The 71,612-nt window shown below is 35.7% G+C and overlaps 6 protein-coding genes across 9 annotated transcripts; 2 read left to right on the top strand and 4 right to left on the bottom strand.

Annotated features, from left to right (window-relative positions):
* Positions 1-22,872: 22,872 nt before the first annotated feature.
* Positions 22,873-23,248, top strand: LOC146897107 (uncharacterized). The gene has a single exon (XM_085734698.1). It carries the CDS (start codon positions 22,888-22,890, stop codon positions 23,212-23,214), a length of 327 nt encoding a protein of 108 aa, XP_085590824.1. The 5' UTR covers positions 22,873-22,887; the 3' UTR covers positions 23,215-23,248.
* A 6,560-nt stretch (positions 23,249-29,808) lies between these two features.
* On the bottom strand, positions 29,809-34,842 carry LOC146897106 (casein kinase 1-like protein 2). The gene is made up of 14 exons (XM_085731519.1): positions 34,716-34,842; positions 34,589-34,629; positions 33,855-33,924; positions 33,595-33,743; positions 33,418-33,513; positions 33,252-33,319; positions 32,243-32,304; positions 32,092-32,155; positions 31,926-32,010; positions 31,702-31,828; positions 31,436-31,518; positions 31,277-31,340; positions 30,950-31,095; positions 29,809-30,375 (listed from the first exon to the last, which is right to left on the bottom strand). Exons 1-14 carry the CDS (start codon positions 34,789-34,791, stop codon positions 30,082-30,084), a joined length of 1,425 nt encoding a protein of 474 aa, XP_085587645.1. The 5' UTR covers positions 34,792-34,842; the 3' UTR covers positions 29,809-30,081.
* Positions 34,843-37,810: 2,968 nt separating this feature from the next.
* LOC146897105 (putative phospholipid-transporting ATPase 4) lies at positions 37,811-44,693 on the bottom strand. 2 transcript variants are annotated; one of them, XM_085731518.1, is made up of 11 exons: positions 44,478-44,693; positions 41,831-43,785; positions 41,574-41,684; positions 41,012-41,288; positions 40,816-40,904; positions 40,600-40,684; positions 40,296-40,505; positions 39,894-40,019; positions 39,177-39,275; positions 38,801-38,992; positions 37,811-38,718 (listed from the first exon to the last, which is right to left on the bottom strand). In XM_085731518.1, exons 2-11 carry the CDS (start codon positions 43,651-43,653, stop codon positions 38,050-38,052), a joined length of 3,681 nt encoding a protein of 1,226 aa, XP_085587644.1. In that variant the 5' UTR covers positions 43,654-43,785; positions 44,478-44,693; the 3' UTR covers positions 37,811-38,049. The 2 variants fall into 2 exon arrangements, with proteins under 2 accessions (XP_085587644.1, XP_085587642.1); XM_085731516.1 differs by having other exon boundaries at positions 40,296-40,526; positions 44,478-44,651.
* A 2,160-nt stretch (positions 44,694-46,853) lies between these two features.
* Positions 46,854-53,744, top strand: LOC146897104 (disease resistance-like protein DSC1). Its single transcript, XM_085731514.1, has 6 exons — positions 46,854-47,825; positions 48,312-49,353; positions 49,458-49,766; positions 49,838-51,308; positions 51,686-51,834; positions 52,586-53,744. Exons 1-6 carry the CDS (start codon positions 47,362-47,364, stop codon positions 53,564-53,566), a joined length of 4,416 nt encoding a protein of 1,471 aa, XP_085587640.1. The 5' UTR covers positions 46,854-47,361; the 3' UTR covers positions 53,567-53,744.
* Positions 53,745-55,529: 1,785 nt separating this feature from the next.
* Positions 55,530-63,281, bottom strand: LOC146897103 (disease resistance-like protein DSC1). Of its 3 annotated transcripts, none has more exons than XM_085731507.1 (8): positions 62,647-63,281; positions 60,877-61,924; positions 60,489-60,794; positions 58,897-60,406; positions 58,203-58,489; positions 57,980-58,085; positions 57,302-57,468; positions 55,530-56,745 (listed from the first exon to the last, which is right to left on the bottom strand). In XM_085731507.1, exons 1-8 carry the CDS (start codon positions 63,126-63,128, stop codon positions 55,846-55,848), a joined length of 4,806 nt encoding a protein of 1,601 aa, XP_085587633.1. In that variant the 5' UTR covers positions 63,129-63,281; the 3' UTR covers positions 55,530-55,845. The 3 variants fall into 3 exon arrangements, with proteins under 3 accessions (XP_085587633.1, XP_085587634.1, XP_085587635.1); XM_085731508.1 differs by having other exon boundaries at positions 57,302-57,447; XM_085731509.1 differs by having other exon boundaries at positions 57,302-57,435.
* A 4,923-nt stretch (positions 63,282-68,204) lies between these two features.
* LOC146897102 (uncharacterized) lies at positions 68,205-69,215 on the bottom strand. The gene has a single exon (XM_085736384.1). It carries the CDS (start codon positions 69,213-69,215, stop codon positions 68,205-68,207), a length of 1,011 nt encoding a protein of 336 aa, XP_085592510.1.
* Positions 69,216-71,612: the final 2,397 nt, after the last annotated feature.

Raw genomic sequence — 71,612 nt, 5'->3', positions numbered from 1 at the left:
CTGGTACGATGTTGGCAATCCACTCAGGATATTCAGCTGTCATGAGGAAGCCCGCATCAATTTGCTTTTGTACTTCAGCCTTGATCTTAAGAGCCATGTCTGGACGAGACCTTCTCAATTTCTGTTTGACAGGAGGACATTCAGGTCTTGTCGGTATCCGATGTTCCACAATCTGGGGATCTAGACCCGGCATATCCTCATAAGACCATGCAAAGACATCTGGATAATCATGGAGAAGCTGAATAATCTTCCTTTTCACTTCTGGCTCAAGTGCGGCACCAATCTTGATCTCTCGCTTGTTTTCTTCAGTACCCAGGTTGATAAGCTCAATCTCTTCCTGGTGAGGCTGAATGGCTCTTCTTTCTTGCTCAAGCAGTCGAGTGATCTCATATGGTATCTCTTCATCATCATCCTCATCTTCAGCTTCATATACAGGGAATTCAAAATTTGGATGAACCATAGGGTCACTGTGTTCAACGGGTTTATTATGGTTCAATCTGCATAACATGATTGGGATGATTTTAGAAAAAGTTTTTCATGCAGATTTTTGAAATTAATAAGAAAAATACAGATGTTTTGGTTTTTTCTGGCATTACCATTATTTCCAAGAAAAAGGCACTAAAAAGTAAAAGAAAACAAAGAGTCGTGAGAAAAACGACAACTTTTATTGATAACGGCAATGCCGAAACAAACATGCCCTTACAATGATATCACTTTCGCCTTGGGCAGAGCGAAAGGATTGTTATTTTGAAAACAAAAAACATGAGCAACAAAACACATTACATGGAAGCATGCATGACTAAAGGAACATCAATGGCTTCCCAATTTCTCACAGTGCCTCCTGGTGTAACAAATGTAGGCACGTGACCTCTTTCAGCAGCATCTTCAGCAATAGCATTGATGAACCCAGCACTGTAGAAGGTTCCCTTTGAAACAGCAGATGTTGGAGAGAATCCAAGGCCCTCTTTACGCTTGTTTTCCAGAATCTGAATCACTTTGCCCCAGCCAGCAGCTTGCCCGGCTTGAACAGCCTTCTGGGCGTCTTTCAGTGAAGCCATGCTAGCACCAGCCCTCAGGGGTTCTGCACCCTCGACAGTCAAGCCTTGAAACGACGTTCCTTCAGCGGACCCTGCTTCAACACAAGAGAATGATGATACCTGGCTAACTAGATATGCTTCCTCACCATGCACAATGACAATCTTACCATTCCTCATGAACTTGAGCTTCTGATGCAAAGTAGAAGTTACTGCTCCAGCGTCGTGGATCCACGGTCTTCCGAGGAGGCAACTGTAAGAAGCATTGATGTCCATGACTTGGAAAGTAATCTGAAATGTCTCAGGACCAATGGTAATCGGCAAGTCTACTTCCCCAAGAACATCTTTGCGAGATCCGTCGAAAGTTTTATCCAGATAACTACCTCCCCTCAGAGAAATTCCATGATGGCTCAATTGTCTTAATGTGGATTCAGGCATTACATTCAGAGGCGATCCAGTGTCCACCAACACATTGGATATCATATCAGACTTGCAGTGCACCGAGATATGCAAAGCTAAGTTGTGGTGTTTCCCTGCTTCGGGGAGTTCATCATCACCAAACCCCAAGTTATTGCAGGCAGTAATATTACTCACTATCCCATCAAACTGATCCACAGAGACTTCATGATCAACATAAGCCTGCTCCAGTATCTTCATCAACACTTTCCTGTGAGCTTCTGAGCTCATAAGCAGAGACAAAATGGATATCTTTGATGGAGTCTGCAGCAGCTGGTCAACAATTTTATAATCGTTCTTCTTGATGAGCCTCAAAATCTCGTCCAGATTAGACTCTTTGATGGGCTGGCCCGAGGGGCTGGCATTCTCTTCCTCAAGGTTAGCCATGTTTCTTCTCTTGTACAGTCTTGTCTGCTAAACTCTATCTGGTTGGTGAATCTTGCGAGCACGAGCCACCTTTCAGACTGCGGCAGAAGAACCAGGAGACAATGAGCACGGGAAGCCATTTGTGACCAATGAATGCATATGATGCATGAAATGTGTAAATGCATATGCAAAAAAGATTCTTTTTACGTGTTATCGAAGGGTTTTTAGACAAATTAGAAACTTGTAAACATTACTAAACAACGATTAACATGAACGGGAAACAAATAACCAACATATAGTTTTTACAAGACAATTCCCTTTGAAATGCTAAGCCAAGGGATAGACTTTGAAATGTAAAACAACACAAAATGGAAATAACAACAGGAAATGGAGATCCTCAAGCATAGGAAGTGGAAGCATCATCCTCAGACTCAGACTCATAGCTGCAGTATCGTGCATAGAAGTCACGGGCACCCCTAGCCCTCTTGGAGTCTCTCATAAGCAACCTATCTTTCTCTTCAATCTCCCTCTTAGCCTTAGCTAACTCTTTCTTCAGTGTCAAGACCTCGTGAGTCTTCTGCTCATCCTTTCCATCCAAAGTCATGATCAAATTCTCAGCCTCATAGTATCTAGACCTCCACTGATGTTTCTCCCGACTCTCCATAGCTAGATGCTCCTGATACATCTCCTGGGTAGGTGGGAGTAGAGGCAAAGGCATGGTAGGGACAGATGCAGACACATATCTCATAGAGGGGTAAGGCATACCAATCTCCTCAGCTTGGTTTATCACCCACTGTGTATAGGCCTCATGAGCAATACCGGACCTTATACCCATATGCTTTACCTCTTTCTTCCGAAGCTTAGTCCAAGCTTCCATGAAATCCTCTCTAATTCCCGTGGGAGCATTGGAGTAGTGAAAGAAGTAGGGAGCTGTAGCAAGATTGATGGGTTTATCTTTCATCGGAAAACCAAATTGTCGCAAAGCAAGCTCCGGGTTGTAGTTGATTCCACCCCGGGTACCAAGAAGAGGTACATTAAGAAACTTTCCACCACCAAAGATGATTTCCTTAACCCTAGAAGCGGGAGTGAGCCAAACCACTTCATTAGGAGTGAGAGCCATAATCCTCTGCGAAATAGACCAATTCTCCGGATTGTCGTGGAAAGACTCCGGAAGGTGCGAAATAAACCACCTATAGAGGAGAGGCACACAACAAAGAATGTAACCACGACCCTTGCCGGAACGATCATGAATAGCATGGTATGTGTCAGCTAGCAAAGTAGGAACCGGATTCTTGGAGTGGAAGATCATAATAGCATTCATGTCCACGAAGCCATCAAGATTCGGAAAGAGAATAAGCCCATAGATGAGAAGTGCAAGAATAGCCTCGAGAGTGTCCTGACAAGTGGTATTGAGGTTGGCTCTCCCAAGAAGATACTCTGAAGTGAACCCTCGGATGCGTGCCTTAGTGACAAGATTCTTGGAGACATCGGTGGTCTTGAGATAGAGATCTTTAGCAATAACCAATGGAGGAGGAGGATTTTCAGGTCCTGAGAAAGGTATCCCCTTAGCAATAGATAAACCCATCAAGGAAGAATAAGCCTCTAGGGTAGGCACTAACTGAAAGTCGGGGAAAGTAAAGCACCGATACTTCGGGTTATAGAATTGCACTAGAGTGTGCACAAGCTTCTCATCCACATTAGTATGAAGAATAGTAAGTAAAGCCCCGTAACGACGTCGGAAACCAGTCGGATCCTCAATCTTGAGTGCCAAATCTCTCAAACTAGCCAAATCCACTTCCTTGAACTTGTAGGACTTAGTCATCTTCATCCCTACAATGTTTACAAATTCAACTTGTCTAAGCCCTTCGATAACAATGCATGGAAAAAGTTTATGCATGTATGCATGTATGCATGAATGCATGATTATGTTCAAGTTCGGAGAAAACATGGTGGGTTGAAGTTCAAAGTCGAGGAGTCATGGGTGGACACGGTGTCCGGTGAATCTAGGGCTTTAGGATAATAGTAACCGGGTTCTAAAAGGTTCCCAAGTTGCAACCTCTCCGACGTATCTCATGGTGTCACGAGACAACACTCGCTCCATGATTATACGTGGAAGGTCTAACTTGAGTGTAGTATCGCGTGACGACTAAAACTCGAGACAACACTCGGTTTAGCCTCCGCACTACATCCTAGAAAATGGTCATGGATGGGTTTGGTTATCTACGGTTCATAGCGTCATAGAACAATTAGAAGCAAAGTGCCTAAACGCGACAACTCGCGCCGACAACATCACCCCCAAAATGCCTCAGCTATGTGGGATTGATCGCGTAATCCAAAACACGAGGCAACCCCCGGAATGAATTGTCGATTATATCCCTCCTAAATCCTAAGTTCACTCAGCCCGGGTGCAGGACTTTTGATATTCTCACCCCACACGTTTGCAAGAAATTAAACATTTATTCACATAGGAAAGCAAGTAAAAGAAGCAAATAAAAAATACAAGCGCAAGCGTGGAAATAAAGGCTAGGCGTAACTCTCGAATCTCCCCAGTGAAGTCGCCAGCTATTTTATCTTGGTTTTCGGGTGTCAAACATTGATTACGTTTGAACCTTTCAAACCGGTGATATCTTATTTTTTCTTGGGAAGGGAAAAAGTAAGCAAAACCCTTGAGAATCGAGGTCCGGGAGTTGTTTTCGCTACGGGAAGGTGTTAGGCACCCATAACGACTATAGTATCCTATAGGAACCGTCTTTAATTTCTACGCGCGCGCTTTATTTTTAAATGCTATTTTGAAATGTTATTTACACCTAAAGTTTGCTAAATGAAGAATTGGAGGGAGAAGAATGTTTTTGGATTTTTATTTTAGTTGAATTGAAGGAATTTTGTTCCTTGCCTACGTACCCGTTTAAGGGATCAAATCCACCGTAGTTCTCTTTCAAAAATGTTTTTGTTTTTGTTGGTTGATTTTAAGTTTGAAAATGGGAGTTGAAGAATAGAAAGAGGCCTCAAGGGCATGAGATTAAAAAAGCGTGGGGTTTGATTAGTTATTTGCAAAAACAAGTCAAAGTATGATTAAAATTTGTTGAAATTTGATTAAGAAAATAAAAGGAAAATTCAATGGGGTTTTGACCCCAAGGTTTATTATGAAAAATGCTTGAGTGAAGTTGTTCACATTTGCTTGGAAAATTGGTTTTTTCTAAGTATAAGTCCTAGGCATTCATCTAAACATACAATCCTAAACATACATCTAAACATGCATATTCTAACTATATAGTGATGTGTGTGCATGTGTCGGTGCTTGTGTCGGTGTACATTATTAGAGTCCATTGTCCTTTACATCATGCCCTAATTACATTCTATGGCCTCTTTGCCAAGAAATTAAAATGGCATAAAAGTAAAGTACAAAAGAAATCCTAAGTATTACATTCTAATTTTTTCATGAATTAAAGTGTAAGAAGCGAAACTAAAATTGAAGGATGAAATATGCTCATGAGACATGAAAGGAAATGGATTAGTAGCACGAAAATATAGAAAAGAAATAGAGAGAATTAAAGCAACTGGTAATTAACAAAGAGATAACCAAGAACTTAACCAAAAAACATGATGAAATAGTACTTGAAAGATCACTAAAATTTTAAGGCAAAACTAAGGCCTAGAAGCTTCACATCAATGGTAACATTTCAAAAGTTTTAATTCAATCATGATGTGAGGAATCAAGGGAAATTAGCATGCAATACAATCATAGTATCTTCAAGCCTATTTGCACTTTATTTAACACAAGAAAATCCACTTATTCACACGGTAAAAAAGTCACAACAAGAAACACATCAAGCAGCAAACATACACCAAATTAAGAGGCAAATTCACTCAAGAATACGCACATTCAAAGTTACAAATGTATACCGAAATCATGATCCAAGATCGCTCCAAAAATTACGCAAAGTTTTGCAAAAGAAAGTGAACCAAAGGCACACAAAATATGGCACATAATTTTTGAAGTGAGTCTTAGCATGAATTCACATTCCACAAGCAAATGACAAGTATCAATAACTAATCACACAATACTCACACAAACCTTAGAAAAAATTTTAATACAAATGTATCAAGAATTAAAAGAAAACGAGATCAACACAAACCGAATTATTTCACCTACTTCGGATCGAAATCAATATACAAGACACGTCAAGAAATCTCTAAAAAAAAGGTGCCAAGAAAGCTACAAGAAATTTTGTGGAATTTTTACATAAAAGAGGACATGCGGGGGGTGTAAAAATCAGTGTGCAGTATACTAATAGCAAGAAAAGCCACAAAACAAAATCAGCAACACAAAGGCCCAAACCCATACCTGTTACTAGTAGGCGCAGGACTCTTCTTCCTCCTCTTTCTCTCTAACAATTCACGATCCTTCCTGTCTAATCTCAGCAACAACAACATCGCAGATCACCTTTTCCTCAACGGCACCGTTTTGCTCCTCCACCGTTACTTCTTCTTCTTCTTCCCGAATTTCATTCTGAACAAGATTCTCCACCACACATTCCCTTAATTCTCCACCGTTTTCAACACTGTTGATCACACTCATCAGATTCGAACTGCAATCCCTCGTTGTCATCATTGCTGTTGTTTGCCTATTCCAATCGGCACAGTTTCATGAAGAGAGTCGATCGAACATTTCACCCCGTTGCAACGATCAAAGAAAGAGTGATACCGCAGAGACAGGAAAACGTAACGGTTCCGAGTTCGTCGCCGTTATCTTCGAGATGATAATTCGTTCATAGAGACTGAAACTCAATTTCGGATTCGGTTTCATCCCTTAATGTCGTGAATGTCCTTTTCACCTCAACAAATCGTTGTTCTGGATCCTTTTTCGGAGAATTGGAAGAAGCTATTAACAATGCTCTTCGTTCCTCTTTTCAATGCACTGTTTTTCGCGTCGAAAGGGATTGAATGGGGTTGAAGATTCTGAGGAAAAGAAGAGAAAAGAAATGGAATCCAGAATCAGAGGAATGGAATTCTGACGGTGAAAATGGTGTTATGCGGCGGCGAGAGCTAGTTTCCGGCGAAGTGGAGTCCACGTAATTGAGTTTGTCACGTAGGAGAAAGATGATTCGGAGCGATTGTCGTGAAAGCTTGCTTCGATTCAACAATTTTGTGGTGATGGTATTTGGATTCGGATTGGTGAATTTGCCGTAAATTGGTGAAGGTTTGTGATGATTGATTGAGGAGTTTTTTTGTAGTTTTCTTGATGAGTTTTGGTGGTTATGGAAGTTGAATGATGAAGATAGTGGTGGTTTGTGGTGGTTGAGGGTGGTGGAAGAAGTTAGTTAGGGTGGTGGAAGAAAGTGGTTAGGGATGAGAAAGTTAGTTGTGGTGGAGGAAGTGGTGGTAGAAAGTTAGTTAGAAGGGAGAAAAAAGTTGTTAGAAGGGAGGGAAAATTGAGAGAAAATAAATATGAATTTTGATGATTTTTGTGGAGTTTTTGTGAAAATGATTGAATGTGTGGACTTTGACTTGACTTTGACCCATTTATAGATGATGTGGTAAGCCTTGGACCAATAGGATAGAGACATGTGGCATTGGACTTGTAACAAACTTTTGTGGACCAATAGCATTTGGACACATGGCACTTGGACTTAACACACTTAAAAAGGATTAAAATGTAAATAACAAAAGTGCGCGGACTAAAATGAAAATTAAAACTAAAATTGAATTGAAAAAGTAAATTGAAAATTAACGTAAAACGAGACGATTAAAAACAACAAAGCAGATTAAAACGAATCAGAAATATTATGTGAAATGACCAAAACGCCCCTTAGGGGCTTAAAACGACTAAAAATGACTCAAATGCAATTTAAAAATGATTTTTTTTAACAAGGGATTAAAGCAAGAATTCATACAAGCAAAATAAAAGACTCAGAGACAATTTTTAGAATTTAAACAGGGTTTTAACACGTGAAAAGACTAAAATGCCCCTAGGGGCAAAATTGACTCGAAATGACTTTAAATGCAATTTTTGAAATGGACTCTGACATAGAATTGAAATGAAGACTTATTCACACTATTTGAAAGGACTCAAACAAATTTTTAAAAGACTGAAAGAATTTTAACATATGAAATGACTAAAATGCCCCTAGGGGCTAAAATGACTAAAAAATGACTCAACTGAATATTTTCTGAAATGAATTTTGACATGAGATTGAAACAAGGACTTATACAAACCAATTTAAAAGACTCAAACAATTTTCAAGGATTAAAATGAATTGAATGCAGGAAATGACTAAAATACCCTTTTATGTGAATTTTGCAAATAATATTGAAATAAAATGCAGAGAAAGATGCAATTAATCAGAGACATATCAAATGACTTATAATGCAAGAAAAGAAGAATTGAACAAGTATTTTTAGGTCCAAAATTAGGGTATAACATACGGTTGATGAATACAAGGCTTTCCTTGTAGTCAAAGGTTTTAGACAAAGAAAAAATATAGGCTTCTTCGACATTCATTCACCAGTCACGAAAATCATATCCATAAGAGTACTAGTCCCTTTAGTCGCCGTTCATAACTCGATAGTACTCCAAATGGATGTGAAAGTTTCCTCTTTTTATGTTGAACTAGAAGAAGAAATCTATATGAAACAACCTGAAAGTTTTGCGATTCATGGACAAGAAAAATATGGTCTGTAAGTTAGATAATTATTTGTATGGTCTAAAATAAACTCCTGAGGAATGACATGAAAAATTTGACATTCTAATGTTATCGAATGAGTATAAAGTGAATAAAAGTGACAAATAATATTTGCACGATCATATGTCTCTATGAAGACGACTTGCTCATATTTGATTTAAAGATTCATGTTATGAATTATGTGAAATCATTGTTTATCAACAACATTGATAAGAAAGACCTAAACAAAAATTGAAGTAATTCTTGGTTTCAAGATTACTAGATCAGAAAAGATAACTTTTTTGATAAATCTCACAAAGTTGAGAAGATCTTAAGGAAATGTAATTATTTCACCGTAAACTTGCAATCATATATTATGATCCAAGTGCAAGAACACTTGAGATGGAGCTAGAAAAAAGAATATACGAGCACCATTGGCAGCACTTAGGTATGCCACCTGATGACAGTGCATCAACACTAGTTATTTAGTCATATTTAGGTCTTTATTATAGCATTTAGAGAGTCAAATGCAATGATTCATGGTGAAATCAAGCCAAAACAGGAACAAGAGCTCAAGAGAAGAAACTTCAAAGAAACCAAGGAAAATTGCCTAAAACTCAAAGCATCGTGCCACGTTTGGTTATGTTCGTGGCACGTTGAAGGAAGCGTGGGACAAAGATTCATCTCTGGAAATTTCGTGGCACGAAGCAACGTGCAACGTGCCACGATGGTTGATTTTGTCTGCTGCCACGTAGGATTAATGAAGCATCGTGCCACGACCAACCCGCAACGTGGCACGATGATGGGCTTTTCTGAAACCCTAATTTCTTTCTATAAATATCCAGCTGCTAGCAAGGGTTTTGGTACTGATGATTATTGCGATTTTGAGCACTAAGGACGACAGGAGATCAAGGAACGAGCCCTGAATCTCATACCAACACCCCGTTGGTTAGATTTATGTATGTTTTCTCTTGTTAATACTTATGATTGTTTAGCTATGAGTAGCTAAACCTTTAGTTTGGTTAAGCCATGATGAAACTTTTGTAATATATGATTTTGTAGTTGAACTCTCTCTATAATCAATGCTATTCAGTTTTTATTCAGAATTACTTGTGTTTATTGCTTTTCATGTTATCGTTTTGTATGACTACTAGCCCTAGCTTCTTGCAATTACATGAGTCGATCTTAGGAATTGAATGACTATTAGCCCTAGCTTTTAATCCTGAAATAGTAATTTTGTTTAACTCAACACTAGGAACCTAGAGATAGGAAATTGAGGGTTATGATACATGAATTAACGTTCCAATATTGCTTCCGCGGTTATTCAATCACGTTAAGAGATTAATAGGGTTATAACTTAGGAAAGGACTTTGATGCGAGAGATTGATCAAAGTCACTTAGTTAATTTATCGTAAAAACTGAGTAGTAATTGAGAGTAGAGAGAGGTAGACTTTTTCATATAAAGCAATAGTGGATTCACCGGCTTAACCATTCATCTCAATATAATTTTCTTCCAAACTCTTTCTACTTTAATCAACTCTGATTAAAACCAAACTATACTGCCAAGGGCAATAAAATACAAACTTTACACATCCTAACATATAACGCGCTTGCTATAATTGAAATTAACACAGTCCTTGTGGATCGATATTTTTACTACTTCGATAGTTTTTGGTACACTTGCCAGATATCTATCAAGTTTTTGGCGCCGTTGCCGGGGACTGTTGATTTGTTTCAACAAGGCAATCACGTTATAATTTAGGATTTCTGCAATTTTATTTTTCTGTTTTTAGTTTCAATATTCATTTGATTACTTTGTATTGTGCAGTGCTACTAAGGTATTTGCTGTTTATGCGAGGTAAAGTGAGCTCCAAAGATCTCGAATTCAATCCGGAAATAGAAAGGACTGCTAGAGCACTCCGGAAAGCTGCCCGGTTGAAAAGGTTGTCTCATTCCGTTCCACCGGGTGTTCGAGAACAAATACCTGAGCCACTCTCACTTGAATCTGAAACATCTGCTTCTCCTCAATCTGCTATCATGGGAGAACCTGCACCAAGACCAAAGTTAGGGGACTACGGGTTAGCAACTCATTGCGGTCAACTGACCCACACTTTTCAACCAGCTAACCCCGTTGCTTTCGACATCAAGACAACTGTCCTCAACGGTTTGAGGGACAAGCAATTCGATGGGACTGAAGCTATGAGTCCTCATGAACACTTGAGCCGCTTTGCTGAGACTTGCGAGTTTTGTGTGCAACCAGCCACCGTGACTGAAGCACAAAAGAAACTCAGGCTGTTCCCTTTCACCTTGACGGGAAGAGCAAAAGATTGGTTGCTAACAATTCCAAACGGGACTGTCCAAACATGGGAAGAGTTAGAGCTGAAGTTCTTGGAGAAATATTTCCCTATGTCTAAATATTGGGAAAAGAAGATGGAAATCTCTAACTTCAAGCAAGGAGAAGGTGAATCATTGTATGATGCTTGGGAGCGATTCAATTTGCTCCTGAAGAGATGCCCTAATCATGAGTTCACCGAGAAACAATACCTCCAAATCTTCACTGAGGGGGTGACGCCAAACACTAGAATGTTCTTAGATGCTTCCGCGGGAGGAAGTCTTAAGAGCAAGACTGATCATGAAGTTCAAGCCTTAATCGAAAATATGGCTAGTAATGAATATCGTGCTGAAGCTAAGAAGAAAGAAAGAGGAGTGTTTGGGGTAAGTGAACAAACAGCAATCCTAGCTAACCAAGCAGCCATGAACAAACAAATAGAGGCTCTTACTAAGGAGTTTCAAGGGTTTACTTTGGCTCATAAGCAACAACAGGTGGCTGCAATCAAATGTGACTTATGCGGTGAAGAACATCCCAATGGTGAATGTGTTCCAGAAGGATCAAGTGAGGAAGCTAATTTCATGGGAGGTTATCAAAGGCAAAATCAATACTACAACTCAGGAATCAACAAGCATCCAAATCTCAGTTACTCAAATAACAACGCTTTGAACTCTCAGATGCTTAATCCTCCACAACAACAAAGGAAGCCTTCAGCTCTTGAAGAAACTATGATGAACTTTATGAAGATGACTCAAGGCAACTTCGAAGAGATGAAGAAGAGTCAAGAGGCTGAGAGAAAGAACAATGAGGCCTCCAGGAAGATGCTTGAAACTCAACTTGGGCAATTAGCTAAATAATTGGCTGAACAAAACAAAGGAGGATTCTCAGGTAACACACAAGACAACCCTAAAAATGAGTCTTGCAATGCTATTGAGTTGAGGAGCAAGAAGGTCTTGACACCTCTAGTTCCAAAAGTTCCAAAAAAGGCTGATGAAGTAGTAGTGGAGGAAGAAGAAGAAGAAGGTGAAGTTGAAAAGAATAATGAGGTTGTAGTTGAAAAAGTTAATGATCAAGGAGTAGTTGAAAATGAAAGGAAGAAAAAAATAGAGGGAGAAAAAAGTGAGAAATTGATTGATGAAGATTCAATCTTGAGGAAGTCTAAGAGTCAAATATTGAAGGATGGAGAACAGCCACAAGTTGTTCCATCATATGTGAAGCTTCCATACCCTCACTTAGCCAAAAAGAAGAAGAAGGAGGAAGGACAATTCAAGAAGTTCATGGAGCTTTTCTCACAACTTCAGGTGAACATTCCCTTTGGTGAAGCTCTTGATCAAATGCCCATGTATGCTAAGTTTATGAAAGACTTGCTGACTCGAAGAAGGAAACCAAAAGACGATGCAAACATTGCACTTTCAGAAAATTGTAGTGCAATTCTTCAAAAGAAACTTCCACCCAAATTAAAAGATCCAGGTGCTTTCACTATTCCTTGTTCTATTGGACCGGTAGACATTGGTAGAGCGTTGTGTGATTTAGGGGCAAGTATCAACTTGATGCCTCTTTCAATGATGAAGAAGCTTGGATGTGGGGAGCCAAAGCCAACAAGAATGACCATTACTCTAGCTGATCGGTCAATCTCCTATCCTTTTGGTATACTTGAAGATGTGCTAGTTAAGGTCAATGAGCTAGTATTTCCTGCTGATTTTGTAATCCTAGACATGGCTGAAGATGAAGACATGCCACTCATTCTTGGAAGACCTTTCCTTGCAACCGGTCGAGCTTTGATTGATGTTGAAATGGGCCAGCTTATGTTGAGATTCCACAACGAGCAAGTTGTGTTTAATATTTTTGAAGCCATAAAACATCAAGCTGAAAATCCTAAGTGCTACCGAATAGATGTTGTTGATGAGATAATTGAAGATGATTCTCGTAAGCCTCAACCGACACAACCTTTAGAGAAAACATTAGTTAATTCTATAGAGAATGATGAAGATACTGAAGATATTGAGGTAAAGGATTGTGTCAAGCAGCTTGAGGCAAGCAAGCAACAAATGCACCACCCGCCACTTGAAAACATACTTGGTGAAAAATATGGGGGATCGGAAACATTGAACAATGAAAAAGAAAAAAATCCAGAGTTGAAAGAACTCCCTCCACACTTGAAGTATGTCTTTCTTAGTGAAGATTTTTCCAAACCAGCAATCATCAGTAATACATTGACACCTTTAGAGGAAGAGAAACTAATGAGGGTGTTGAAAAGTAATCAAGGCGCATTGGGATGGAGCATTTCTGATCTAAAGGGTATTAGTCCAGCCTATTGCATGCACAAAATACATATGGAGGCTGAATACAAACCTGTGGTTCAACCTCAAAGAAGACTAAACCCAACAATGAAGGAAGTGGTCAAGAAGGAAGTATTAAAATTGCTCGATGCAGGTATGATTTACCCTATTTCTGATAGCTCTTGGGTAAGTCCTGTTCATGTGGTGCCTAAGAAGGGAGGAATGACGGTAGTGGCTAATGAAAAGAATGAATTGATACCCACACGTACCGTAACTGGTTGGAGAATGTGCATAGACTACCGGAGGCTGAATTCTGCAACAAGGAAAGATCACTTTCCATTACCTTTCATGGATCAAATGCTAGAGAGATTGGCTGGTCAAGCCTTTTACTGCTTCTTGGATGGGTACTCAGGGTATAATCAGATTGCAGTGGCTCCGGAAGATCAAGAAAAGACTGCTTTCACCTGTCCGTTTGGTATATTTGCTTATAGGAGAATGCCCTTTGGGCTGTGTAATGCGCCGGCGACCTTCCAAAGGTGTATGCTCTCCATCTTCTCTGACATGATAGAGAAGAACATCGAGGTATTCATGGACGACTTTTCTGTGTTTGGTAAGTCTTTCGACCAATGCTTGTTCCACTTAAATGAAGTACTAAAAAGATGCACCGAAACTAACCTTGTTTTAAATTGGGAAAAATGTCATTTTATGGTTACCGAAGGTATAGTTTTGGGACATAAAATAAGTGCTAAAGGCATAGAAGTGGATCAAGCAAAGATAGAGGTTATAGAGAAACTTCCACCACCTGTCAATGTTAAGGGAGTTAGGAGTTTCTTGGGGCATGCCGGTTTCTATCGGCGTTTTATAAAAGATTTTTCAAAAATTTCTAAGCCCCTTTGTAACCTCTTGGTCAAAGAAAATGATTTTGATTTTGATTCTGAGTGTTTAAATGCTTTTTCTTTGATTAAAACCAAGTTGGTGACTGCATCAATAATCATTGCACCCGATTGGGATTTACCTTTTGAACTTATGTGCGATGCAAGTGATTATGCTGTTGGTGCAGTCTTAGGCCAACGGAAGAACAGATTTTTCCATGCAATTTACTATGCAAGCAAGGTTTTAAATGAAAATCAAGTTAACTATTCCACTACTGAAAAGGAGTTGCTTGCAGTAATATTTGCATTGGAGAAATTTCGTTCTTATCTAATAGGCTCCAAAGTCATTATTTTTTCAGATCATGCAGCTCTTAAATATCTCTTGACAAAAGGTGATTCAAAGCCTCGGTTGTTGAGGTGGATCCTTTTATTGCAAGAATTTGATCTCGAGATTCGTGACAAGAAAGGAGTGGAGAATGTAGTAGCTGATCACCTTTCAAGGTTGGAAAATGAGGAGGTGACGAAGAAAGAAAAGGCTATCACAGCAGAATTCCCGGATGAAAAGCTGATGTCGATTGAAGAAAGGCCTTGGTTTGCCGACATGGCGAATTTTAAGTCCGGTAATATAATTCCGGATGACATGGAACAGCACCAGAGGAAAAAGTTTTTCAAGGATGCAAACCACTATCTGTGGGATGATCCTTATTTATTTAAGGTAAGTGCTGACGGTTTGATTAGACGGTGTGTTGCAGGTACGGAAGCTAACAGTATCATGTGGCACTGCCATAGCTCAGCTTATGGAGGCCACCATAGTGGGGAAAGAACCGCTGCGAAAATCTTGCAAAGTGGTTTCTGGTGGCCCACTCTCTTCAAGGATTGCCAAGAGTTCGTAAAGAGGTGTGATGAATGCCAAAGAACAGGTAGTATCTCAAAGAGGAATGAAATGCCCCTAACTGGAATCATTGAAGTTTAACCTTTTGATTGTTGGGGCATAGATTTTATGGGACCATTTCCCTCCTCTTACTCTTATCTCCATATACTTGTGTGTGTTGACTATGTTACCAAGTGGGTTGAAGCGATACCATGTGTTGCTAATGATGCTAAAACTGTGGTTAATTTATTGAAGAAAAATATTTTCACTAGGTTTGGAACCCCTAGAGTTTTAATCAGTGATGGGGGGAAGCACTTTTGCAACAATCTTCTTGAAACTGTGCTTAAAAAGTTTAATATCAAACATAAAGTTGCAACTCCCTATCATCCTCAAACTAGTGGTCAAGCGGAGGTTTCAAACCGTCAGTTGAAACAAATTTTGGAGAAAACTGTAGCGTCTTCTAGGAAAGATTGGTCTAGGAAGTTAGATGACGCTCTTTGGGCATATAGAACTGCGTTTAAAACGCACCTTGGGATGTCCCCTTATCAGTTGGTTTACGGAAAGGCTTGTCATCTCCCGGTTGAATTGGAACATAAAGCTTACTGGGCTATCAAAGCCCTAAATTTTGATCAAACTTTAGCTGGAAAGAAAAGGTTATTAAAACTTAATGAGCTAGAGGAGATGAGATTGCGTGCGTATGAGAACGCCGTAATTTACAAAGAGAGAACTAAGAGGTATCATGACAAGGGGTTGGTGAGGAGAGAATTTTATATTGGACAACTTGTTTTGCTGTTTAATTCCAGGTTGAAGTTATTCCCCGGGAAGTTAAAATCCAAGTGGTCCGGACCATTCGTGATTGTAGATATGTCTCCTTATGGAGCAGTGGAGCTTAGTAAGCCTGGTGAGCAAGAAACTTTCAAGGTAAACGCACAAAGGCTGAAACCATACCTTGGAGGTGAACTCCTAAAGAATAGAGCGGGAGTGGTGTTGAATGATCCTTAGGGGTCATCATAAGTCAAGCTAGTGACGGTAAAGAAGCGCTGGATGGGAGGCAACCCATCGGATTTAAATCCACTCAGGTATTGTATTTATCTATTTATTTATTGCATTTTTTTTTATATATAAAACAAAAACAGCAAAAATATTTTTAGAAAGTTGAAAAGAAATTTTTATTTGAAAACCTAGACCAACGTGGCACGATGGTTCTTCATCGTGGCACGTTTTGAGAATGGCTCCAACATTGTTCGCCACTGGAAATTTCGTGGCACGAACACTCTCAAAACGTGGCACGTTTGCTGGAAGAACTATGAACGTGGCACGATGGTTCTATGATCGTGGCACGTTGATGCCCAGAACCATGATTGTGCCACGTTTTCCTGCATCGTGGCACGTGAGTGGGAAGTTTTGAAATCATTTGACCGTTACAAACCTGTTCGTGGCACGACCGTCACCCAACGTGGCACGATGACCCTTTGCCTATATATACAGGCCTCACAAATTTTTCACAACTTTCACTCTCCCTTACCGAAACTCTGCCAAAATTTCGCCCTAATCATCTTCATCCTCTCAAACTCGTTCTTACCCCTCAAGTCATCATCCCAACCACCCCTATACACAACCTAGCTCACATATATCACCAACCCCTTAATCTGTAACCCCATATTCAACCAAATCTTTCTTTCACTAAACCTAACCCACAAATTTACCCTCTCCCTTTATCCAAACATTTATCTTAACTCTACAAATGGCCTCATCATCCCACAAACGTTCCAGAACAACCCGCAGCATCCAATCAACCCAACCACCACAACAACCCGACTATGAGAAATTTCAGGATGATGAACATGCCGAGAGGTTTGAAAAGATCAAGGGGTTTAAGTTTTCTGGTGAAAGGAGGTTTGATTTCATCAACCTTCAGAGGTATCCTCAATTTGAAACAACTGTAAGAACGCTTGGGTGGAAGAAATTGAACGACATGGTTGAAAAAGAAAGCAATCGCACCATTGCCCTTGAGTTCTTTGCTAATGCCTTTGGAGATGAGGATAATGTGGTTTATGTCCGTGGAAAGCAGATAGATTATAGCCCTAGAGCCATCAATGCATTTCTAGGGCTAAAGCCTCCAAGACAATGTCACGTAGAAATGAGGAGGTCAAGGAGCTCGAATAATTTTCCTTCCGATGATGTGCTTCAGCAGATTTTGCAGGAAATTGGCGAAGAGGGTGTTGATTATGTTAGGTCCAAAGCTACTGGGTTTCCTACTAGGATGGATGTGGTGGACCTCAAGCCACAATACAAAGCTTGGGCTTCATTCATTCATTCTACCTTGGAAAGTGTTTCTGCTACATCTGAGTTGCCTATGGAGAGACTGTATATTCTGGAGGCCATTATTTTTGGCTATGGGATAAATGTGGGGCGACTGATCAACTTGAGTCTTAAGGAAATGGCAAATTGCGGGACTTCGGTGCATTTGGGGCACGTTTGTTTGATTAATGCTTTGTGTAAGAAGGAAAGTGTCCCGGAGGAGCTTGGAGACATCATGCTTAAGTCAAAGGGAGCTATTGATGATACTGCTATGGTGAAGTTTGAGAAGAAGAAAGGTCGTGAAGGACCACCGGTTCAGCGAGAGCGTGGAGGACCATCTCAGGCACAGCCCATGCAGGAGGATGCGCCTCAATACCCGCCACTACACCCGATGATGCTTGATTACTTAGGAGGTATGGCTTGCTGGGCCCAGGATACATCATCACAGCTGTATGTGGACGGTCCTTACTTCGGAGCGGAGCTTTCTCTTGCTGCTGATCAGCACCGTCAGAGGTCCCTTCAGAGCAATACTTTTGATAGGTTTGGCACTGAGGCCAACATGGAGGACTACATTATGGAGCAGAGGAGACGTGCTGGTGAGAGAGAGGGTCGTCTTCGATCCGACTTCGCTCGAGGGAAGGCAGTTAGCGATCAGCGCATGAATGAGTTTTATGCTGACTTGCAGGGTGATCCGGAGGCCACTGATGAGGATGAGCAGTGATGGACTTAGAGTCCAATTTTATTTTCAGCTTTCTATCTTTGTTTCTTTTATTTTGATGTACTTTTTATTCCGTTTGAACATTATGTTGGTGTGTCGTTGTTTGACTTTAATCCCCACCGTTTGTGATGCTTTCCTTTGTTTATTATTAATGAATCTGTTTGCCTGTGGAAATTTATCAGTCTCATAACAATGCTATACCAATGATATGCCAAAGAGTTCAAGGAGGATGATGCCTAATTGATTCAAAGGGAAGTGTACGGCAAAGAAAGTAGGTAGCCACAACTCCCAGATATCTCAACTTGTAAGGTCCATAGCCAAATTTTTATTTTTCCAATTTTACATATATGAGTGTTCCATGCAACTGCTGTTTCTAGAACTTGCGATATTTCTCTATTTGTTGATTGGTCTTGTTTTGTACACACTAAGGCAAAGTGCTTGGTACCTTGAGCCTTTTTGAGCCTACCTTGATTTATGAATTATTTATCCTTTGTAAAGCCAATTTGAGCCATTAGGTATAGATCACTTTTGTTCGGTGACTAGCCACATTACAAACCTAGAAGACCTTAGGAATGAATGTCCCAATTATTTGTTTGAAGCTCTTTAGGTTGTGAAATGTTCAAGTTTGGGGTTGCTTTTGGAATTAGCAACTTACTAAGTTTAGGGTGGGGGTACTAGAGAACTAAGAAAAAAGAAATGATTCAATTTTATATGTTATCTCTTGAAAATAAAAAGCACTTGAAATGGTGCAGAAAAAAAAAATGAAAAGAAAAGAATCTTGTGTATGAGACCAACAATGTTTATATGTCTCAGAAAAAAAATAATAAGTTCTCTAGTACTCTTTGTGTTAAATTTGAAAGGAAGGATTGGTTTTCTGTGTGTTATCAAGGATACCCAAGTAGTATGAGCTTAACTTCATTGTTTTATAACACTACTTCCCAAAATATATCCACCTTTCACCTAAGCCTCGTTATAACCCTGAAAGACCTTAAAGTGTGTACTTGACTCTGACTTTGATTGACAGTTTAGAAATTTTTCAAGCTTATGGTAATACAGCAGACCTGCATGATGATTGTGTGACCCTATTCAAACAATTGCGTGGAGTTGTGGATTTGGAGGAAAGAGCTTGGCATCCGGTACATCATTACACCGGAAGGGAGTGAACTTTTTAAGCATATCATTGGTTGGTAAGTTGTTATCTCACTGCGATTTTTCCATTTGCAAATTGATTCCTTGAGGACAAGGAATGGTTTAAGTTTGGGGTTGTGATGACAGTGCATCAACACTAGTTATTTAGTCATATTTAGGTCTTTATTATAGCATTTAGAGAGTCAACTACAATGATTCATGGTGAAATCAAGCCAAAACAGGAACAAGAGCTCAAGAGAAGAAACTTCAAAGAAACCAAGGAAAATTGCCTAAAACTCAAAGCATCGTGCCACGTTTGGTTATGTTCGTGGCACGTTGAAGGAAGCGTGGGACAAAGATTCATCTCTGGAAATTTTGTGGCACGAAGCAACGTGCCACGATGGTTGATTTTGTCTGCTGCCACGTAGGATTAATGAAGCATCGTGCCACGACCAACCCGCAACGTGGCACGATGATGGGCTTTTCTGAAACCCTAATTTCTTTCTATAAATATCCAGCTGCTAGCAAGGGTTTTGGTACTGATGATTATTGCGATTTTGAGCACTAAGGACGACAGGAGACCAAGGAACGAGCCCTGAATCTCATACCAACACCCCGTTGGTTAGATTTATGTATGTTTTCTCTTGTTAATACTTATGATTGTTTAGCTATGAGTAGCTAAACCTTTAGTTTGGTTAAGCCATGATGAAACTTTTGTAATATATGATTTTGTAGTTGAACTCTCTCTATAATCAATGCTATTCAGTTTTTATTCAGAATTACTTGTGTTTATTGCTTTTCATGTTATCGTTTTGTATGACTACTAGCCCTAGCTTCTTGCAATTACATGAGTCGATCTTAGGAATTGAATGACTATTAGCCCTAGCTTTTAATCCTGAAATAGTAATTTTGTTTAACTCAACACTAGGAACCTAGAGATAGGAAATTGAGGGTTATGATACATGAATTAACGTTCCAATATTGCTTCCGCGGTTATTCAATCACGTTAAGAGATTAATAGGGTTATAACTTAGGAAAGGACTTTGATGCGAGAGATTGATCAAAGTCACTTAGTTAATTTATCGTAAAAACTGAGTAGTAATTGAGAGTAGAGAGAGGTAGACTTTTTCATATAAAGCAATAGTGGATTCACCGGCTTAACCATTCATCTCAATATAATTTTCTTCCAAACTCTTTCTACTTTAATCAACTCTGATTAAAACCAAACTATACTGCCAAGGGCAATAAAATACAAACTTTACACATCCTAACATATAACGCGCTTGCTATAATTGAAATTAACACAGTCCTTGTGGATCGATATTTTTACTACTTCGATAGTTTTTGGTACACTTGCCAGATATCTATCACCACCGAATGTATTAGATCCGACATTGTCGAAGTCGTGAAACTCTTGTGCAAGTTTACTAGTAGATGGATGAGAAGCATTGCCATGCTATAGAAAGAGTCATGAGGTGCCTTAAGAAGACTATGACTCTAAGATTACTTCACTAGGAGTAACATATTGTACTTAAATGGTACAAGATATAAAATAGAACATCTTTCAGATGAATATTTAGCGACTAGTGTTTGCACATTGAGCATCACTAGAGGAGTTGTTTGTTAAAACAAATGATATTGACTCAGTCCACTATGGAATGAATCTGAGATGAGAACGCTAGAGAAAACTAGTGAAGAAGCAAGTTGGCTAAGAACCTTGCTAGCTGAGATCCCTCTATGGGAAAAACCGTTACCTACTGTGTTAATTCATTGTGATAGTACCGCGGTTATTGCAAAGATTAAGAATCGTTATTACAATGGTAAGAGACGACAGATAAGGCAAAAACACAGAACGATTAGAGAGTGTATCTCTAATGGAGCGGTTAGAGTTGATTTTGTACGTACGAATGAAAACTTAGCTGATCCTTTGACGAAAGGACTTAATAGAGAGAAAGTCCGAGAAACATCCAGTAGGATGTGACTAATGTCTATAGCCCACAAGTGATGGTAACCCGACCTACATGACTGGAGATCCCAAGAAATAGGTTCAATGGGTAAAAACAAGTCATAAAGTGGTAGAACATGATATGAGATAAAGAATATAGAAAGCATGATCCTGCAGCGAAAGAAGGATGAGGTAATAGTAACTCTTAATGAGATCTATACTCTATGTTGAGTGGGGTACACAGCTACAGGAGTACCCTTGATAGACTCACCTATACGAATGTGGAACTTAGGCCGATCCTATGAAATTTCGAGGCAGAATTCCTAGAGCATTCGTTAAAACAGGGATACACGTGCATGGCCTTAAAACGCACGGGCTTTTAGAATACACCTATGAAAAGGTTTGTGTGTGGATTCTATGTCTGAGATAGAGTTCAATGTTGTAAGCAACTCTTGTTAAATCAGAATACCTTCCACTATACAAAGGTTCAAGTTGTTGGCGACACCTTTGTAAATTAGCAAATCTTATTGAAAAGTTTACGAAACCATTATGAAGTCAAGTGGGGGATTGTTGGAACACTAGTTAATTCTAGTGAAGAAAATTGGAAAGAAAAACACTATGAAAGAACTAGTGTGTGGGTGTGACTTAAAAATGTCCCACATTGGAGGGTCACCCCAACTAGTAAGTGTTTATATATGGGCAAAGTGACCTCCAAGGGTTGGGGTACCCAATTTTGTGAACGGGTGAACGCTTACAAAATATATATATCACGCGCGACGACGTCGCCGTCCGACCGGCCGGGCCGGGCTTGGGCTTGGGTCGTGGGTCGTGGGTTGAAAAAAAAATGATATATATATTTTTTGTCACTTGAAAATGTTAAATTAATTAATTAATTAATTTAATCATTATCTGTAAGCACTACGCATAACAAATAAATTTGTTACGATCCTATCCGATCCAAAACGCGTATCCAGAAACTTCCGAATATATCCAATTTAGAAACAAAAATGCGTTTGCTTAAGGATTAAGCAGACTTAATCCCCAAGTCACTCGTTTTTTGTTACAAACTCTCCCTATAAAAGGAGAAGTTCGCCCCACTCATTCTTCACACCGAAAAGAATTTCATTGAGTTGTCGGGAATTCTTTTCTTCTCTTCTCCCTCCGACTTGTGTTAACAATTTTCTTCTGCTTCTACTCCTTTATGTCCCTTTCGGTTTCAAATAGAGCGGTTACATACCGTATCGGGTGGCTTCGATCAATCGATTGAACCATATTTTAAGAGTGTTCTTAAGACCATAGTCCCTTTTTCGGTTTAATGTCCCTTCGGAATTAAGAGTGGTCATAAGTTCATAGTCCCTTCGATAATATATGTCCCTTCGGAATATAGAGTACTATTAAGATCATAGTCTCTTTTCGTAATACTAATGTCCCGTCGGAATTATGAATGATCTTAACAGTATATAAATTATTTCGATAATTTTCTATTTAATAAGAAATGGTGGTATCACCATATTTGAGTGGTCGTAGTGCCGTATTGATGTTTTGGAGAAGTTAAAATTAGAATGGTGGTAACACCATATTTGAGTGGTCTCAGCACCATAATAGAATGGTAATAATACCATATTAATTTGAGTGGTTTCAATATTAAAGAGTGGTCTTAGAACCATATTTGAGGGTGTAATTCTCGAACGATTTTCTACAGTGTAGTAGTTAATCGAACAGTTGTAGCTGGGCTTGTTTTATCCTGGAGGCGGCGTGGTTGATAGTCTACCTTGCACAACTTTGGGTAGTGTCACGAAACGTCTTAAAGAGAGCGACCTGGTCGTGACTCAACCTAGTAACAACTTCGGTAAATAACATAATTTGGAAATCGAAATTTAACAGTTTGGAAATCCAAAAACAACACTTAATTTGAGAATTATCATAATGGAATTCAGATCCAAATCATGCAAGGATCAAAGTTTGCAGATTGAAAACTATAGTGGTGGAAGAGTAGCTCCATCAAGCATGCAAGATATGAGAAGTTATAGTACAAAGTATGCTGGTAATTCATCTGCTTTTGATCAAAACAAGGTAGAAAAAAGTAAAAGTAAATTTAGCAAAGCATCAAAAAGTTGGAGCTTCAATGATCCAGAGTTGCAGAGAAAGAAAAGAGTTGCTGGATATAAAGTATATGATGTTGAAGGGAAAATGAAAGGGTCTTTCAAGAAGAGTTTAAGATGGATCAAGAACACATGCAGCCAATTATGGTGATGATTGATTCGTATACATATGATATAGTCTATAGTTTATAGGCTTAAATGCACTTTTCACCCCCTATGTTTTAAAAAGTTGCGATTTTGGCCCCCTATTTAAAAAAATGGATATTTTGACCCCCTAACTTTTGGCCCTCTTTTGATTAGCTGATTTAGATGGAGATCATGACAATTTCTCAGTCTCTGATGGGGTAAAGTGGCATGGGGATAGAAGGATGCTGATAAGTGGAGTCCAAACTGGCATGGTGTAACTTTTGGCGCCCTAAAAAAGGACCCACTTATCAGTTTGGACTCCACTTATCATGTCAGTTTGGACACCATGTAAGTTTGGACTCCACTTATCAGCATCCTTCTATCCCCATGTCAGTTTACACCATCAAAGACTGAGAAATTGACATAAAATCAGCTAATCAAAAGAGGGCCAAAAGTTAGGGGGTCAAAATATCCATTTTTTTTATAGGGGCCAAAATCGCAACTTTTTGAAACATAGGGGGTGAAAAGTGCATTTAAGCCTAGTTTATATATAATAACTTGGACAGTTTCCTTCCTTAAAAAAACATACAGTTAAAACTCTATAAATTAATAATGGCAGGACCGGAGAAATTTATTAATTTAGAGAGTTATTAATTTATCGATAAATTAATAATTATTAATTTAAAGAGTTTTTAAGTAATTATACTGTACATACCAAACAAAAAGGCAAATTAGTCTATGCCTCTTACAATTACGTTGCATCGAACCTTATGACTCAACGTAAATTAGTAACTACTGTGTTCGTATGCATTGGAAATCAATAATAACTTTTGAAGTACAGTAAATGTAAACAAGAGGAACAAATATGTTCAATGTATTCTTAATATATTTTTTTCAGTTTCTATGAATTATTAATTTATGATTTTCTTGGGACCGAAAATTATAAAGGGATCTCACAAAAAATTATTATCTTATTATTTTATCGAGTTTTTCAATTTTTTACATTGGCCCAAGTCGGGACCGGACAAATTTATTATTTTAGAGAGTTTATTAATTTACAGAGTATTAAATTAAAGAGTTTATACTGTAACTTAGTTTCTTATTTATGTTTTTGTTTTCTGTTGTAATTTACTTATTTTAATTTGGATTCTAAATCTATCAAAATTAAATTATATATATACTTAGAAAAAGTTGAATTTCATTGTTGTATGGAACTTAGTTGATAATTTATAGATGTCATCCCCTGCCTAGTTCATCAAATTTTAGGAAGGCATTGTTTATGCATATATATATATTTGCTAGTTCCTGAATTTCCCAATCATCAATTCAAACATAAAAGTCAAAATTACACTAATCGTCGCTTAACATAATTTCAGGTAAAATTTTGGCCCTTTATCTTTCTATTTTGTCTCGATCTAGCCATTTAAGTTATAAAATGACAATATATTATCATTTTTTATGAGATTTTTTCAATGAAATATGAGTTTCTTGGTTTCTATAATGAAGATTTGAGTTTGTTTATGACGTTGATGAATTTTTTTTTTTTGAAGTTTTTGATTATTTTTTGGTAGTAGTGGTGCTACAATTTGTCTTTATTGACATGCAATTTAATTAATTAAAGTTTTTTTAAGCAAATGGGACGCAGGAGAATCTGCGGTACCCTAAGTAGATTAGATTGAAACAAAAAAAAATATATATATATATATATATATATATATATATATATATATATATATATATATATATAACCGGGTCATATAAAATCCGACCCAGTATATAAACAGATAATACAAAACAACCAAGAGGGTAAGGAAACCACAAATCTCAATCTAAGAGGTAACAGCTATGCACCACGTGCACAATCCAATGAGTTCACATATGGACACGAAGCTGAATTGAAAGAAAGAAAGAAAAAAAGTGTGTAAGCTGACGAGCCACATACCTAATTTTCATATTGGGAACATGATAACGAGTTCAAATATCAACAGTTTACAATGTAAAACAACAACAAATTGACGGTCATTTATTGTCCATCGTCCGAAATCAACCACCAAAAAACAATACACATTTCAGGCCAACTTCACGAACTAGTCCGCCTAATTGGCCAAGTACAAAATTTACGTATAGTAACGGTAATAGTAAATAGTAATATATACTTGGAGCATCTCCAATAACAAGTGTTCCATAACCAATATTAAGAACTCCCTCCGGTCCTTAATATGAGAAGAAAAACAAAAAAAAAACATCAAAACCAATGCACTCATTAATTAATGTAATTTTTTAAATATTTTTACAAATATACTTTCATAAAAAATTGTGAAGCATTAAATACATCTACTAATACTCCCTCCGTTTCAAAATGAGTGTCGCTTTAGCCAAAAAAATTTGTTTCAAAATGAATGTCACTTTCGGTTTTCAATGCAATAATAACTTTTTCTTTTCAATTGTACCTTTCAATTAATACTATGTTACACTACTTCCAAAGTATTATTTTTTCTTTAATGAAAAACAAACCAATAGTTGATTAAGATAATTTGGTAAAATTGCTATGACATTTGACTACTTTATTCCATTCCTTAATCTGTGTGCAATTGGTTAAAGCGACACTCATTATGAAACGGAGGAAGTATTAGAAAGACAAACATTAAATAAGGGGTAGAAAAGTCTTTTAAGCAATAACTACTCCTTAAAAATTGTGATTTTTTCTTATAAATAGAACCAACAATTTTTTTTGAAAATTTTCTTATATATAGGACCGGAGGGAGTAATTTCCACAATGTAATATAAAAAAGGGTTAATAAGGTATTACCCCTCTGTAATATAGGTCATTTCCGGGTTTCCCTCCTGTAAATATATTTTTTTATTTACCCCCTATAAAAAAAATGTTTCAAAATAACCCCTAATAGGTCATTCAAAACCACTTTTTTTTACTAGGAATTTTGATTTTTGAATGACCTATTAAGGAGGTAAATCAAAACGAAAAATTTCTACATGGAGTAAATAAAAAAAAAAATTACAGAAAAGAAATCTGGAAATGACCTAAATTACAGGGGGTAAAACCTTATTAACCCTATAAAAAATTAAGCAACTTTTATGAAACCAAGACTTTTAATTATGATTTTTTTATTTGCACTCAGCCTTTATGTATTTTTCTTTTAATGATTTTTCTCATGAAATGTTGATGTTATATGGTAGCTTATTTAAACTACTTCAACCAAAAAAAAAAAAAAACTTTGCTAGTTCCTCCAATGAGAAGAAATATTAAGGAACGGTTTATCAATCTATAAAACTCGCTTAAATACTTCCATTGTTGATGCTTTAAAGGTGATATTTTCCCTTAAAAATAAAAAGTGATAGTCAATATTTTCATAGAGTATGTTCTGCTCGGCTGCTATATTTTATTCAATTTTTTTAGTAGATATTTTTGTGTCAAGTAGTCTAGTCGTTAGATTCAGGCACTATAATTATGGAGAACTGAAAAATCCAGGGTTCAAAAATTGACCTTGTGTATCATTATGCAACGGAACTATCAATTGAGTTACACTTACAATACTATGTAGATTTGTTTTTAGTAGTAGTAGTAGTAGTAGTACTAATAGTAGTAGTAGTAGTAGTAGTAGTAATAGTAATAGTAATAGTAATAGTAATAATAATAATAATAATAATTTCTTATGACAATATTATAATAAAAATTGCATTAAAATAAACATTGTCAAAAATGACATTATTATAAAGGAAATGCTAACGAGTATCTCCATAACACTCTTTAAAATTCTCTAAAGGTAAACTTTTATAAAAGTTTGTGTGCTTAATGTATTGAAAATTGTACTCCCTCCGTCCCGGAATAACTGACCCATTTTCTAAAAAAAAGTGTCCCAAAATAATTGACCCATTTCAATTTTCAATACAACTTTCATCATTCCCAATACAATATAACACTAAATAATACTACTTTTATCATTCCCAATACAATATATTCCACTTTCCCCTTTATTTATACACTTTTCTTAATTCGTGTGAAAAACCAAAGTAGGTCAATTATACCGGAACGGAGGTAGTAGTATTTAACTTTTTCAAATAATACTTTTATTAATTTAAAATGATCAAAGAATGTTTAGGAGACACTAGTCTCGTCAGCAAGACCCTTATTATAATATAAACATAAAGTTCAGGCTAAAAAAAATTTTTGACACTGATGAATCAATTGTTTAAGCCCAAATTTTTTGAATCATTGAGTTAAACAATTAGATTAGTTGTTTTATGGATCATACTCTTGTTTCACAAATTGTTTAAGAGATGGATCATATACAAACGGATTCTTTTTACGTATTTTCCATATGCATTCTTTTTCGCTTCTGCAATTTAGATTAGGAAAAGCAGTAAATTTACCTTGCCATTTATAATGAGGCAAACTAGCGGTGCAATTAGCATTGTGTATTGTCATATCATATCCACGAAAAACTTGAAAAGATTCTTCTGGATTTGGTTTTACTTCTTGCAAACCATAATAATATGTGGCGCATGAAACTCCCAGTTCATCTTTATTCATATCATATCCTGGAATATCATCAACCATATGATTTTTAAAGGTTAGTTTATAAAATAGATGATCAGTTGGAGGTTCCCAGAAATATCCCCCCAAATATGCATTTGATAACCCACATAATAATAACAGCATTAAAATAATTTGCATTATTATATTTGGGGAAATATTTGCAATGACTTTGTTAAGTGATGTTTCTTTCATTAATGCCATTGACAAGGATTGTAATCTTAGTTATACATGTTCACATTATTGTGTATGACTCTTAAATAGATAAAAATGGAAGTCGTTATAATAGGTTGAAAAAGAAAACTTCTAAAATCGACTTTAATTATATCAAACGTTGAACAAACTTTAAGGAACTGAAGTTTCATAACATGCACGTTTGAAAACTTAACCATGAAAGATTAGTTTTGAGCAAGTGAAGATTTAATTAATGACTTCAGCGTCGTCAACGTTGTAGATCCGGAGACATGAATATTTCAGATATTGAATATAGTCATATTTGTAGACATGATCTGTCATTTTATGTTACTAACATAGTTGTTGGGAGTTTGTTTGCAGATTTATCATTTTTGTTTTTGGCGACTTTCAATTTGTATTGTATTGATGTATTCTATCAATTTGAATTAATATCATTTATATTTGTCAAAAAAAAATTATAAAAACTTATACAATAAATTAAAAAGTTCTTGTAAGGTGTAATTGTTGACTCATGAATAATTTAAGGCTTTGTTTGGGAATTTGGAGGGGAGGGGAGGGTTTTGGAAAAAAGGAAGGACAAGTGGAAGAAATAGAAGACATTGGGAGGAGAGGGCTTTGGAGGCTAATTTTTTACTCATGATAAAAAATCCCCCTCATTTGGGGGAACTCAAAAATTGCATTGGGGGAGTGTTTTGGTGGGTTATGGAGGGTTTATATGAATTTTTCAAATTCAATCTATGTTGTTATAATATTCTTAAAATTAAAAGTATATTAATCAAGTATTAGTTTATCATTCTTTAAAAAATTGTTCTTTCAAAAAATATGAATTTTTTGTCCATTTTTCTATATATTTTCAACCCCCTAAACCCTCCCCTCCAAACTCCCAAACAGAGCTTAAGAAATCAAATTCCAATGGGGAATACTTCTAAACTTACAACAAAACAGTTTAATCTCTCTGATAGGCCAATGGAACATTGGATTAGATGATTCTTTCTATTCTAAATAGGGGCGGCAAGCTTGTTTCCAAACCTAACAAAATCCTGTTTGGAAATCAATCCATACATTTGAAAATAAGTGTCTTTTTAGTTCAAAAAAAAAAAATATCATTCTATATTAATAATGTAATAATTTTTTTTCAGTAACAAAATGTAATAATTATTTTGTTCAAGCTTATAATTAATATTATTATGCGTATCATCATACCTCCGGTCTCAAATATAAGAAAATATTCCTTTTTTAGGTTCATTGAGTAGTTAATGTATCTAGTCTACATTGTAAAGCAGATACATTAACTATTCAATGAATCTAAAAAAGGAATCTTTTTTTATATTCGAGACCGGAGGGAGTATTTTACTACAAGTAGTGTTTATAACATTTTTTTGAGATTCTTTCAAAAAAAAAAAAACATTTTTTTGAGATTGTTTAAAACATTTCTCAAGCTTAAACATTCACATATCCAATATTTTTCATTTTCTTAACGGTGGCTCTTAACACATGCATACAATTAATGGTGCCACTTACACAAGATATTTTGTCTTTCTTTGTAGTATTTCTTTTAGTGCTGCCATTACAACAAATTACAAACACAACGGGCAATATTTAGTCATGATTTTTTTGACAGAAGCTATTCGAAGTGATAATAATTAACTCCATTCCAGTCTCACATGTAAAGCTTGATCTTTGGAGTGTGTTTGAAAAATACCACAATTACAGTAGAGAAACGCGGGGGGCTAAGCGCAGTAGACTAAGCACTACATATTGAGCTTCTAAAGCTCACAATACATAATACAGCTCACGTTCGCATATTGCTACTATAATCCCCCTATATAGTTCACAATGATATGCTTTATATCATCCCTGAGGCTAAAAATATCAAAGAAAACAAATGATAGTAAAGGTTACGAAAACTATTCATCGGTATAACAAACTGTATGAACAGAAGCTTTTTACGAGGCTAGTTTTGTTAGGAAACCACCAAAACATATTTTCTTTATTGTATACTTATAGGTATAATTCCCAATTTGCTTGCAGCTTTTTCTCAGCAAAATGCAGAGACAACACTCCACTCCACTCCGCACTTTGTGAAAATGAGTATAAACCTTTCAGAATTTACAAGGAAGAAAGGTGAACTGAGAGTAGCAGCTGCTAATACTGTGCCCTCTCATCGTTTAAATGCAGACTCTCAATACCTCTAAGCGTTGAATCCAAATTATTTATGTTTGATGTGTTTCTTCCAGATGATACTCGGTTGTGCTCCGATGACATGATATGTGAACTTCTCTGAGCACCAGAGCTTTTACGGACTGCTCCTAGACTTGAATCCAGCGTGAGAGGACGAGAGGAGGGCTCCGTCTCACTGCCAACAGCTGCATCGCGGCTGCTTAACATAGCACCTCGCCTTGCAGATCCACTTGACCGAAAGAAATTCGAACTCGATAACTGCATAAATTATGCAAAAAAACAAAACAATCGTTAATGAGTAATATGAAAACTAATTGCCATATAAACAGATAACCTTGTATAAACTTAATCAGCAGGGTATCTCATATATGATAACTATACAACACACGGCATTTCAAATCATTTTCTTTGCCAATATTAACTTGCACAGTACGCCAATATTCACACCATTAAACTCAGTAGTATGGGTCCGTGGAAGTGAAGCCCGGAGAAGGGGAATGTAAGATGTTAACAAAATGCAGAGTTTTGAGAAATATTTACAATACCTGCTTACATTTAGAAACCAACAAAAGAAATGGAATGCACCAAGACAAAACTTTAATTTTTTCCTTGGATAAAGGGTAAACAGTCTTCATATACTTTCTTTTTGTAAAGCAATCCAATATTTCAAATAAATATTGATTTCCTTAATCATATATGATGTTGGACAGGAATAATAATCGTCAAATTAAAAATTCTAGAAATTAATGCACAAAGCAACCATCATCTTTGACTTCTGCAAGAAATAAAATGATTTCACATGCAAAAAACAGCCCATATATAAAACACGCACCATAGCATCTTTAGATCCGGTTAAGTCATTTGTAAGTGGGGCTTTTTCTCTAGATAAGATTCCATCATTAGCAATAGGTCCAGAGGTTCTCCTTCGAGTGGGATCAGACGAAGACCACCCAATATTCCTACCATCTTTTCCACCACCTACACAGAGGCACCACATTAAAAAATGCACTGGTAACAAATGAAAATCATTCAAGGATGAGTCAGATGACAAAAAGGATGTCACAGAATAACTAACAAGTTATTAAATGATATGAAACTGCACTATAACAATCTGTCTTTAAACATCTCAATCAAAGAGAAGTTAAAACAACAAGGATACCTGACTGTCCATCAGCATTTGCAGAAGCTAGCGGCAGACCAGAACTCGGTCCAGCAGCAAGACCCTGTAAGTGTCACATTGTCACTTCCACTAAAAATTAAATAACTTAATCTCAACAATCAACCAGCTAACGTAATGAGACAGCACACCATCACTTACAATACCACGGGAAGGAGGAGTGGCGATTTGAGACTGCTGATATTTCAAGATAGTCCAATCGAAGACATAATCAAACTGGAATCCTGGAGCAACAAGGCAAGAACAAAGAAAAAATAAATTTAAAACACATCCCATCTAGAACCTAAACTATGACAAAGAAAAAATGACATTAAAACACATCCCATCTAGAACCTAAACTATGGTTTTCAAGGACTATAGTGCATCATTCCAAAAATAAAATATAAATAGGAAAACAAGGCCCAAACCTTCACGGATGAATAGGTCACGCAAAAGTCTTTTCAGATAAGCATAATCTGGCTTATCATCAAACCTCAGTGACCGACAATAATGGAAGTATGAAGCAAATTCTGAGGGATAGCCACGACAGAGAGACTAGCAAAGAAGCAACCCACAATCAACAATGATTTTAAAAGACATAATGGACATACATTATATGAAATAAGTTACTGTTTTATCACTCCAATCATACCTCAATAGATGTAGAAACTTTCTTCTCACTGATTCTCTCATACTTCTGCTTTTTAGTACCTGCTTTCAATCCCTGCCAAGGTAGACTGCAGAAATACCAAATAAGAAAGAGTATCCAATTAAAAGATATGTCAAATGCTAAATAATAAAGGTGATAGACTAATTACCTTCCTCTTAAAAAATACATAAGAACATATCCAAGCGACTCTAAATCATCCCTACGGCTTTGCTCTATTAAAGCAAAAAACTCACATTTTCAGGTAAAAATCAATGGCTATTAAGAAAGGGAACTGATCAAATGAGATTATGAGAGCATACCAATTCCAAGATGAGTATTCATACTAGCATATCTAGCAGTTCCCGTCAGATTCTTATTCTCTCTGCAAGGGATTACAAGTAAGACAAACTCACAGAAAACACAATAGAGTATATTTCCTTGACCACTTACAGCAACATAAGTTATGTGCTAACTTGATTTTTAAATAAGTAATCGTAAAGACTAGGTAAAGTGATATTACACACCCCAGAGAGAGGGAGAGAGTCGGGATCCAATGAAACCAAATTTAATTGGCATAAATTCACCTTTTAATAACTTTTTATTCACGAGTTTTATTGATCTAGTCATTGAGTTAAAAATTCTCATAAAGTAGATAAAATCTACAAAATGTCATGCAACAGAAAAACTAATTGATACTTAATGGCACTGCTTCATTTTAACATTTAAAATGTAAGTAAACATTTATTATTTGATTGTATACCTATTATATGGATGTCCAAATTATCTAAAAAAATTATATGTGATTACCAAAATAATATTAAAGGATTCAAGCATTGAATTAGTTAATTTCACAAAATAGAAAAAGTTATTATGTTTGTAAGTATGGCATCAATGGATCTTAGTTCAAACAAGGCTAACAAAACTATCATCAATGCAAATAACTTAGCGAACTGGTGTAACAATCATGCAAGGATTATAGAAACATAAACAAATCAAAGTAAAGAAAATAGAATCAATGCCAGGAATGCAAAACCAGGAAAGTTCCCCGCGCAAAGCTCAAAATTAGTTTTGCATCTTTCAATGATATTAATTTTTCTACTTTTTCTATTACAAGAAAACTCTCCTCCTACTAAATAGTAGTAATCAGCTATCCACATAAATAATTCATGATAGCATAACATCCAGATTCCAGATATAGGATTTTCCATGATAATAGATTTTACAAAATAAGAAAGCATGATAGGGAATATATCGATGGGGAATAGTTTGAAGTTGAACTGTGCAACCATGCTGAATAAAATCAGAAAACTATTGATGCCATAAAAGTACCTATAGGGAATATGCTGATGTGCACTGTCTCTGAATTTCTTAGCAAGACCAAAGTCAATGATGTACACCTACATAAGAGGCAAATATGAAATTGATACATAACAAGCGTTGGAGATGATCATAAATTTTAAGAAAGCAGCTGAAAAAACAAGAATTAAACAAGTACTTGATTTGCACGCCTCCCTAAACCCATGAGGAAATTGTCTGGCTTTATGTCCCGATGTAAAAATGACTTGGTATGAACAAATTCAACTCGATTTATCTGAAAAAAGATGCAGATTGAGACATTATAAGAAAACTGGTAAATGTCAATTACAAGCTTATGCAATACAGGGAAACCCACCATTTGATCGGCAAGCATAAGAACAGTTTTGAGAGACAATTTCCTATTACAGAAATTGAATAAATCCTCAAGACTAGGGCCAAGTAAATCCATCACAAGGATGTTGTACTCTCCTTCCACACCGGACCATTTCACATTCGGTATTCCAGCTTCCAAAGAAAAGAAACCCAACAAAAAACATTTAAGCCAAGTGAGTAATATGAAGTCTACAGTAAGCAAAGAGTTCCAAAATACACAAATTCACTAAGTTGGGAGCTTACTTCCTCCTTGCAGTATTTTATACAGCTTTGCTTCATACAACAATTGAGGGTGCTTGGTTTTAACATTTTCCTGAATCAAACAAAACAAAAATAAATTAGTAAACTACTCAACTAAACAAGTGTCATTCAATAAATTCAATTTTGCAGCAAAGAGATGCACAAAACTTTGCAAATTGCTCAATACTTACAACTAAATTGCTCGATAATTATAATGTTAATTCGTAAATTCAAAAGACTCAATTGCTCAATATTTCCAAATATCAGTTCGTAAATTTAAAAGACTAAATTACTTGATACTTATAACTTCAAATACCAAACCGGTAATCAACATCACCTAATCAATCATTACTTTATTTTAATCCAGTAATCATTAACTTAACTGATTAACCAAGTCTGATTATGGTGATTACCTGACTAACCTGATCAATCATCTAATTACCTACGTCTGTAATCGATACTTCGATTACAAGGCAAAAATAAACCAACAAGTTCAGTATCGAAAACTAAAACACACCAATGAAATTCAATATCCCATATTGCCTATACAACTCTTTGTTTCAAATTCATTATTTCAATTCATCACTGAAAACAAGCAAATTCAACTAATTTCTATAAGCCCTTCTCATCAAACTTCAATAACAACAAAAGTATTCGGATTTCACAATCACCAAAAATTCAAAAGAATAAAAAAAGAACTTTTTTTTAATTTTCTTTTTCAAAATTCGGGTACTTACAAGCTTAATCGCAACTTCTTCATTTGTCTGAATATTGGTACCTGCAACAAAAACACAAATTAAAAACCCTAAAATTCACAACAACAAAAAAATCACAAAAATGCAAGAAATTGGAATAAAAACGAACCTAAATAGATCTCTCCAAAAGATCCGCTACCAATTTTTCTCCCAAGACGGAACTTATTTCCAATTCGAGGTTCCATTAAACCCTAATTGAAAATCGGAATTGAAAAAGAAGAGCTACGAGTTGAAGTGCGTCATCGTAGAAGAAGAAAAGGGTATATCTGGGAAATGCTGAAAAAGGAAAGGACAAAATAGGAATTAAAAAAAGAAAATGAGAGCGAGAAATTATTGTGAGTGATGAATCGTTCGTTGTCACGCGCTCACGCTTTCTTCATCAACTTTACCACCTAACGCTGTTTTTTGGAATTTGATTATTAATTAATTAAGGACAAAGTTCATTAAATCTTCTTATCTCATAAAGATTTGTCACTCATTAGAGTCATGCATGCTTTAGTCCAAGTAGTCGACATTGTATTCACACCAAAGCTTAAATATGAAGTGCGTGTTTGGTTGTGCGGTGTGAGAATTAATTTTGATAGAATTAATTATGTAGAGTCGATTTTAGTTGAAAGTAATTTAAAAATGCTTTGTGTTTAAATATATTTATATAAGGGAAATGTTAACCGATGCCCTAGGCACTGGTTAAGGGTATTAAAAAAATGAAATTTTATAGTAATTAATGAAGTGAAAATTGTGTAATTAATCCATAAAAAGTTTAAAACGTTTCCTTTTTTAGTAATGTTTTCCTTTTATGGTGTGCTTAACCGGTTAGCATGACCCTTTATATAAAAGTGAGTTTAACCATAGATTTGTGTGTTAAAATCAATTCTAGAGTCAAAAGCTACAAATCATACTTTCAAGTAAAGCATGTGTATTATTCATGAAATCATTCTCTAAGGTTCCACTTTTCTTTCCATCAACAACTGAAGGGTAACACCCGACAAATTTTTTAACGGGACCATTTATTTGACTCCATCGAGATTTTAATTGACTAGGCTCCTTCTCTTGCAAATGGCCATGATATTGGTTATAATTAGCAGGGATCCTTAACCAAAATTTGTCTGCTTTTTTATCATTTCCCACAATAGGATCTTTTCAAATATTGAGACATGTTTGAATAAGAAGTATATCCTCATCCCATGTGAATAGCTCGAGAGGTATTTTGGGAGCAGAACATTTTTTTTCTACAAGCGTAATATTTTCAAGACCAACTTGAGTTGAAAATTGTGAAACCATGACATTCTGACATAGGCTCAATTGGTGTTTGAGGTTCATAATGAGTAAACTATCCACTTTATGTATCAATTTGAGGTCTATAAAATATGTTGGGGGTTAATTGGTGACAACGGGAAAATGGTTGGGTTTGTCGCCAATGACAAAAATTGAGAATTTTGGTGTTGGTAATTTTGCATAAAATGCAACAAAAATTGTTGGTAATTATATTGATTGGGATCCATTGGAGATATAAACATTGAATAATGAAGACCAAAAAGATGAAATTATGAAGTTAAAATTATGAGGGTAAATTTGAGTGTAAAATTAAGAGTATAATATGAAATTGTGAATTTTGTAAATGATCACAATTTTTAGATAAAAGAATTTCAATGATGGTATGGCAGAATGGCTTTGGTCAAATTAATAACACTGGTAACATGTCATATAAAAAAAACAGTAACAAGGATAACATTATTTACGGGTATTACAGTTGACGGACCCCAATAGCAAAGCATACAAAGTTGCTCAAATTTTGTAACTCCACGCTGGTGGACTGCAAGAAAAAATGACCGTTGAAGTTGCTCTTAATAATTATTACAAAATAAGGGTTAATTATGTTTCTAGTCCCTATAAAATAGCGACCTTGTAAGTTTAGTCCCTACTTAATTTTAATAGCATTTTTAGTCTCTAATTTTGTTTTTCTGCACTGAGTATTAGTCCCTACTCAATTCAAATTTGTTTAATTTATGCTTAAACTCTTAAATTTTTGAACAATTTTTTGCAGACATGTTTAGAACATTACTAAAAGTTCGTCCGCAAAAAATTATCGCAAAATTTGATTTCTACATCCAGATTTTATTACTTTTTATCTTTAACTTTTGTCGTTTTAAAAAATTCATATTTAATTCATTTCATGTCAGAAAATTCTAAATTTTAGTAAACGAACCTTTCATAGTGTTCTAATCTTGTCTCAAAAAAATCGTTCAAAAATTTAAGAGTTTAAGGATAATTAATCAAACTTTGTTTTAGCAGGGACTAAAATTATAAGTAAATTTTTTTTATAGGGACTAAAAATGCTATTAAAATTAAGTAGGGACTAAACGTACAAGGTCGCTATTTTATAGGGACTAGAAACATAATTAACCCCAAAATATTTGAAGGAGTGGGGTCAAGTGCCTCCATTTAACATAGTGTGGAATGTGGATCCGCGCCTGAGGTGAGTGTAATTTTTCCAAAATACATTTAGAGAAAATATAGTTTTTATAGACAAAAATGAAATTTGACTTTAATGTCTGGTGAACTCCTTAATTCAGTTAGCCCAACAAAGTCTGATTTTAGAAGTTTGCATGAAGCAAATTCTCTAACACCTTTTTATTCTACAATATAAAAGTCATATGATTTATGGTAATTATAAGCTTAGAAGTACTTTTGATACTTTCCACCAATATGAATTGTATTTTATTCCATCATCCGTGCATTTGAGAAACGTCTCCCAAAACAAAAATCACAATGAAGCAAACTGGTTTTTATTTTAGGGAACATTGAAGCAAACTGATATTGATCAAACTTAATTTTGTAAAATGAATTTTAATCGGACATAACTTGCAAACTTCAATCCAAATCCTAATAAGCACAGTGGTGATGGGGCGTCTCCCAACACATTTGCAAAACTCCTAATCACAAACTATGGTGCAAGGACACCAGACACAACAATGACAAGTCAACACCCTTAATAATTTGAAAAAATGACATAATTCAATGTATATGTGTCGGTGTCATGTTGGTATCCGACACCAACACATATTCGATACCGAGGCACGCCTAATCCAAGAAGTCTTTGTGCTTCAAATACCACAAATCCACAATCCACGTTTATTTTCTCAAAAAAAAAAAGTAATAAAAAGTAGCTGTTTCATTTCTTCAATGTCACTTGGACCATAACCCTTTTTGGCATGAGAAACAGACACGGTTCTATATAAATATAAATATGTTACATACAATAGCTTACATTTTTTTTTTGTGGTGAAGGAGACATAAATTCACCCCGTTTTCATTATAACACAATATAAGCATCAAAGAATTTTTTTTTTTTTTTGAGGGATAAGCATCAAAGAATTTAAAAGGGGCAAAATTGTGAACAAAAATTAACCCGCATAGCCTAAAAAAATACTCAAAAATGTCAATTATGTACGTACTGGGGACAAAATAGTCAAGAAAGATTGTTTTTTCTGCAGCTTTCCCTTCAATTGTCTGATCTTTGCTTCCACTCTTGCAGTGAACCCAATCTTGGTTTCTTGTCTTGCTTTAGAACTCTCCCTCACCCACATGGATTGATCCTCAATATCTTTCTTGTAGTGCTTGATTTCTTGGATAATGTGGTGATCCATGGGACTAAAACATCTTTGAAATGATATGTGGATAAGATAAGGAAGAATGCATGCAACAGTAGCTAATAATGTTGTTGCCCAATAAATAGGCGCAGGTCCGAGAGCCTCAATCAGTAAATGGTAGGCACTGTGAGAAAGGTTGGGAGAAAGTGCGCCATACATCATGAGAAAGAGGTACCAAGTAACTATGCTACCCCATATAAACAGATGTTGAATCCATGTAAAATGGCTCATTGTCAGTGAAATTTGACAGTTGACTGCCCAGATTATGCAAGTGAACATTGTTGTTCCAAGAGCAGCCAAGTCAGATGTCTGACCATCAACACGGAATGCTTGCTCGTAGAATATGGCGACGGTGCCGAAGAAGATGACGACGGAGGAATATAGACCATTGGCCATCCATCCTAATATTCTATACCAATCAAAGAACAGATTTTTGGGTCCTTGTTGGTAAAGTGCTGGAAACTGCAAAACACGACAACTTATTAATAGGTTGGATTTTTCACACAGGGACGAAATATGTAGAAGATATTGCAAGAGAACAAACCTGTAAACAAACTTCCGACGAAACATCTTGTTCAAATACACCAAGTGAAATGACGGGTAATGATGTCAAACAAACGTTGAACAATATCATGTACCAGTCATCATAAACCGATTGGCCGGAGAAGCCTGTATAGGCCTCAAAGTAAAAGATGGTGAGGCCAAAGGCTATATTCTTGTAAAAGAAATAACAAATCTGCAAGGCAGAAGATATCAGTTAAGAAGAGGAATGAAGGATTTGATTCATAATAAACAGATACAACATGCTAGAAATATTAAGTGCTTCTCTATCCATGCAAAGGATACACAACACGCAAGGCATTGAATGCAAGTCATCCAGTTTGTGAGAATGACGATCAAGACAATCATTAATCAATTACCATCTGTGCAATTCTCTTGTAACACCAGTGTCCATGGACCACCAGAAGCCGCTCCAAAAATCGAAATTGGGCAATCGAGAAGTCGCTAGCCATCACTGCCTGAAAGGAAATTGCATGCTTGAGACCACAACTTAAAAGGACAATTAAGGAATACATCACAATTACGTAATGTCAGAAAATTTGCACACCATTTTCCACACTGCAATAAAATTTAGCAATTCATTCTGATCAAAATTCAGATATAACTATTTTCAGACTATAATGACAAAAAGAATTAAGAAAATACCAAAATGCTAATTTTCTAAATAAGTTTCATTTTAAGCAAGTTAGATTTTTTCCCTCGTTTTATAGAATAAATCAGTCTGCATATTATTGATAATGCAAAGAGGAAGTTCACTTTCCTCTTGCATCAGTTCAGAAGCTCTAATCACAAGACAACTATGAGAAAAGGCTTGACAAGACGTCCATCTGGTGCACAGTCCAGCTTGAAAGCAAGTCCAAACATGAAAAAAGATACATGACAGGTTTTCTTTCTCTAATCACGGTATTATTTTTTAAAATAATAAGACCATATAAGACTAAAATTTTATTTTGTATCTGAAAAATAACATGTATGGCATTCCAACTTGCAAAATTAAAGGCTAGAATTAACTTGTCATAAGAAGTGATATTTGTGAGACAGTTTTTCTTAAAGAGACAGTCATGTATGCCACTGACCTGCATACCTTCAACCCCGCTGATTCCAACACCAATATCTGCTTCTTGTATCATGCCAACATCATTTGCACCATCACCTATTGCAAGAGTGGTCTTCCCAGTTCCTTGTTTTACCAGCCTTACGACCTGGCCCAGAAGATTAAGAAATCAGGACATTGTAAAATGCATATTACTTTATATCTCAGAGTTGACATAGAGATAGAGTTAGATATATGCAATCTATATAAGTGTGGCAATGAGTGACATACAAGTTGATTTTAAATGGACCTAAGTTTTCCTATTTAACTACGGTGGATCCATGTGAGCAATCATGCATACATATAACTCCAATAATCAACTACTCTTATACAGTATATGAGAGTCCACAAAATCACAACAGAAAACGGAAAAAAAATCTCCTACCAGTGCCTTTTGCTTGGGAGACACGCGACAGCAGATGACAGATGCACAATCAACTGCCAGTCCCAAAAATTGGTGCTTCACGTCATCTTCTAAAGCATATGTCAGAGTTTTCCCATCAATAATTAATGCAAATGCTGCATGAGGATCCTTCTCCAGCTTTATCATTTGTGTAGCATTGGTAATTTGATTTAATATGTTGTCCTTAATGGCCTGCGGTGTTAAGCAAAAGAACTAGGCCCAACGTCAGATAAAACACGAGCCTGTAAAGTTAACTCTGATACGCTTTCTCAATGAAAAAGAGTACCTGTTTGGTATCATTGGATACTGAGTCTGAATTCGTAGTTATACAGATCTGCTTCATTCCCTGTCGAAGCAAACTACAGGAAAAGCTGCACCACAGAAAATACAATTTCATTTCAACATACTTTGTTACGGAAGCACTTTTCTGTAAGTTCAACCTTATATGTTTAGAACATAAATGAAATAGTATACGAGGCTAGATAGTTTGTGGTTGACAGACCCAATGTTGATTGCAGTTTCCATCTTATCCCCCGTCAATACCCAAATCTTAAGACCAGCTTGAGCAAGTTTATCAATGCACTCGGGAACCTGAGGAGAATAAAGCATTGAATTTGGTTGAAGATTTGATGTAGGAAAACAACAACGACAGCAATATGTGCGTGTGTGTGTTGATTAGAAAGAATAACAAATCCTACCCCTTTCTGCAGTTTGTCTTCTATAGCAGTAGCCCCAACAAGAATCAACTCTTTTTCCATAATATCTGAGACCCGCTCAAGCATTGCCTCTCTATCAGCCCCAACGGCTGCTTTGGCTTTCTGAAACTCATTGTTCCAATCTGAGTACTCTTTTTCTTCAAGCCTTCTATAGGAAAGAGCTAGTGTTCTTAAACCTGTTTCTCCATAATCATTTAAATGCTTGGTAGTAGCCTCCAAATACGCTTTTCCGTTCTTGGACAAACGATCAAATATGATACTGAAAAACCGAGCAAGAAAAAGAATGGATGTCAAATTCTAAGAGAGATATTGAAAGCCTCTTTATGAGAGTAATACGTGTGTGTTTTTGCAAGATTCTTCTATGGAAGCAGGGGATTTTTGTGATTATGTTGTAAATTTGCTGTACGTTGTGCAGCTCAAATTTAATTTCAATTTCATTTATTCTAATGTATTATTTGAGAAGGTCCTATTGATGATCGACATTATACGCTCACCAGTAAAAAATGAGTACCATAGGCAAGAACAATAGAATTTGTAAGCTAACCTGTCTGCCCCTTTGCACAGAAGAAAAATTTGGCCCTCCTCATCACGGACAATCACTGACATACGCTTTCTTTTACTTGTGAAATCTAGTAGATTCAAGAGTTTGTACTCCCTGAATGATCCATGCAAAAGTATATATACAGAAATATAAATAGACATGAATAAAGACAAAACATATCTTGTAATGCCTGCCTGGGGTTGGGAGTGCAAACAAAGCAAAAGAAATAGATGAGCGTAAGAGTTTTCATAAACTCATACCTTTCAACCACTTTCCCTGAAGCAGATATTCTTTCACGTGTGAAAATACTTGACTGGGTCCTCCTACAAAACTCAAAGCCAAATTCTCTTGCAGCTACGAGAAAAGCCGCTTCATCTGGAGACTCGGCTTCATATGTAAAACCACCCGTCTCCTCATTCAGCTCAGGAATGGCAGTATGGCAAACTGCTAGTATTCGGAAAAATAATAAAATGTCATCGACATTGGGCTCTTGCAACCAATTACAATTCATGAGACGGTCGTCTTCAAAACCAAATCCCTTTATGGCATGCTTTTGATCCTCATCACCTTTGGAAGTAACAACAGTCTCTAGTTCAATTTCATCAACTTTATCAATGTTTTCCCATGAAACCTGAGCTTTCCTATGACGTAGGGGGAAATTGGAGAGATCTGAATCCCCGTCCTCGAGATCAGAAGCTATCTGCTTTGCAGCAGCAAGTTCAACTTCACTTGAAGACGCACCATATTGAGTACCCGCAATAGAGCACTTCAAAAAGTCCATCTGATTGCATGTTAAAGTTCCAGTTTTATCAGAGAGGATTGTATCCACCTGACCCAACTCTTCATTCAAATTTGAAGTCCGTGCGTCAGCTGGAGTTCCCGTTTCTTCGTCATACATTAGAATGTCTTGGTTAATGAAGGTTGCCTGTAAAACCTTCACAACCTCGATGGAAACATAAAGTGAGATGGGTATCAAATATCCATAGAGAATGAGAGCAGTAATCAAATGACTCATCCCAGCCATTCCAAGAAACTTGGGATCATACTGGCGGTCGATTTGGTCAGGGCGTATGTACCACCACTTTGGGGTTCTGTACTTAGTCATGACCATAAATGCTATGGTACTAATGACAGATATAAATATAAGGACAGTGAAGAGAGTGTATATGATATAATCCATCTTCTTTTCTATTGTGCTCCTTTTTGAAGGGGATCTTGTGGAATTCTGCATGACTTTGCTGTCGTGACCAGTGAAAATGACCACTCCATATATGTATTCGGTGTTCCTGAGCTTAGAATCTCGGAGGAGAATTTGACTAGGATCAAGAGGGTAAACCTGGCGCTCGTACTCAAAGTTTCCAACGAAAGTGTAAAGACTGGGGTTCGGGTCTTCACATCTTATTGTTCCAGTGAAATCCTTAAAAGCTAAATCACTATCTAGGGCCAAGGTAGACTCCAAAGATCTTTTTACCTTCAAGTTGGTCTCACCATCTAAATTCATCGTCTCCACATAGCATATCCCATCTTCATAACTTGACGATAGGAGAAGCAAATCAGCTGGAAAAAACTTATCCTTTTCTACTTTTACTACATCGCCAACCATAATATTCTGCCACGACCTGTGACCAAAAACACCATCACCTTTATGGTGATTAACTTTTCGACGATTAACTTTAACATCCTGAACGAACCTGCGTGAATCTTCCAATGCTTCCTTCGCCATACTAAGCCCAACAACAAATGCTAAAGGAGCAATCATACTCAATGCACTAAAAGGTGACATTGGAGTATACGAGAGACACGCAGCCAAAAGAAAGTATATATTAGCAACCCTACGAAACTGTTCAAAAATTGCTTTGGGCAAAAATGTAAGCACGTTGTATTTGGTTGTGGAAATATCATTCTTGCAATAATAGAAAGGTCTCTTCTCATGGATCTGAGGCTGGTTGCAGTGCACGGTTCGCGAGTAGCCCGGACCTTGAAGTGGATGAGGCCCCTCCTCAGTAGTAGCAGAAGCTCGAAGACAACCAAATGTGTAAAAATTGCTCCTTCGGAGCCTCGCCCTGATCCTTCCCTTTGTCATTTAGCCGCAATTCAGCTCAAAGTAGAGTTCTATTCAACCAACACATACCCACCAAGAACAAAACCCAAAAAACAGCTAGTGGAAGGGAACACCATCAAACTGCCCCTTGTCCCCGGTTTGTTCTTCTAAAACCTAACAACACATGCAAATTAACAAAATGATCAGTTTCATCCTATGAAGCACTAACACATACATGGACACCAAATATGATGTTGTCACTAACACGGGTGGTAATTTACGAAAATGACATAATTGAATGTAATCGCATGTGTCAGTGTCGAACATGTGTCAAACACCGGACATGCCTTTGATCGGAAGTGTCAGCGCTAGGTTTCATCACATAAACACCGCCATAAGATTTAATGCATAATACTAAATCTGCACAATATACCAACTTTTCATATAATTTAAACCCAGTAAATTCAATTCATCCTTGGATACTGAATAAAAAAAGGAGGGGTACCCACCCCTATTCAAACCAAATTTCAAATTTCAAATTCCTAAAACACCCCAACATCATAAAATTCCAAAAATAAAATAAAAAAAATTACCTTTGACATAAAACAAGAATAAAAATCATAATCATAATCAAATTCAAATCTAGAAGCTAAATAGATAATGCAAATTCACAATGCATCAAACACAATAATTTGTTAAAATTCAAAACAGCTCAAATAATTAAGAAACAAACATATATCCCTTAAAAAAACAAAATAATAATTATCCAGCTAAAATTGTGAAGAAGAAAAAAATTAACAATGCAATGCACCAAATTAAGAACAAAAAAAAAAGTAACAAAACAGAAAGAAGAAAGGAAAACGAACCAAACGGGAGGGACAATGTTGAAGTTGAGGAATGAATGTAGCAATGTTGAGAGAGAAGAGTGTAACGTTGCAGATCAAGGAAGAAGAAAACAAAATGCAGAGAGAGAGAGAAAGACAGAGAGAGAAAATTAGTTAAATTAATTAATGTTGAAAACGAAAATTGAAAGAAACTTTTTTCCTTTTTTTGTTGTTTTGTCTTTTGTTCTTTGAAATTTCGAAACATCGCAGTTATTTTCGGTGTTATTAGTGTTAGCTTTTTTTTGGTGTCATTTGTTTAAGTTTTTGTAATAAATGACCTGGCAAAGTTAGAATATGGAGCCCACGTTGTCCTACGTGGCGCTCTCCCTCAAGTCTGAGACAGGTAGGCAGCTATGATAGTGTTGTTTTATGGTTTGACGTGATTGCCACCTAGGTCAAAAACATGTATTTTTTTTTTTATCATGGTAAAAATGTATATATAGTTTTTTTAATCATGTAGAGATTAATACATCGAGTCTCTTAAGACCACAATGATTATTAGTAATATTAGAGTGAATGAAAAGATTTTTTGTACGATTGTTTTTTTCTTTGCGTTTTTGTATGATTGTCTTGTGGTCATCACTAGGGTGAGGACTACTTTTCTATTTTCGTATACCGTACTTCAGGTCTTTGTAATGCTATGTTGGTGAAAAAGACAAGTTTTTGACCTTTGTCGCTCTCTCCAATCAAGGTTGCATTGATTGCTTTTGGCAAAATTGACAGGTATCTGAACATTATCTTTGGAAGTGAGAAACTTGGTAATTGAGATAGTGCCTGTTTAAGCCGGGCTAGAGTCGCTTCAAATTCGCATTCTTCAGATCATTCAGATGTAGATTCCTTCCTCAACAACCTATAGAAAGGAGGGGCATATGAAAAGGACTTCACTTGTAACAGGAGAGTGTCGTCCGCATGTCGTTGAACGTTTAGATTGATTTCTTTGGAGTAGGTATCTCAGCGAAGGCTCTACATTTATCCGAATTTGGTTCAGTCCCTCTTTCGATTAAGTAAAATCCGAGAAACTTAATGTGTGGATTCCAAACAATACATTTTTTTCTTCAGGTTGAAACGCATATTATATTTTTGGATGTGATAGACGACTTCTTTGAGATGGGTGATATATGATCTACATTTTCTTTAGATTTTATGATCATGTCATCCATTTAGATTTCAGGCATATTCTCCATTTAGTATTTAAAGACTTTGTTCATCATTTTTTGCTGCCCCTCTGTTTTTGAATCTAAAACGCAATACATTGTATAATCAACACACATGTGCCATTCATTATTCGATTTCTTAACAAGTACGACATTTAACAATCAAGTAGAGTACTCCAGGTGTCTTTTATCTTACTTTGAAAAATACTACACAACATCACAACATAAAATTTAAATTTTAATCTATGTGCTTTGTCTCCATTCAAAAGTCAATATTATGTTGTCTCCTTCTTTCAAAAAAAAATAAAAATATTATGTTGTCTCCTTCACTTCACATGGCTTTATTATTTTACTTAAAAATAAGGGTGGTTGTAGTAAAAAACAATATTTTTGCATTAAAAATTAATTAAATTTTTAATTATAAGTTTTAAAGCGACGACCCTAAGTCTCCGCGTACAAATTGACGTATAATAATGCAATAATATAGAGGCTATTTTTGTAAATCTCTTTCCCTCGCTCCACATTCGCGCCATTGTCGTTTCCCTTGCTCAGCTCTGCAATCATCATTCTCATGGAAGGTCACAGAGAGGTTAATTGCTCTCTCTCTCTCTCTCTCTCTCTCTCTCTCTCTCTCTCTCTCTCTCGAGTTGCATGTTGATTTTCTGGGACTAGCTTGGCTTTATTGATACAAATTAGGAATCAATTATTGCTACATTTTTCTTATATATGTAGGAATTAAATACAAAAAATAGAGAATCAACTGTTTTTTTATTATTTTATTTTTTTGTGTTAAGGATTCGATTCGTAGCGGAAATGAACCTAATAATATAGAGTTGGGCTGAAAGATAAGTAAAGTCTAACAAAAAAATGTTTCACCAGGAATCGAACTCAGGTTCTCCTGAAAAATTCATCATTTGGTGGAGCTCATTAAGCACTTAGAATCAACTGTGTTTTTTTTTTGGTGGTGGTCAGGGTTTGAACCCTGGATGTTTTTTTTTTGTGGTGGTCAGGGTTTGAACCCTGAACCTTGCATATTTTATTTGCATATTTTATGCATCGTCCTTAGTCCTTACCAACTGAACTAAGTTCAAGTGTAATTTTTAAGAAGCACGATGAGAAGTTGCAAATTAATTAATTGTATGTTTTAAAGAATTAAATTACTTTATTATCCTATAATTTAAACTAGTTTGAAAAGAAATACTTGAGTTTTTAGTTAAAGTGTAAGCTGTTAACTTACACCTTAATGATTTTTGAAGTGTAAGTTGTTAACTTACACCTTATTGGAGTTTGGAAGTGGAAGAGTATTTTTGAGGATATTCTCATCAAGTTGTGGAATTTTGTTGATATTTGTATTTGTTACATGTACTAGTTTTGACGTGCTTTTGTAATTTTGTTTTGGGGTGTTTGTAGCTGACTATGTTTTTATTTTTCTATGCATTAAATTTCTAGAAATCAATTTGTGCATGAGGCAATGCATGATTCAATGGTGACTTATTGATCCAATGGTAGAAATCAATTTGTGCACGATGCAAAACATGTCTCACTTGTACAACATAGAATTGACTTATTATCAAAATTCGAGTTGTTATTGAAGAATTAAGGGTAACGGAGGAAGATGAAGGAACACATACTGGTCACATTTCAACCCCAACAACTTTTTCATTAGAGAAAAACAGTGTCTAATCAAGGGTATATAGCTATATAGCATATATATGTCATATTCTAGCAAGAAGCACGATGTGTTTCTTAGCTTTAGAGGCGAGGACACTCGCTACGGTATCACTAGCCATCTTCACGCTGCTCTGATTCATAAATCAATCAAAACGTACGTGGATAGCTTGCTCGAAAGAGGAGAAGATATTTGGCCAACTCTTGCTAAAGCAATTGAGGAATCACACGTTTCCATTGTTGTTTTCTCTGAAAATTTTGCTACCTCAACATGGTGTTTGGAAGAACTGGTTAAAGTGCTGGAATGCAGAAAAGTCAAAGGTCAAGTTGTTATACCTGTTTTCTACAAAACAGATCCGTCTGACATAAGAAATCAGACTGGCAGTTATGAGAATGCATTCGCTAAACATGAGAGAGATCTTGGGACCAATGATCTTAAAGTGCTTAACTGGAAAGTTGCCTTGACTGAAGCAGCCACTATATCTGGATGGCACACTGAAACCCACAAGTAAGCAGTGTTTTATGATTTTGTTTAAGATATTTTTGAATCAAGGTTTTAACAACGGTCAAGGTCGTGGTAGCGTTAAGTATTTTGTGATTTCGACTGTTAAGGATGCTACATTACATATTGCGGTCGTTGTGGTGTGAGTTAATCACAACAATGCACAAATCTTATCAAAAGTATTTGCGCTATCATATAATGTTTAATGACTTAATTTCTTATTGTTTCTTCGTAATTTCATAATTGTCATTCCTTTCACAATTGTTTGAATTATGAAATAGTGTAGAAACAATGAGAAATTAAGTTTTTCCGCGGCGTAACGACGTTTTGTCGCGGCTGTTTCCGTAATTTTTGTTCACTTTGGTATAACAGGAAAAAACGCTAAGGAAAACTGCAGAAAGGGACCGTTTGTTAGAATCTTGTTTATGATGATTAGTTTAATTATTTTTTTCTTTATTTCTGTGGTTTATTCTTTTATTTATGTTATTTTAGGGAAGAATCTATCCTCATCGACAAAATTGTGAATGATGTGTTGCAAAAGCTACAACTGAGGTACCCTAATGAACTAGAAGGAGTCGTGAGAAACGAAAAGAACTGTGAATGTGTTGAATCATTGGTGGAGCGTTTTCCAAGACTTGGAATTTGGGGTATGGGGGGATTGGGAAAGACAATCATTGCTAAAGTCCTGTTTGCCAAGCTGTTTGCCCAATATGACCATGTCTGCTTTGCTAATGCAAAAGAATATTCACTTAGTAAGCTTTTCTCTGAGCTACTAAAGGAAGAAATTTCCCCATCTAATGTAGGATCTGCATTTCATATGAGGAGGCTGAGAAGTAGAAAAGTTTTGATTGTACTTGATAATATGGACAGTTTAGATCAGTTTGAATATTTGTGCAGAGATTATGGCGAGCTAAATAAAGATAGTAGACTCATTATAACAACGAGAGACAGACAATTGCTGAGGGGAAGAGTTGATTGCATATATGAGGTCAAGCAGTGGGAATATCCAAAATCTCTAGAGCTTTTTTGCCTAGAAGCCTTTGAGCCAAGTAATCCTCGAGAGAAGTATGAGCATCTCTTGCAAAGAGCAATCACTTATGCAGGGGGCGTTCCGCTTGCCCTTAAACTTTTGGCTTTACATCTTCGTACAAGAGATATTGCATTTTGGGAAAGTTCTTTCAAGAAACTCGATGATCATCGTGATGACAAATTGCACAAAGTTTTAAAAGTGAGCTACGATGAGTTAGATGCACTAGAGAAGAAGATATTTCTAGACATTGCATTCTTCTTCATAGGAGAAAAGAAAGAGTCTGTCACAAAGATACTAAATGCTTGTGGTTTCGAACCAAATAGTGGAATAGTAGTCCTCAAAGACAAGGCTTTGATAACTATCTCAAATAACCATACAATACAAATGCATGACTTGCTGCAAAAAATGGGTTCGGACATAATATGCAATGATTGTGGCGAGGACCCGACATCACATACCCGACTGAGTGGGAGCAAAGCTCGTGCAGTTATTGAAGAAAACAAGGTAAGTGGATGAAAAACAGACACTTTTCAAAACAGTTAAATTTCTAATACAAATTAGTTAATGTAGCTAATTGATTGGATACATTTACTTTCTTGTCTTGTCAGGGGAGTAGCTCAATTGAAGGCATAACATTGGATTTGTCTCAAAATAATGATTTGCCTTTAAGTGCCGACACATTCACCAAGATGAAAGCCTTAAGAATTCTTAAATTCCATGCACCCTCTAACCTGCAGAGATGTACTAACACGTACCTCAACCTTCCTAAATTTCTTGAGCCATTTTCAAATAAACTGAGGTATTTTGAGTGGAATGGATACCCTTTTGAATCTCTTCCACAACCTTTTTATGCCAAGTTTCTTGTTGAGATCCGTATGCCACACAGCAATGTTAAACAACTGTGGCAGGGGACGAAGGTAATACATACACGTTTAATCACATTTTTTTTTAGAGTTTGCATCTTAATATCCTGTTTTGAAATTCACAGGAACTTGGTAAATTGGAGGGAATTGACTTGAGTGAATGCAAGCAATTCGAAAAGCTTCCGAATTTGTCTAAGGCATCAAGTCTGAAATGGGTTAATCTTTCTGGTTGTGAGAGTCTTGTTGATCTTCATCCATCTGTTTTATGCGCAGATACCCTTGTTACTTTGATACTGGATAGGTGTACAAAGGTTAGGAGGGTTAGAGGTGAAAAACATTTAATTTTTTTGGAGAGGATCAGTGTGGATGGGTGCAAAAGTCTGGAGGAATTTGCAGTGTCCTCGGATTTAATTGAAAACTTGGATTTAAGCAGTACAGGAATCCAAACACTAGACCTATCAATTGGACGTCTTCAAAAACTCAAACAACTTAATCTAGAGAGTTTAAGACTCAACCGTATTCCAAAGGAGTTATCTAGTGTGAGATCTATTAGGGAGTTGAAGATTTCTGGCAGTAGACTAATAGTTGAGAAAAAACAGCTACATGAGCTGTTTGATGGCTTACAATCCCTACAAATACTACATATGAAGGATTTTATAAACCAGTTTGAACTCCCCAACAACGTCCACGTTGCATCAAAGTTAATGGAATTAAACCTTGATGGAAGCAACATGAAAAGGTTGCCTCAAAGCATTAAGAAACTTGAAGAACTGGAAATTTTGTCTTTGGTGAATTGCAGGAAGCTTGAGTGCATACCAGAGCTTCCACCTCTCATCACACTGTTAAATGCTGTTAACTGCACATCGCTGGTTTCAGTGTCAAATATAAAAAAATTTGCAACAAAGATGATTGGAAAAACCAAACACATTTCATTCAGTAACAGCTTGAACTTGGATGGACATTCACTCGGACTTATAATGGAAAGTCTCAATTTAACAATGATGAGTGCTGTGTTTCATAATGTGTCTGTAAGAAGACTCCGTGTGGCTGTTCGCAGCTACAACTATAACAGTGTCGATGCTTGTCAACTAGGAACAAGTATCCCGGGGCTGCTCCAATGTCTAACAGCCTCTGACTCTTCCATTACCATTACATTGCTTCCTGATCGTTCCAACTTGCTGGGATTCATATACTCAGTGGTTCTTTCTCCAGCCGGTGGAAATGGAATGAAGGGTGGAGGAGCTAGGATAAAGTGTCAATGCAACTTGGGAGAAGAAGGTATAAAGGCTACTTGGCTAAATACTGATGTCACAGAACTGAACTCGGATCATGTTTATGTGTGGTATGATCCGTTCCATTGTGACAGCATTCTCAAATTTTATCAACCTGAGATTTGTTTCGAGTTCTATGTTACAAACGATACTGGCCGGGAAGTTGATTGTTCAATTGGTATTAAAGAGTGCGGGGTACGACTAGTAAGTGTTCAAGAATTGGAGAGCGTTTTGCCGGAATTGGATTCACAAAAGAAAGAAGAGTTGAAGAAGGCAGTGGAATTAGAATCAGGGCGTAGGATAACCTTGAAGCCAATTGTTCAAGGTTTGCAACTTCTTTTTTGACCATACATTCTCTTCTTAATTACTCCCTTTCCCTAGTCTCATCATATATGCTATGCTTATTCCTAGTTTGCTACTACTTTCTTAAATTGAGTCCTTTTTTTTTATCTCATTATCATTAACTAATCACTAGCTAGGTAGTTCTTATTATTTTGTAAAATTGAACACCGGGTTTTTTGCCCAAATTTTCATTTTCATTGTCTTTAATCACAGAATTAGACTCAGAGCTGGTTGAACCAGAGATAAATTATAAGTAGGAGAAATCAACTGATTCTAATTCCAATAATGCATATTCTTTTTTGCTTTTTTCTTGATGGAATTCATGTTTTCACCTTGTAATTTTTGTTGCTTATGTCACAGAACCAAGATCAGCAATGGTTAAACCAGAATCAGTTGAACTTGAAAGTCACTTCTTTAATGTTGAAAAGAGCATCGGATCTTCTAACAACGAAACCAATACAAGTGCTGGAACCAGTCATGAGGAGAATATTACAAATTTTGCGAAAGTTGTAAGTCACTACTTTTATTTTGACAACCTTTGTTACTTTTATAGAAAAAAGTAACAAAGACATTTCTAGGTCTAAGATTTCCTAGGTGTATTTTAATGATATCTCAATATTAGTCCTCATTTTTTCCATTATTCACCCAATTCCTAAGACACTGCAGGCATTAAGAATGAAATGATTTCATAATAACCAATAATATACAAGGCATTTCTCAAAAAGAAAGTTGAAGAGTTACCTGCTATCATTAGACAGGTTTTTTCTAAGTTGCCTTTAAGAAATGTAGGTAATTTACCAAACATCGCATGAAAATTAGCCACAGTAGTAAATTTGCAAGTGGGGTAAAAAATTAGTTTGTGGGTACCGTTTGCAAATTTACTTATGTGGCTAGTTTTTATAGCATGCTGGGTAAATTACCCACAATTCTTCAAAGATAACACAGACCTTATCTTACACAAATAAAAAGGAATCTAGTCTCTTATCTCTCATGAACATTATAACTAAACTAGAACACAAATATCGACAAGCTATTAACAAATAAAAGTACATGTTACTATTCTTGATATAAATCAAAGATGAGAGAAAAGTAAAGATAAGTATATAGCAATTGAGAACAACTAACTAGTCTAACTAATTAGTACAACTAACTAGTATGATATGACTAATATTGTATCTAATAAAACATAATACGGTTATAATTGAATTTCTAGAATACACTTGCTCCTCTTGCCTTGACCAAGGCTTTGTCTTTGTGCAGTTCGAAAGCAAAGAAAATGAAGGAAGATCAACTGAATTTGAAGCTGAATTGCGTCTGCCCGTAATGTCAGCGGTTGAAGGCAACACTTCGGATAACAAGCCAAGTGAAAACAACTATGATGGGCAAGACAATTTTGATGAGACCAAGCAATCAGAAGGAAAACCAAATATACAAGGAGGACAGGTTATTGTTCCTGACACCACTGATCCAATAAGCAAAGAAAATTCACCAATGGATCTAAGCAACTTCGAAGATGAATCGGATGAGGACCCTTTTGCTGAACTTGAGAGCATCCTGATGGGAAGTCCAGAGTCCTCGCCAAAAGTAACCTGTTCCACAATTGATGATGTTGCTGTAAGAGAATCTTTGCATAACCTTGAATGCCTATTGGAAAATTCACTTGAGTCCATTCTCTGTGACATAGAGCTACAGCAACAATTACACACGTCTTTGGAATGCATAAAACAAGCAACCCATGAAAAAGTTTCTCCGAATGTTGTGAAGCTTGTCCAGAAAATGACATCCTTTATTCAGAACCTTTCCAAAAACTTTGTCATGACTAAAAATGTGGTTGACGATCACATTAATGCTTTGCAAAAAAGAGAAAAGCTTGTGCAGCTAATGAGAGACGGTAAGAAACAGAAGAAATCAATGATGAAAGACAAGAGTCAGTTTGAGGTTGAAGCTAAGCGTCTCGAGGAAGTGGCTGAAAAGGTGGATGAAAAAATTCGAATACTTGTTGAGCAAAAGAACAGTATTGAGTTGGAAAAAACCAAGTTAAAGGAGAGCATGGAAAGATGTGAAGGTGTAAAGAAGAAATTGGAAGATGAGGCTAAAAATATGATTACTGAAAGCAAAGAGCTAATGTCGAGTATTAAGAAGTCTAAAACTTCATATGATGCTGCCCTGTCAAAGAAGCAGAAGATGAAAGACAAATGGGAAGGTTTCAGAGTATTGATATTGGATTCAAGTGTGTGGTGAGTCCCACTCCCACATCGACTATGAATGAACTAAATGTTAGCCATATAATAAATAAAATATAGTTACTGGCTAGACTAAATGGACTATAATGGATACATTGTGTCAACGAAATCAAACAAGTCTTCATAATTTATGGATTATTATTTACTATAATGAATACCTCTTCTATCATATAAAATTTTGGCTCAATTAGACTTTTTCTCCCCTTATTTTCCTAATCGCGCGACTTTGGCCTATTGTTCTTTTGAACAATTTTAGTCCCCATTTCCAATTTCGTAGTCCCTCACACGGTTTTTTCTCCAATTTTGAGCAAACATAGCAAATTTTAATGGCTTGACACCTGTATGTGTTTGCCATAGTGGATATTAAAAAAAATTAGAAATTAAAAAGAGAAGAAAAAAAAAACTGAGAGCATGTGACATGATGAATTCCTCCTTTCTTCTTCAATTATTACCATTACAAAACCCTAATAACTTCATGGCATTTCTTCCTCCTTCCATTCATCTCCTTTCTTCACGAAATTGCAGAGCAAAGCACAAGATACTCATTCCTCGCATAAACAATAGTAGTAAATACAAATTAACCTTGTTTCCACCCTTTGGTATGATCTTGTAACAAAAAAAGAACATCTAAGGGAAAGATTCTTGTTAGCAAATATCTTTCCCTTACACGTTCTTTTATTGTTTCGTATTGACCAACTTAGCTCACCACTCTCAACTTACTTCCTAAAGATTCAACTTTATCCATGATTTGAGTCTTCCAAACCTCTTCAATGCCATTTACCTAAATCAAATAGTCAACCTTGTCCAGCAATCTTGCTCTCGAGGCCTCTTCAGTTCCATTATTCTTAAAATATCCTAGTGCTCCAACTTCATCAACTCATACATAAAAATTGCAATTGACTTCATCATCCTGATATCATATCAACAAAGGTAACCACGATGTAAACAAATATGAGCACAAGTGATAAAAACCATGTTACATGCCTAGAAAGGTCCGCGTGGATTCTTCAATATGCTGGCCTTTTGGATAACACATATTCTCGAACACCAACACTCTAGCATTCAATTGTTCCTAATGCCGGCCCCATTAAGCATGGAAGTTGAAGATGAACTTTGACTTTGAGTGCTTTGTCTGAGCTTTGTAAACGCAAAACCACCATCCATCATATCTATTTGACCTTGAAGAAATTTAGGGATTAGAAAATAAAGATTTCACATTGTTAATTGATGACTAAGAATCCAGGGTTTCAAATTTATATAATTTGTGGAAGAAGGGAATAAATTCGTTGGAGATCAACGACCAATGAACAGTAAAAATCATTTTTTTTAAAGACGGTAAAAATCTTTTGGTTACCACCAAAAAAATTGATCAAAATAGTCTTCATACGAGAAAGATGGCAGGGAATGACACATCACCGATTAACATCAACTAACATTTTACTCACTATTATTCTTTTCGTTTTTGTAAAAAAGTTGAATCAAAAACCATTATTATACGTTTTTTATATTTTCAAACGAAAATAAATTGAATTTAAAATGGAGGGAATAGTTTTACAGGAATTAATTATTCTTTCATTATAAAAAAGAAAATCGTTTTATTGACTTCTTGAGTCTTCAATAACAGTGCAACATTTCTCATTTCTCAAATCGTGACTCTGATGGTGAAATCACCATTATTCGCTCGAGCCATCCATTTTCGTTAGCGTTACTGCTTTCTTCAAATGGAACCGTACATCTCTCACTACCATCACCTTGTTGTTCCTCTCTCGCACTGTAACTCTTGCTTTCAAATTCGATCTCTGTTTTTTGGTATCTAAGGTATGGACGAGTTTCTTTCCTATGTTAGGGAATTCGATTACATTTTTCAATCTGTACTGATATTATGCTAATGATAATTTTGATTCAAATTGTTAAAAATTCAGTGCATGTTTGTTTACACTGCACACTATTGACATTATCTGTTTGAAATATAAAATCTGAAATCAATTTATTTAAGTGATAATGACGAAACAAAAAACTTTAGAATGAATGGAACTGAATTCATTGTTTTGTAATGTTTTTACTTGCTCTATTTATACAACCGCAATTTAACAGCTAACAGAAAACGGTACTCATTCTAACTAACTAACCAACTAACCTCAAGTGATCATTATGAACTCTAGTAAAAAACATCCTTTTTTCTGAGGTATTGTTCGCTTATTCAATGCTGCGAGCCTTCATTATTTTGATCTTAAAAGTGATCAATACGTCAATTAAAATGGATATTATCAATATTTCTCAGCTACTACTACTTCCATTGTTGTCTACAAAAGCTATTTTGAAACTTTCCCATTTGTGTTTCAACTTCTGCTGCTTTGACAGGGCAGCATCATACGAAGATTTTGAATTCTTTATAGTCGACATCAGCTCTTTGCTTTCAGTTATCATATTCTTAGCCTCATCTTCCATTTTCTTCTTTTCACCTTCACATCTTTCCAAGCTCTCCTTCAACTTGGTTTTTTTCTGCTCAATACTTTTCTTTTGCTCAAAAAGCTCAACAAGAACTCTAATTTTTTCATCCACCTTTTCACCCTCTTCCTCAAGATGCTTGGCTTCATCCTCAAACTGACGCTTTTCTTTCTTCATTGATTCTGTCTGTTTCTTAGCATCTCTCCCTCGTTGCCTAAGCTCTTCCCTTTGTTGCAAAGCATTAATGTGATCCTCAACCACTTGTTTAGTCATCACAAAGTCTTGTTTTATGCATTTCAAAGACGAGTGTAATTGTTGTTGTAGTTCTACATCACAGAGAATGGACTCAAGTGAGTTTTCCAACAGACACTCAAAGTTATGCAAATCTTCACTTAAGGCAACATCGATTGTAGAACAAGTTACTTTCGGTGAGGACTTTGGACTTCCCAATAGGATGCTCTCAAGTTCAGCAAATGGGTCCTCATCTGATCCATCTTCGGATTTGCAAAGATCAATTGAAGCATTTACTTTGCTTATTGGATCATTGGTGTCAGTGTCAGGAACAATAATTTGTCCTCCTTGTATATTTGGTTTTTCTTCTGAGTGCTTGGTCTTTTCAAACTTGTCTTGCCAATCATATTTGTTTTCTCCAGAAACTGACTCTACTAGTAGTAGAAGCGATCCAGCTTCAGATTCAGTTTGAGTTGTTTCATTTCCTTTGCTTTTGAGCTGCACAATTTAATAATAAAATACACAATATGACATTGAATTAGTGCTCTAATATCTATTGTTTTATTATGACACATTCTTCTTGACTCAGGAGGAAAGCAAATTACAAATGATGGTTTTAAATTGTGGTCTGCAGCCGCAATTGCGGATGCAATATAAAGCATTTTGAGGTCTCCTCAACACCATCACAACAGCAATTTTGACCATATCGGTAGCATTTTGCCGCAATATAAAGGTTTGCAGCGCAACCGCAGTTTAAAACCAATCTAACTTCAAGAACATAATGAAGCACTAGTACAAAATGATTTACTTTCATCATAACTTGTAGATACATAGAATTCCCAGTCTTCAATTCTTTATCAATTATTGAATGCTCACTCCTATATCTAGTTTCTTGTTTTTACTATCTTCACTTCCTTATCTCCTATGCTTTTGACGAGCACAATCTAATCATCATATTGAAAAAAAGAAAAAAAAATGCAGTTTTGTACTTTTGTATTTTCTGAGTCACTCATGTAAAATGGCTAGGTTTGTCAAATTCAAAGTATTCACTTACAACTTTTGTAGAGTCTGTAAAATTTCCCTCGTGACTTGTTCCAGAATTGCTATTAGTTTCCTTGCTAGTAGATCCCATGTTCTTTTCCAATATAGAAATGTATTTTTTACCCTCACAGTGTACTTCAAATGATTCTAAATTAACCACTGCAGATTTAGGTTCTGTGACTGAGCAAACAAAAATCATAAATTGGAGAAAAGATAAATATAATAAGGGAGAATAATCCACATACTTAGTGTAAAATACCCTTAACAAGATGAGGAATAAGCGACTTAGTTTTATCTTTTTGAACTTGTTGGAATTTGAAAGGGAAGATGAGAGGAAGCAGAGAAATTATAAAATTTGGAACATATCGGCATAATCAGAATCGTATTTCTAAACTTACTTATTTCTAGATATGTCTATCCATGTGAATTATGCAACTCACATATTGTATACGTCCCACAGTGATTAATGAAGATGAGGGAGACTTCTATAGAAAAATGTGCATCAAAGTGTAACAGAAATATTATATTTAATGATTAATAACAAAAGTATTACCCATTAAGAAGTTTGAGTGTTTTTGTAAAAGTATTTTTTGTGCTGCTGACAAAATAAATGAAGAAATAAGCCTTTTGGTGAATAAAATGATTGTATTGTTTTTCCTATAACAGTTTATACATGGATGAAGTTCCTTACTTGATTTTAATTTAGATTCATTTGCTTTGTCCGATTGTGGCTCAACAAATTCAGAAACTCTAACATCGGACTCGGTTAACATTCCTTTATTCCCTTTGCTTTTGACCTGCATCATTAGTAGATTGGTACTTTTGAATATCAAAATAAAGCCAAGTACAAGTGCAAATATATATTATCAATTAAGATGGATGACATGTTTGTCAAAAGAAAAGAAGTGACTCACAACATTTTTCGACTTTTTAGCATTCTCGTCGAGAATATCTCTTACAGAACTGTTCTTTGTTTGTATTTTTGGCACTTCAAAGTAAGATGGAAAACGAAGTTTGTCAATAGAAAATAAGCTACTGAAACCTTTTGGAGGCTTTGTGGTATTATCCTGATGACCTTCTCCAGCACTGGTTTTAATTTCTTTCTGCATAGATTTGATACTCTCTTCCACATTAGAGTAATGGTCTTTCCTCCTATTACCCTCTTTGGCTGGTTCTTGTTCAACCATCTCCGAGTCTGATTCTGTGATTAAATACAAAAGAAAAATTATAATTTAGCGAATATCATATGTTTAGGATCAAATTCGAGCAAAAAATGGTATATTTGTGATCAAACTTTTGTGTTCTTTGTGGTATATTTTCATGACAATGCAAAAAAAAAAAAAAAAAAAAACACAATACAGTAAAGGAATTGGAATAGAGTTTAATAACTATGCACCAACTTCGTAAACAAGATAACACAAATGCACATTCATATTTCACTACGGTACTATGTTACAATACTACTTCCTAAAATATTTGCACAAATATTTATCTAGTGACTGGTGAGATATGATTGATTATGTGTAAAAAGTCTTGCACAATATTGGTGCATTGGCTATTAGAATGAATATAATATGAGACTGTGAAAATGAACAATGACTTGCATACCATCTATACTATCACTGGAACTATTTTCACTCAAGAGATTTCCTATGTCATTAGATGCTTCCATTGATGTCCATGTCATGGCTCGTCTTGATTCAAACTCTACTCCTCTCTCCAAGTCCTTTTTCGTATCTGAATCCAAGTCCAGTTTAGGCAAAACACTATACAATTCTGAATCACTGATGAGTTGTACCCCACACTCTTTGAGGCAGATTGAACCATCAACTTCCCCCTTATCATTTACAACACAAAACTCAAAACAAACCTTAGGTTCATAAAATTTGAGAATGCTGTCACAATGAAATGGATCATACCACAGACAAACATGATCAGAACTCAGTTCTGTGACATCTGTATATAGCCCTGTAACTGTTGTATCTTCTTCGAAGTGGCGTCGACATTTTATTTGAGCACCATGCTTCTTCATTCCACGGACTGGAGAAAGAACCACTGAGTAAATGAATCCCAACAAGTTGGAACGATTAGGGAGTTTAATGGTAATGAAGGACTCGGTTGTTCGATATTTAACCTGTCTCGGGACTGTTCTTCCTGGTACACAAACCTCAACACTGGTGTAATTGTAACTGTGCAGAGTCAGAAAATTTCTTACCAACACATTGTGAAATGCAGCACTTACCATTGTTAAATGAAGACTTTCCATAATACTATTGAGTGAATGTCCATCCAAGTTCAGGCTATTCTTGAATGAAATGTTTTTGGTCTTTCCCATCATCTTTGTTGCCAATGTCTTTAAATTCGACACTGACAGCAATGACATGCAGTTAACTGCACGCAATAGTTTGATAAAGGGTGGAAGCTCTGGTAGGCACTGTAGCTTTATGCAATTCTCCAAGGACAGAACTTCCAACTCTTCAAGTTGCTTGATAGTTTCTGGTAATTTATTCACATTACTTCCATCTAGCCTTAATTCCTGTAATTGTGATAAGACATTAATGTTGTCTGGGAGTTCAAACAAGTTACTACAGTCCTTCAAATGCAGTATTTGTAGTGATTGTAAGCCATCAAACAGGACATGTAGCTGTTGTTTGTCAATGACTAGTCTACTATCAGAAAGCCTCAGTTCCTTAAGAGATTTCAGGCAAGATAACTCCTTTAGAAGATGCCTGAGTCTTAAACCCTCTAGATTAAGCCACTTAAGATTATGCATGCGCCCAATTGATGTGTCCAAAGTTTGGATTCCCGTGTTGCTTAAATCCAAGTTTTCAATCAAATCCGAGGATACCGCAAATTCCTCAAGACTTAAGCAGCCATTGACACTGATTTTTTCCAAAGACTTTAAATGCTTCTGACCTTCAACACTCCTAAGATTTATACACCTATCCAGTATCAAAGTAACAAGCGAGTCTGAGGATAAAACAGATGTATGAAGACACCATATACTTTCACAACCAGAAAGATTCACCCAGTTAAGTCTTGAAGCCTTAGACAAATCCGGAAGCCATGCAAATTGTTTGCATTCACTAAGGTCAATTCCCTCTAAATTATCAAGTTCCTGTAACAATTCAAAAGAAGACATTACAGTGAATAATCCTCGAAAAGAAAAGGGAAGCATAAGTATATCAATATATCTTTACCTGTATCCCCTGCCATAGTTCTTTAAGATTGCTGTGCGGCATGCGAATTTCAACAAGCAACTTAGCACAAAAAGATTGTGGAAGAGACTTAAAAGGGTATCCAATCCACTCAAAGTACCTCAGTTTGTCAGAGAATGGCTCAAGAACTGTAGGAAGGTCAATGTATGTAGTACCAGAGCTCTTTCCCAGAGGGGTATAGAATCTAACAAATCTTAAGCTTTTCATCTTTGTAAATGTGTCAGCGAACAAAGGTAAATTTTTAATTTGAGACAAATTCAATATTATACCTTCAATTAAATCAGTCCCCTGACAAAGTAAACGGTGTCTAATTAGCTACAATTTATAAGCTTAAAAATCTCTTAAAAAGTGTATATTTTGTTTCCATTACCTTGTTTTCTTCAATTACTTCAAGAGCTTCAGTATCCCTCAATCGAGTACGTCTTCCAGAATTGCTGCTACATTCTTTACGTACTATTTCCAAACCCATTATTTGAAGCAAGTCATGCATTTGTATTCTATTGCTATTTGAGATAGTTATCAAGGCTTTGTCCTCAAGTACATCGATTCCACAACTTGCTTCAAAACCACAAGCATCTAATATTGTTATGACATGATCTTTCTTTTTTCCTTTGAAAAATACTGCAATATCTAGAAATATCTTCTGCTCTAGATGATCCAATCCATCATAGCTAACTTGTAAAATTTTTTGAATTGTCTCATTAGGATACATGGTGAGTTTTCTAAAAGTACTTTCCCAAAAACCAGTGTCTTTCAATTGAAGATATGAACCCAAAACTTTAAGGGCTAATGGAACACCCCCTGCATAATCCACAGCCTTTTTTGAGAGATCCTTATAACCCTTATGAGGACAGCTTTGCTTGAAGGCTTCTAAGCTAAAAAGCTTTAGAGATTCTGGTGTTTTCCATTTCTTGACCTTGTATATCCAATCAACTCTTCCAATAAGCAATTGTCTATACCTTGTTGTTATGATAAGTCTACTCTCATTACTTAGATCACGATACTCTCTACACAAATATTCTAATTGATCTACACTATCCACATTATCAAGTACAACCAAAACCTTTTTACTACTGAGCCTCCTCATATCAAAAGTGGATCCTCCAATACATTTGGAACTTTCTTCTTCCTTTAATAGATCGAAGAGAAGCTTATGAAGTGAATATTCTTTTGGATTTTCCACGAAGCAGACATTTTCATATTGGGGAAAGAGTTTTGCAAACAATACTTTAGCAATTGTTGACTTGCCTATTCCACCCATACCCCAAATTCCAATTACTCTAAATTTTTTCATCAACTGTTCCAGGTTTCTACTGTTTCTTTCAGTTCCCACGAAGCCTTTTAGTTCAGTAGGGTCCCTCAGGTGGAGCTTTTGCCACACATCCTTCACAACATTCTCAATGAGCTGAGATTCGTCCCTAACAAAATTTAACTAACAAATGAGAAAAATAAATAAATTTATCATAAACCACAACATGTTTAAGGGAGCAATATCTACTAACCAACCACCAGTACTATGTTACGAAGACAAATTTTTGTATCGACGTTAATAAATGTTTCAATGATAATGTAATGCATTTCTTAATGTGTATGGGCACTAAATTTAGATAATATAAACTTTCATAAAGATGCATTCTTGAATTTATGTTTTTAGAAATATATTTCATAAGTTAAAATGCGATCTAACAACAAAGTAACAATTGTTGATGCCATAAGGTGGAGCCTCATTTGGTTGGACCATCACATTGGCCTGAGAGCAACCGGACAAGACTACATCTTCATCAAAAACCTTAAGACATTCATTTTATGGGTTCTCTCACTTATATAATGTCTTGAGGACTCATATATCCAATGTCTTAAGGTTTTGGGTGAAGATATGGTTTTCAACTCATTTGTATTGTTGCTTTTAACTCAATGCAATGATCCAACCTAATGAGACCAACGGTGGTATCAGAGCCCATTCAACTTAAAGAGAGATTCCAGGTGTTAAATCTAGGACGCGGAGAGTCTCCTACAAAAGAGACGGAAGTTATGACATATCAAGTGTGATTTAATGCCTCAAGAATCTAAAGAGAAAACACAAAATAGAGAGAGAGAGAGAGAGAGAGAGAGAGAGAGAGAGAGAATAATGAATTGTTACTCATAAATTCTGGAATCCCATCCAGATATATTAGCTGCTTCAGCAAGAGCAGCTTTCCACTTCAACACTTTCTGTTTTTTAGATTCTTTGTCATTATCAGCAACATCCAGCTCATGTTTCGCAAATGCTGTCTCATAACTACCTTTCTGCTTCCTTACATGTGACGGATCTGTTTCATAGAAAACAGGAATAACAACTTGACCTTGACCCTTTCTGCATTCCAATATTTTGACTAATTCTTCCAAGCACCACTTGGAAGAAGCATAGTTTTTTGAGAAAACAACTATGGATACACGTGATTCCTCTATTGCTGTTGCAAGTCCCGGCCAAACATCTTCTCCTCTGTTAAGCTTGCAATCTATGTATGCTTTGATTGATTTTTGACTTAGAGCGTTGTAAAGATGGCTTGTGAAACCTGCTCTAGTGTCTTCACCTCTAAAGCTCAGAAACACATCGTGCTTTATGGTGGAGTAAGACATCATTCATACATACAAATATATGCATGACAATTGGCGATTGCAGCAATTTGGAATTTGGAAAAGATGGAACATGCTCCTCTCTATTATCTATCTACTCCGTTGACTAAAATTTCAAAACCTACCTACCTAGCCATTGGATTCGATGTATGAAATGCTGCATTATGGCACTCTTTAACAATATTTAAAGGGTCTTGTTGTTAACCGGTGCCCCCGACTCATTGGTTAAGGAAACCATGAAGAGAAATTTTGTCTTGAAAACATAAAGTGTTACTTTTGATCTAATAATTATTACATCATTTTTTTTGTGATAATTTTCTTGTGTTTGGATGTTTAACCAATGCTCACCGTTTAACATTCCCATACTTAAATAGTTAATTTTTATAGAAATTGATGCATTTAATATATTGAAAATTCAATTATTTAATTTTTTCTATAAATATTTTTGGCTCAAATGCATTTGTGACCTCTTAACTTTCAAAATGTTGCGATCTTGGTTCTCTAACAAAAACAAAAAAATGTATCCCTTCATTTTACAAAACATTGCAAAATTGCTGAGAAGACGCAACGTATCCCAAAATGGGGGACCAAAATCGCAACTTTTTGTAAATATAATGGGCCAAAAGAACTTATTTCTCAAAAGATAGAGCCAAAAAAGCATATTTCCCTAAAGTTAGGGGATAAAAAGAGCATATTTCCCTAAAGATCGAAGACAAAATTTTAATTTTTTTTTATTAGGGGATCAAAATCGCAACATTTTGAAACATAAGGGAAGAAAATTGCATTTAAGCCAATAGTTTTTTAATTAGCAATATTTAAAAAGTGTTCTTATACTCGTTAACAAGACTCTTACCTTTATTTCTTCCATTTAATAAAACAAAGACACAAAGTTTAAAGAAAATTTAAAATTATTAATGATGGTAAGACCTATTTAAGGGTAGAACTCTTTGCATGATTTTAGATGGATGTAAATTAATAGGCCACCGAAAAACAAGTAGTTTTATATCTAATTAAAGGGTCATGTTGGTAGGACAATGCATTCTTATATGCAGGGGCCGGGGTTCGAACCCCAGACACTCCACTTATTCGCCTTATAAGATGAATTCTAGCCACTACGCTGCCTGATAAAAAAAGATAAAAAAAAAGGGTCATGTTAGCAATGGGTACCCAATGGGTAGGGTACTATAGTACCCTTCCCCATACCCGCGTTTGTAAAAAATGCCCGTACCCGAGCCCGTACCCTCGTGGGTAACAACTTTAGTACCCTTCCCCATATCCTATGGGCATCTAAGGGCCCATACCCGTACCCATTACCCACACTTTAATTATAAAAACACAATAAAAAATATCACAATTGAAATAAAACTATGATCCAATTTTTTTAAAAGCAACTCATAATATAGTAGAAATCGTAGTATTTAGCCAAATAAAAAAACATCAAAAATATTGCTCGAAAATTAAATTAAAACATTCAAAATACATATAAAAATGTGCATGCTAAAATAAACATCAAATTGATTTAAATCATAAATTTGTAGCTCGTGAGCTTATGAAGGCACGAATGAAACGATTACCATATTAGTTTTTAGATTTATGTTTATATTTAAATAGCTAAATAAATTAAATAACTGTACACCAAAAATAAATAAAATATTTATTATATTATATAAATATGTATATGCGGGTTGCGGGGCTGGGTAGTATAGTGCCCTTACCCGCACCCATACCCATCTAAATTTGCGGGTACTTACCCGGACCCAAGCCCATACCCATAAATGTGGGGTTTTACCCTACCCATTGCGGATATTTTTTGCGGGTGCCCATCGGGCCTGGGTCCAATTGCCATCCCTATGTTAACTTGTGCCTTAAAGGCACATGTTAATCAATACAAAAATAGAAATATTCCCTTAATACTTGTGCATTCATTTAATTACTAAAAGTTACTTCATCCGTTTCAAAATGAGTGTCGTTTTAGGTGTTTACACACATATTAAGAAATGCAATGATTAAAAGAAAGAAAATGGTTATTTTACCAAATTATCCTTATTAACTATTGGTTAGTTTTAAAAGTAATACTTTGGAAGTAGTGTGCAAAGTATTAATTGGAGGATACAATTGAAAAGAAAAAGTTATTATTGTATTGAAAACTGAAAGTGACATTCATTTTGAAACAATTTTTTTTGGCTAAAGCGACACTCATTTTGAAACGGAGGGAGTAATTAATAAAATTCTGTACACGAATTTCAACAAAAAAATTCTACATTTAACTCATTAACTTGTGCCTTAAGGGCACTAGTTAGCATTTCCCCTAATTAAATTACTCCCTCCGTCTCACAATAATTGTCTCTTTACCATTTTTTATTTTTCTCAAAATAATTGTCACTTTAGAATACCAATGCAACATTTATTATTTTTTTCCATTATTATACCCTTATTTATTAAATTTCATCCAACTTAACTACTCCACTAACTACAATTAATAAGGGTGTTTTAGTAAATGATACTAAATTTACCAACAAAATCAACACAACTAATCATTTCCTTAATAACTGTGCATAAACCTTAAACGACTATTATTTAGAGACGGAGGGAGTATTGGTTAAATATATTTAGTAAAGATAAACAATGATGATGAGATTTTCTTAAAAGACTAAAAGTTACTCCTTCCGTCCCAAAATATCTGGCCCAATTTGTAACACCCCGTTTTCCCGACATAAAAATTTCATAAATAAATCAGAGTTTTTCAACATAAAACGGAATGTCACATTCTTTTCTTAAAAATCATAAATGGAATAAATAATAATTTATCCTTAAAAAAATCATTCAACATAAGTATTTATAAACTTTGCAGCGGAATTAGTTCAACATCATAAAAATAGTCTTTGGCACCAAGGCCTCATCACTATAGTCTCATAGATAGTCTAAACATCATGATTTGTTCAATCCGACAACTTCATTATAATTCTCATAAAAACAATACGTAAGGAATAGAAAGTAAAGACATAATCCCCATCCCGTTACGTATCAGAGCATCCTAGACGACACGATGTGAGGAGTCTACTCACGAACACAGCTAGTCTTTATTACCTGCACATTACCCACGGTCGAGGCAACATATACGCAGAAGGGGTGAGATTTCTCAAACAATAATATTAAGCTCATAAATCATAAATTACATTTAACAACATAAACATCTTATAATTTAACAATTATAATTAAATACATAAACATCATCATTTATCTTAGCAAAATATCATCATATAGCAGTCACAGTCATCATCACATATCATCATACTAAAAGACATCACAAAGTAATTTGTTAAACATCACAACTTAACAACTTGACAACTCGACAACTTGACATCTTAACATCTTAAATCATCTTAAAAACCTCTTGATATGCAAATGCATTTGGTACCAATACAGAGCATCAAGCTCCCAACCAACTTATATGAGCGTAAATAGGCTCTTCAGGGCATCAAGCCCCCAACATAGTGAGCAAAAGCTCCAGGGCATCAAGCCCTCACCAATCATGTGAATGACTAAGCATTCCAGGGCATCAAGCCCTCAACCAACTTATATGAGTATGCAATGGACTCAACTTTCTACATCTTAAACATCTTGAACATCATGGACATCTTCTATGACTCCAAAAATTTGGACGACATCTTACAACTTTACAACTTAGACCGACATTTACAACTTAAATATGACTCAGCAGCAACATATAAACAATTCATCTCATATCAGCATCATAATACAACAACATCAAATGATAATCAACAACATCTTAAACATCGCATCAACATAAGAATCATAATTAACACATATAGTGCATAAATAACAAGATCACATCTTTATATAACCCATCTTTAAAATTAGTATATATTAGTTCAATCCAAGAACAACATCAAATAGCATATTTATTTATTTATCTATTTATTCAGAGAGTATGTCTATAAGCAATATATACATGCAGCGTAACATGCCAATAATATACACAGTATAAAAAGTTTAGCATAAAAATAATAGTGATTGAAAATTAGAAAGAAAAATTTAATTAGAACATGATTCACCTTTTATACCATGTATATCTATATATATATTAATAAAGTGCAGCCATAATCATTGTTCTATAGTCACGTCTCAATTTCACAATTGTTTTCATGATGCACAATTAAAATTAAGAACAGAAACAAGGGATACCGAATTGACTGGGTTTGATATAATTGGCTGGCACCGTGAAAAGAACAAATCATAGGTACATACATATAATACATGCTACACAAATATAAAGTTGAACAAATCGAAAGAGTTGAATTGAGTCATACGATTATGCACAGATCAATATAATGATTTAAACGGAGCATCCACGAGTAACATGAACCATCATAGGAAGAATAATAAAACAAATAGTCATCAAAGGAATTAAGAACGAACACTACAAAAGAACACAAATTTATCGTGAAAATAAACAAAGGCCCTTCACTACTTATAAGTTACAATCCTCATGATGAATAAAGACTCCCCCCTTACATTAATTCAGTAGTTTTCCATCATCTAATCATCAATTCTCACTCAAACCCTAATTTCTCATAATCTCACAACTCATCCTAAAACATGTTAGATGCAATCTAATGATCTACAGACTTAATATTAGTGAAAGATAATCCCACCCTTACCTTTGATTGTTTTTCTGAAATCAAAAGCAGCGTTCTTCGTTCCTAGGGTTCTCTCTCTCTGAGTTCTCCTCTTTCTCCTCTTTTTCCAAAAAGCGGTTTAACGTCCAAAACTCTTTCTAACCTAAGCTTTCTTATTTATAATATTAATCACTCTTCCTAAATCTATTTAGGCCCAATAACTTATTTTTCTTTCTATTCTAACTTCCAATTCTACTTACACTAATAATTCTTATATTCTAATAAATAATAAAATAATGCCACATAATAAAATACTAACACCTCATATAAATAATTAAATCACATAAATAAATTCTAACTTAATAAAAATAATTAAATAAAAGGAGGGCGTTACAACTCTCCCCAACTTATAGAATTTTCGTCCTCGAAAATTTACCTCAGATCAACGATCCTCACCCTCCGTCTGAGTACCAGATAAAGCAAACACCTTCCCACTAGCTTGAGCCTTCTTAGGTTTCTTGCACTGTGAACCCATGTGACCTTCTTCATTGCAATTAAAACACACCACATCATCATGCTTACACTCTATAATAGTATGTCCCTTTCTACCACAACGAAAGCATCGTTTCACCTCTCCAGTACAAGCATTACGCTTATGGCCCTTCTCACCACATGTGTAGCAAACAACCTCAGCATTAGTATCTTTCCTTCCCGGTTTCCTTTCATCATTCACCCTTTGACTATCCTTATCAGCAGGGGCATTGTAAGGCTTATAACGATTTTGTTGGTTCTTACTCTTCCGCTCATTCCTGATCTTGTAATGGGTTATAGTATCTTCTTCATAAATTCTGCAACTGCTCACCAGCTTGGAAAAATTACGGATCTGCTGATATCCAATGGCCCGCTTGATCTCAGGACGTAAGCCATTCTCAAACTTAATACACTTAGAAAATTCAGCAGTCTCAGCAGTGTAGTGTGGATAAAACTTAGCTAATTCCACGAACTTAGCAGCATACTCAGTCACCAACATTTCACCTTGCTTCAACTCAAGAAACTCAATCTCTTTCTTCCCGCGAACATCCTCCGGAAAGTACCTGTTTAGGAACTCCCTCCTAAACACAACCCAAGTAACGACCGTATCATCTTGCTCTAAGTTAGGTAGAAGACTAACCCACCAGTCATCAGCTTCCTCAGATAGCATGTGCGTACCATATCGCACCTTCTGAACTTCACTGCATTGCATAACCCGAAAAATTCTTTCAACTTCCTTGAGCCACGTCTGTGCTCCATCAGGGTCGTACCTTCCTTTGAAAGTAGGAGGATGATTCCTCAGAAAAGTCTCCAACATTCTCACATCAGCATTAACACCAGCACCAGCATTTGGTTGTTGTCCTATAGCTTGGGCCACAGCTTCCAAGGCAGCAGCCATCGCAGCATCATTTCTTCCAGCCATTCTAGTTCTCTTATAACAGATGAGATTTGCAGCTTCCAGTTTTCTTCACTGCGCAACACACAACAATTAGAATAGCACAATAAGGGTATCCTAACTGTTAAAACGACACAACTTGACTCACTACTTGGCCGGACGGACCGACCTGCTCTGATACCAATTGTAACACCCCGTTTTCCCGACATAAAAATTTCATAAATAAATCAGAGTTTTTCAACATAAAACGGAATGTCACATTCTTTTCTTAAAAATCATAAATGGAATAAATAATAATTTATCCTTAAAAAAATCATTCAACATAAGTATTTATAAACTTTGCAGCGGAATTAGTTCAACATCATAAAAATAGTCTTTGGCACCAAGGCCTCATCACTATAGTCTCATAGATAGTCTAAACATCATGATTTGTTCAATCCGACAACTTCATTATAATTCTCATAAAAACAATACGTAAGGAATAGAAAGTAAAGACATAATCCCCATCCCGTTACGTATCAGAGCATCCTAGACGACACGATGTGAGGAGTCTACTCACGAACACAGCTAGTCTTTATTACCTGCACATTACCCACGGTCGAGGCAACATATACGCAGAAGGGGTGAGATTTCTCAAACAATAATATTAAGCTCATAAATCATAAATTACATTTAACAACATAAACATCTTATAATTTAACAATTATAATTAAATACATAAACATCATCATTTATCTTAGCAAAATATCATCATATAGCAGTCACAGTCATCATCACATATCATCATACTAAAAGACATCACAAAGTAATTTGTTAAACATCACAACTTAACAACTTGACAACTCGACAACTTGACATCTTAACATCTTAAATCATCTTAAAAACCTCTTGATATGCAAATGCATTTGGTACCAATACAGAGCATCAAGCTCCCAACCAACTTATATGAGCGTAAATAGGCTCTTCAGGGCATCAAGCCCCCAACATAGTGAGCAAAAGCTCCAGGGCATCAAGCCCTCACCAATCATGTGAATGACTAAGCATTCCAGGGCATCAAGCCCTCAACCAACTTATATGAGTATGCAATGGACTCAACTTTCTACATCTTAAACATCTTGAACATCATGGACATCTTCTATGACTCCAAAAATTTGGACGACATCTTACAACTTTACAACTTAGACCGACATTTACAACTTAAATATGACTCAGCAGCAACATATAAACAATTCATCTCATATCAGCATCATAATACAACAACATCAAATGATAATCAACAACATCTTAAACATCGCATCAACATAAGAATCATAATTAACACATATAGTGCATAAATAACAAGATCACATCTTTATATAACCCATCTTTAAAATTAGTATATATTAGTTCAATCCAAGAACAACATCAAATAGCATATTTATTTATTTATCTATTTATTCAGAGAGTATGTCTATAAGCAATATATACATGCAGCGTAACATGCCAATAATATACACAGTATAAAAAGTTTAGCATAAAAATAATAGTGATTGAAAATTAGAAAGAAAAATTTAATTAGAACATGATTCACCTTTTATACCATGTATATCTATATATATATTAATAAAGTGCAGCCATAATCATTGTTCTATAGTCACGTCTCAATTTCACAATTGTTTTCATGATGCACAATTAAAATTAAGAACAGAAACAAGGGATACCGAATTGACTGGGTTTGATATAATTGGCTGGCACCGTGAAAAGAACAAATCATAGGTACATACATATAATACATGCTACACAAATATAAAGTTGAACAAATCGAAAGAGTTGAATTGAGTCATACGATTATGCACAGATCAATATAATGATTTAAACGGAGCATCCACGAGTAACACGAACCATCATAGGAAGAATAATAAAACAAATAGTCATCAAAGGAATTAAGAACGAACACTACAAAAGAACACAAATTTATCGTGAAAATAAACAAAGGCCCTTCACTACTTATAAGTTACAATCCTCATGATGAATAAAGACTCCCCCCTTACATTAATTCAGTAGTTTTCCATCATCTAATCATCAATTCTCACTCAAACCCTAATTTCTCATAATCTCACAACTCATCCTAAAACATGTTAGATGCAATCTAATGATCTACAGACTTAATATTAGTGAAAGATAATCCCACCCTTACCTTTGATTGTTTTTCTGAAATCAAAAGCAGCGTTCTTCGTTCCTAGGGTTCTCTCTCTCTGAGTTCTCCTCTTTCTCCTCTTTTTCCAAAAAGCGGTTTAACGTCCAAAACTCTTTCTAACCTAAGCTTTCTTATTTATAATATTAATCACTCTTCCTAAATCTATTTAGGCCCAATAACTTATTTTTCTTTCTATTCTAACTTCCAATTCTACTTACACTAATAATTCTTATATTCTAATAAATAAT

This window comes from Medicago sativa, chromosome 8 (genome assembly GCF_051527215.1).
Source record: "Medicago sativa cultivar Bolivia chromosome 8, Bolivia_mono, whole genome shotgun sequence".
In the NCBI taxonomy this organism is placed as follows: Eukaryota; Viridiplantae; Streptophyta; class Magnoliopsida; order Fabales; family Fabaceae; genus Medicago; species Medicago sativa.
This window is presented reverse-complemented; position numbering and strand designations above follow the sequence as displayed.

Bases quoted from the DNA above. Each gene is read 5' to 3' on its own strand.
- LOC146897107 (XM_085734698.1), top strand. From the start codon at position 22,888: ATGGAATTCAGATCCAAATCATGCAAGGATCAAAGTTTGCAGATTGAA.
- LOC146897106 (XM_085731519.1), bottom strand. From the start codon at position 34,791: ATGGAACCTCGAATTGGAAATAAGTTCCGTCTTGGGAGAAAAATTGGT. The intron at 33,320-33,417 runs GTACTTGTTTAA...CCTCTTATGTAG, and splicing joins TAGGGAGGCGTGCAAATCAA to GTGTACATCATTGACTTTGG. The intron at 31,341-31,435 runs GTAAGTGATGGT...TGACACTTACAG, and splicing joins CTCCTCCTTCCCGTGGTATT to GGTCTTGCTGCTGGACCGAG.
- LOC146897105 (XM_085731516.1), bottom strand. From the start codon at position 43,653: ATGACAAAGGGAAGGATCAGGGCGAGGCTCCGAAGGAGCAATTTTTAC. The intron at 40,905-41,011 runs GTAGGATTTGTT...TATTCTCCTCAG, and splicing joins AAGACAAACTGCAGAAAGGG to GTTCCCGAGTGCATTGATAA. The intron at 40,527-40,599 runs GTACTCTTTTTC...CGTTGGGCCTAG, and splicing joins TATCCAATGATACCAAACAG to TTCTTTTGCTTAACACCGCA.
- LOC146897104 (XM_085731514.1), top strand. From the start codon at position 47,362: ATGTCATATTCTAGCAAGAAGCACGATGTGTTTCTTAGCTTTAGAGGC. The intron at 49,354-49,457 runs GTAAGTGGATGA...TTGTCTTGTCAG, and splicing joins CAGTTATTGAAGAAAACAAG to GGGAGTAGCTCAATTGAAGG. The intron at 49,767-49,837 runs GTAATACATACA...TGAAATTCACAG, and splicing joins AACTGTGGCAGGGGACGAAG to GAACTTGGTAAATTGGAGGG.
- LOC146897103 (XM_085731507.1), bottom strand. From the start codon at position 63,128: ATGATGTCTTACTCCACCATAAAGCACGATGTGTTTCTGAGCTTTAGA. The intron at 60,407-60,488 runs GTAAAGATATAT...GAATTGTTACAG, and splicing joins AACTATGGCAGGGGATACAG to GAACTTGATAATTTAGAGGG. The intron at 58,086-58,202 runs GTGAGTCACTTC...CTAATGATGCAG, and splicing joins CTAAAAAGTCGAAAAATGTT to GTCAAAAGCAAAGGGAATAA.
- LOC146897102 (XM_085736384.1), bottom strand. From the start codon at position 69,215: ATGGCTGGAAGAAATGATGCTGCGATGGCTGCTGCCTTGGAAGCTGTG.